Here is a 72,089-nt window from a genome sequence, read left to right as displayed (position 1 = left end):
ATCTGTTTAAGTTTTTTTATTTAAAGAGTTAATTTAGGCAAAATCCTTAGACTGAACTTGGCATGAAGTAAGGTATTTCATAAATATTATTTAATTATTTAAAAATATTTTATTTATTTATTTGAGAGAGGATGAGAGAGAGAGAGAGAGAGAGAAAGAAAAAGAAAGAAAGAAAGAAAGAAAGAAAGAAAGAAAGAAAGAAAGAAAGAAAGAAAGAGGGAGGGAGAGAGGGAGAGAATGGGCATGCCAGGGCTTTTAGCCACTGCAAATGAACTCCAGATGCATGTGTCTCCTTGTGCATCTGGATTATGTGGGTCCTGGGTAATCAAACCAAGGTCCTTTTGCTTTGCAGGCAAATGCCTTAACCACTAATCAATCTTTCCAGCCCCTAACTATTTATTATAGTTGTGAGGTAGGGTCTCATTCTAGCTGCATACTCCTTGTTCTCATTCTGGCCTCATATTCCACAAAATCCTCCTGCCTCAGACTCCCTGGTGCTGGAATTACAGGTGTGAGTCACCACACATGGCAAAACTACTTTTTACCCATGAGAATTTTTTTTTGTTTTATTTAATGTGTTTGCACATTTGTGTGTGCAGGTACGTACATTTGTGTGTGTGCATGCATGTTTGTGTGTTTGTGGGTATGCATTGTGATCTTGCATGTGGGGGCCAGAGGATAATTTTGAATGTAATTCCTTAAGAATGCCACACCCTCCTTTGAGACAGGATCTGTTATTGGTGTGTAGCTCACTAAGTAGGCTAGACTAGCTAGACAGCAAACCCCAGGGATCCTCCTGTCACCCCACCCCAGCACTGGGATCATAGGCTGAGTCACCATGCCTGGCATGTTAGGTGGTTGCTGGGAATCTAAACTCAGGTCCACATGCTTGGGAGACAAGCTCTTTACCAATTGAGCCATCACTTCAGGATCCAAAATTGTTTCCTCTTTTGATTTGCAAGAGATTGTAAGCTGTTTACTTTTTGTGACTGCTTATCTTTGTTGTTTTTTTTCCACACAAAGAATACCATGCTTAGCCGGGTGTGCTGGCTCATGCCTTTAATCCCAGCACTCGGGAGGCAGAGGTGGGAGGATTGCCGTGAGTTCAAGGCCACCCTGAGAATCCATAGTGAATTCCAGGTCAGCCTGGGCTAGAGTGAGACCCTACCTCGAAAAACCAAAACCAAAAACAAACAAAAAAATAAAAGAATACCATGCTTTACCATAAAAAGACTTTGTTTGGGGAAGGGGTGGTGCATAACTATGATCTCAATACTTGAGAGACAGGAAGATTAGGAGTTCCAATGCCAGTGTTGGCTAAGCAGCATATTTTAGGCCAGCCTGGGCTACATGAAACCCTCTTTTTAATAAAAGGAGTGGGTGGACAGTTGGTTCAGCAGAGCCTGAAGACCCAGGTCTGATTCCCCAGTATCCTAAAGCCAGATGCACCAAGTCAAGCATACATCTGGAATTCCTTTGCAGTGGCAGGAGACCCTGGTGTGCCTATAGCCACTCTCTCTATCTGTTTCTTTCTGCCTTGCTCTCTCAGATAAATAAATATTTTTTCCAGAAAGGTTCACTTGGATTACTTTGCATGTCTATAGGCTGACATGAGTGTTATTAAGCATAATTAAAGTTGGCCAGTTGGGCTGGGATGTTTGCTGGGTTAGACTCAGTCTGCATTTTGGCTTTTTGATGTATTCAGCTTAAGATGTGATCCAATCAAAAATCAAAGATTATGGGGCTGGAGATATGGCTCAGCAGTAAAGGCACTTGCCTACAAAGTCTAACGATCCAGGTTTGATTTCCTAGTACCCACATAAGCCGATGTACAAAGTGGTGCGTGCATCTGGAGTTCATTTGCAGTGGGTAGAGGCCTGGGGTGCTCATTCTTTCTCTCTCTCCATTTGAAAATCAATAACTAAAGTTTTAGGAAAAAGCAGACTGGGGCTGGAGAGATGGCTCAGTAGTTAAAGGCGCTTGCTTGCAGGGTTTGACTGCCTGGGTTTGATTACCTGATACTCATGTAAAGCCACAAAGAGACATGTGCAAGTGGAGTTTCTTTACATGAGGCCCTGGCACATCCATTCTCTCCCTCTCTCTGCTTGCAAATACATAAATTAAAATAGTAAAAAAAAAAAAAATCAAAGACTGTATGTATATGACCATGTGTGTCCTAATGCTTTTTTGTTTATTTTATTTTATATAAATTATAACAGGTTATTCACTTTTATTTCTTTGCTCTGGCTCTCGTTACCCTGGAGGCCCTCCTCAGTGGGGTTATAGTATTCACTGTGGAGTCATGAAGGCTTCAGTCAGTCACTGTGGGATAGCAGGGGGACCATGTAAGGCTACTTATCTTTTGATATTTACATTGATAGATGTTCTGTGTTTTGAAGTGATTTTTTTTTTATGTTTTTGAGGTAGGGTTTCACTCTAGCACAGACTGACCTGAAACTAACTATGTTGTCTCAGGGTGGCCTTGAACTCACAGTGATCCCCCTATTCAGCCTCCGAGGGCTGGGATTAAAGGCATGTGTCACCATGTCTGGCTTGAAGTAATTTAAAAAAATTATTTTATTTATTTATTTGAGAGAGAGAGAGAGAGAGAGAGAGAGAAGGAGAGAGGGAGGGAGAGAGAGAAAGAGACAGAAAAAGGGAGACACAGAGTGAGCATGGGCACATCAGGGCCTTCTGCCCTCCAGACACGTGCCACTTTGCACATCTGGTTTTAAGTGGGTACTGGGGAATTGAACTCAGGCAATCATGCTTTTGCAAACAGGTGCCTTTCACTGTTCTGCCATTTCTCCATCCTCAAGAAGTGATTTTTTAAATGGAAAGAAAAGTACATGTACAGCCACATAGAAATACAATGACATATTTTTAAATGAAGTTGTTACAGTTCCAACCTCTTCCTTTTTTTGTTTCTTTGTTTGTTTGTTTATTTCTGTTTTTTTATCTGTTATGTACATAGTGTGCATACAGCCATGTTAGTACCATTGTTAACCTCCTCCCTGTCCTCCCCATCTCTGCAAGGACCCTCCTCGTTGGGGAATATGGGTTGTGTATTGTGGGGTTAGCCATTAGTTATGGGTAAGAGGCAATGTCTCTGTGCATAATGTCCCAACATGTGGCTCTAACATTCATTCTTCCCCCTCTTCTGCAAATTTCCTTGAGCCATGATGGGTTCATTTTAGGTCTACTTCAGTGATGAGGCCTTGGGAGCCTTGGTGTCCCTGGATATCTGGTTTGGTAGGAGTTGATTGTTCTATCACTATCTTCTTCACCCTTGTGCTGTTACCAGGTTCACCAAGAAAGCAACACTCTTGCTCATTTCCTCAATTACTCTTGGTTTCATATTGGGTCCTGGTGAGGTGCAATGGGCTGATTCTCTCCTCAGGATCTGCATCCATCTGAAAAAGAGAAGCAAATTCTCCAATGGAGAGTGAAATCAGCACCAGATAAAAGGGATAACCATTATTATTTTAGAGAGAATTTAATAGGTATAGGCTCTCTTGTAGCCCACGATTAGTGGGTGCTTAATATTGGAGAGCGGGCTTGTTTTTTGGTTATGGTTCTGACTTGTTTCTCAGATCCTGCTACGGATTTCATTCCACTGAGTGGATAAGTTAGCCAAATCAAGAGCAGTTGGTTACCTACCATGGCTGTGTGCCACTATTGCACTTGTGTGAGCCTCACATCAGGTTGTTTGCTGCTGAGTAGCTTAGACCATGAGTTACTTGGACAGGTGTTGGTCATTTTTTCCCCCAGATGCTCATGTACCACCTTCTGGCACTAAACGAGCTGTGTGGGGACTGACTCTCTTCCACATTCCAGCCAGGTCACTCCATGTTCCATACCAATAGCATATGGTTTCTTTGGCAGAAGGGTCTTACCACTAACCTTTGGTAGGTTATCAAGTACTCTGACAAAAATCTGTCTTCTTTTAGGAAACCTTGTAGGTCTCTGGTCAATAGCTCATTGTGGATGTTAACTGCATGCTGGTACTGGGAGTTATAGGCCAACACCAAATAAAGAAAGAAGAAAAAATAGGTAAGAGGGAGGGAGAGAGAAAAAAAAACACACACAGAAGATTAAGGTTAGTCTTCATCATCCCTCTCCAGGGCCTTGTGATTCAGGTGTTCCCTGTAAGGGCCTGATGAAGGTTCAGCCATGTAGTCTGTAGAATTTTATGGTACCATTGCCATTTGGGTCCAGTTTGGTGTCCCCCACCCTCACCCTTACCCTCCCCTCCTGCCCCACCCTCCTTAATGTCTGGTCCTTGAGATGCTTATTAGGTATGTCAGCATCTTGGGCAGATTCAGGTTAGTAGCCACAGATGAGTGAGGCCATGCGATGATTATCTTTCTGTGATTGGATGAGTTTGCTGAGAATGACATGTTCTAGGTTTGACCATTTTTCTTCAAATTTCATTGTGTCATTTTTCCTTACTGCCATGCAGAATTCCATCATGTAGATATACCACATCTTGGGTATCCATTCATCTAATGATAGACATCTGGGTTGATTCTAGCTCTTTGCTATTATGAATTGAGCAGCTATAAATGAAGTTTAGAAAATCTCTCTGAACCAAGGCATGGAGCTTTTAGGATAAATGCCCAGTAAGGGAATAACTGGGTCTGTTGATAACTCTACAGTCAACCTTTTTAGGAGTTTCCATATTGCTTTCCATAGTGGTTGTACCATCTTACATTCCCACCAAGAGTGAATGAGGGTATCTATTTCTTCACATCATCACCAGCATTTGTTCTCATTTGATTTTTTTTTTTTTTTGAGGTAGGGTCTCAAACTTACAGTGATCCTCCTACCTCTGCCTCCTGAATGCTGGGATTAAAGGTGTGCACCACCACACCTAGCCATTTGATTTTTAAAAATGTGTTTTTATTAATTAGTTTTGTACTCAGTGAATACACTCAAGTTGGTACCATTATTACCCTCCTCCCTGACCTCCCCCTTCCTGCTGGCCCTTCCTTGTTGAGGTACATGGGTTATGCATTGTGGAGTTAGCCATCAGTTATGGGTAGGAGGAAAATGTCTCTGTGTATTATGACCCAATGTGCAGCTCTGATATTCTTTCCACCCCTTCTTCCACAAAATTTCCTTGAGCTGTGTTGGGTTCATTTTAGGTCTGCTTCAGTGGTGAGGTCTTGGGAGCCTCTGTGTCTCTGGATATCTGATTTGGTATGAGTTAATTGTTCTCTGTGTTGATCTCCTTCAACCTTGTGCTGGTACCAGGTTCACCAAGATAACAGAACTCTTGCTTATGTCACCAATTATTCTTAGTATCAACTGAGGCCCTTTTGAGGTATGATGCAATGGTTCTCTCCTTAGGATCTGTGTCTATCTGAAAAAGAGAAGCAGATTCTCCAACAGAGAGTAAGGTTAGCACCAGATAAATGGGATAATGATTATTTCTTTTTAGAGAGAAGTTAATAGGTGTAGGCCCTCTTGTAGTCCATGGTTGGTGGTAGTTTGATAATTATAGAGTGGGCTCATTTTTTGGATATGGTTCTGACTTGTTTCCCAGCTCTAGCTATGAGTCCTGTTCCAATAAGTGGATCAGTTAGCCAAATCAAGAGCAGTTGGTTTCCCACAGTGGCCGTGTGCCACTATTGCTCTTGTGGGAGCATCACGACAGGTTATTTGCTTCTAAGTAGGTTAGACTATGAGTTGATGGGAGAGATATTCGTCACTTCCTCCAGCCACCCATGTAGCACCTTCTGGCACTGGACATGCTGACTGTCTGGGGACTGACTCTCTTCCAGCTTCCAGCCATGTCACTCCATATTACATGTCAACTGCATATGGTGTCTTTAGCAGTAGGGTCTTATGACTAACCTTTGGTGGGTCATCAAGTACTCTGACAGAAATCTGTCATTTTTTTAAAGGAAAACTTGTAGGTCTCTCTGATCAAAAACTCAATGTGGATGATAGCCACCTGCTGGTACTGGGAGTTAAAGGATAGTGCCCACAAAGGGAAGGAAGAAAAAGGTAAGTAATATAATATAAAGAGCTAGAGAGGAGAGAGAGAGAGAGAGAGAGAGAGAGGGAGAGAGAAGCTGTAGAAGATTACGGTCAGTCTTCATTGTGCCCTCTCCAGGGCCTTGTGACTCAGATGTTCTGTCTAAGGGCGTGGTGAAGGTTCAACCATTTGGTCTGCCTTTCAGGATACAGAATTTTATGGTAGCATTTCTGTTTGGATCTAGATTTGTGTCCCTCAAGCCCTTCTTTACCCTCCCCTCCCTTCCCACCCACAATATTGTCCAGTCCTCAAGATACTTAATGGTTATGTAAGGTATCTTGGGTAGATTCAGGTTAGGTGCTGTAGATGAGTGAGACTATGTGGCAATTATCTTTCTGTGATTGGGTAAGTTCACTGAGAATGATCTGTTCCAGGTTCAACCATTTTTCTTCAAATTTCAATGTGTCATATTTTCTTACTGCTGTGTATAATTCCATTGTGTAGATATACCACATCTTAGTTATCTATTCTAGTGATGGAAATCTGGGTTGATTTCAGCTCTTAGCTATTATTATTGAGCCACTATAAACATGGTTGAGCAAATTTCTCTTTACTGAGGCTTGAATGTTTTAAGGTGCATGCTCAGTAAGGGAATAACTGGGTCTGTTGGTAACTCTATAGTTAGCTTTTTTTTTAGGAGTCTCCATATTGCTTTCCAAAGTGGTTGTACCATCTTACATTCCCACCAACAGTAGATGAGGGTTCCTATTTCTCCACATCCTCACCAGCATCTATTTTCATTTTTTTTTTTTATGTTTGCTATCCTTACTGGGGTAAGGTGGAATCTCATAGTTGTTTTAATTTGCATTTCTCTGGGCAATCTATTGGATTTGCTTATTGTATGTTTGTCTGTGAAGAAACTCTTCAGCTTCATGTGATCCCATTGCCTGAGTGATTGGTTAAGATCTTGTGCTACTGAGGTTTTGGTCAGGAAGTCTTTTTCCATTCCTATACCATGGAAAGTTTCTCCTATATTTTCCTCTAGTAGTAGCTGAGTTTCTGGTCTTATATTGAGGTCTGTGATCCATTTGGACTTGAGTGATGTGCATGGTGAGATGTGTGGATCAAGTTTCATTTTCCTGCATATGGTTATCCATTTTGTCCAGCACAATTTGCTGAAGATGCTGTCTTTTTTTCTGGCCTATATTGTTAGGCCTTGTCAAATATCAAGTAGCTGTAGTTGCTTGACCCAAAGCCTGTGTCCTTAATTCTATTCCATTGGTCTATACTCCTATTTTTATGCCAGAACCATGTTGTTTTTTATTACTATGGCTTTGTAATATAGCTTAATATCAGGTATGGTGATGCCTCCAGTGGTATTTCTTTTGCTGAGGATGTGCTTGGATATCAGAGGCCATCTTCCTTTCCATATGAACCTGGAGATCAGTTTTTCTAGCTCTCTGAAGAACAATGTTGGGATTTTAATTGGAATTGCATTAAATCTATATATCGCCTTTGGCAGGATTGCCATTTTCATAATGTTAATTCTGCCTATCCAGGAGCATGTGAAGTTTTTCCATTTTCTCAATTCCTCCTCAATTTCCTTTTTGAGTTTTTTTTTTAATGTTATATAGATCTTTCACTTCCTTGTTTAACATTATTCCAAGATATTTTATTTTTTGTTTCTATTGACAATCAGACCATGTTGCTTATTTCTTTCTCTGTATCTTTGTCATTTGCATATAGAAAGGCTACTGATTTTTGTGCATTGATTTTATATCCTTCTACTTTGCTGAAGGAGTTAATCACCTTCAAGATGTTTGAGATGGAGTCTCTCAGGTCTCTTATGTATAGAATCATGTCATCTGGGACTAGAACTAACTTAACTTATTCCTTTACAAATTGTATCACTTTTATTTCTTTCTCTTGTCTTATTGCTTGAGGTAGGACTTTCAGTACTATATTGAAGAGAAGAGGTGAGAGTGGAAACCCCTGTCTTGTTCGTGATCTCAGTGGAAATTCATCCAGTCTCTCACCATTAAATATTATTTGGGCTTTAGGAGCTTTGTATATAGCCTTTATTATGTTAAGATATGAACTGACCATGCCAATTCTCTCCAATGTTTTAATCATGAAGTGATGTTGTATTTTATCAAAAGCCTTTTCTGCATATATCAAAATGATCATGTGTCCTTTGTGTCTATTCTTGTTTATATGGTGTATGACATTGACAGATTTCTGTATGGTGAACCATCCCTGCATTCCTGGGATGGATCCCACTTGATCAGGTGGATGATGCGTTGTTGGATTTGGTTTGCTCTTGTGGGCAGGTAGAATGGACCTGAGCTCCCGTGTGGATGGGCAGGCATCCAGAGCCAGTAAGTGGGAAAATGTGCCGAGCAGGCTAATCTTGCAGGGGCAGATAGGTGGTGCACATGTGGTGGGCAGATGGTCGGATTGAGACTGAGCTCCAGCAGGTCAGTGGGTGGAGCCTGCCTGAGGTCACGTGTTGGCAGGGGTAGCAGGGCAATCGCCCCTGCACAGTGAGGCAAGTGTAACTGTGCTTGTCTGGGTCCCCTTTCCTACAGTAAGTGCCAGAATATCTGTTTTGATTTGCATTTCCCTGATAATTAGGGATGATGAACATTTTCTTAAGTGTGTATTTACCACTTGTAGTTTTTCCTCTGAGAACTCACTGTGCAGTACTTTTGTCCATTTTGTGAGTGGATTGTTTGACTTTTTATTGTTTAAGTTTTTTAGTTCTTTGTAGATTCTAGAAATTAGGTCTCTGTCAGTTGTATATCCAGCAATTTTTTTCTCCCATTCTTTTGGTAATCTATTGGCTCTGCTTATTTTACGTTTGTCTATAGAAAAGTGTCTGAAGAAACTGTTCAACTTCATTAGAACCTAATGGTTGAGTGATTGTTTAAGTTTCTGAGCTACTGGGGTTTTGTTCAGGAATTCATTTCTCATTCCTATTTCATGTAAATTTTATCTAATTTTTTTTTATTCCAGTAGTAGCTGAGTTTCCAGTTTTATATTGAGGTCTTTGAACCATTTGGACTTGATTTTTGTGCATGGTGAGATGTGTGGATTGAGTTTCATTTTCCTGAATATGGTTATCTAATTTGTCCAGCACCATTTGTTGAAGATGCTGTCTTTTATCTAGCCTACATTGTTAGGGCCTTTGTCAAATAGCAAGTAGCTATAGTTACTTGACCCAAAGTCTGATTCTGTTCCATTGCTCTATAATCCTCTTTTTATGCCAGTACCATGTTGTTTTTATTACTATGGCTTTGTAAAATAGCTATAGATCATGTATGGTGATGCCTCCAGAGGTGTTTCTTTTTTGTTTATTTTTACTTATATATGTGATGGAGAGAGAGAGAGGGGGGCGGGGAGAGAGAAAGAAAGAGAGAGAGAGAATGGGCATGCCAGGGCCTCCAGTCACTGAAAATGAACTCCAGATACATTCACTACCTTGTGTATCTGGCTTACATGGTCCGCAGGAATTAAGCCTCGAACTGGGGTCCTTACACTTCAAAAGAAGTGCTTAACCACTAAGGCATCAGAGGTGTTTCGCTTGCTGAGGATATGCTTGGATATCTGAGGCCTTCTGCCATTCCATATGAATTTTGATTTTATTTTTTCCAGTTAGGGTCTCACTCTAGCCCAGGCTTACCAGAAATTCACTATGGTGACTCATGGTGGCCTTGAACTCATAGTGATCCTCCTACCTCTGCCTTGTGAGTGCTGAGAATAAAGGCATGCACCACCATCCCTGGCCAATTTTGATTGTTTTTATATTTTCATTGTATAGGTCTTTCACATCCTTGGTTAATGTTATTCTAAGGTATTTTAATTTTTTATGCTTCTTATCTCTTTCTCTGTATCTTTGTCTTTTGCATATAGAAAGGCTACTTACTTTTGTGCATTGATTTTGTATACTGCTACTTTGCTGAAGGAGTTAATCACCTTTAAGTGTTTTCAGATGGAGGGTCTTGGGTCCCTTATATGTAGAATCATGTAATCTGTGAATAGGGCTAAGTTACCTTCTTCCTTTACAATTTTCATACCTTTTATTTCTTTCTCCTGTCTTATTGCTTGAACTAGGACTTCCAGTACTATGTTGAAGAGCAGAGGTGATAGAAGATACCCCTGTCTTGTTCCTGAGCTCAATGGGAATTCCTTCTGTCTCTCCCCATAAGTATTATGTGGGCTTTAGGAGTTTTAAATATAGACTTTATTATGTTGAGATATAAATTGTCCATGCCTATTCTCTCCAGTGTTTTGATCATGAAATGACATTGTATTTTGTCAAAGGCCTTTTTTGCAACTTTCCAAATTATCATGTGGTTTTTGTGTTTATTTATGTGTTGTATTACATTGACAGATTTCCTTATATTGAATCATCCCTACGTTCTTGGAATGAAGCATACTTGATTGAGGTAGATAATGCTTTTGATGTGTTGTTGAATTCAATTTGCGAGGATTTTGTTCAGGATCTTTGCATCTAAATTCACCAAGGATATAGGCCTATAGTTTTCTTTTCTTGTGGCATCTCTGCCTGGTTTTGGTATTACCGTGATACTAAGTTCATAGAAAGAGTTGGGGAGCTTTCCCTGTCCTCTGATTGTGTGGCACAATTTAAGAAAACCTGATTTCAGTTCTTCAATGATGATTTGATAGAATTCAGCTGAGAAAGCCTCTGGTCCTGGACTCTTATTTTTGGCAAGGTTTTTTGATTACCTTTGCAATCTCAATGGGTGTGATGGGTTTATTCAGGAGATTTATCTGGTTTGAGTTTAGCTTTGGGGTAGGTGATATGTGCCTAGGAATTCATCCCTTTCCTCCATAGTATCCAGTTGTGTGTAGTAGAGTTGAAATAAGTCTGTTGATTCTCCCAATTTCACTTGTGTCTGTTGTGATCTCTCCTTTTTCATTTTGTTAATTTTTTTAAAAAAAATTATTTTATTTATTTATTATTATTTTTTAATTTTTTAAAATTAGTTCTGTATTCAGTAAATACAGGCAGTTTGGTACCATTATTAGGCTCATCCATGACCTGCCCCCTCCCCATTGGCCCCTCCTTTTTGAGGTATATGGGTCATGTGTTGTGGAGTTAGCCCACAGTTATGGGTAAGATAAATGTCTCTGCATATCATGACCCAACATGTGGCTCTGACATTCTCTCCATCCCCTCTTCCACAAAATTTCCCTGAGTCATGTTGCATTCATTTTTAGTCTGTTTCAGTGATGAGGTGTTGGGGGCCTCTGAGGCTCTGGCTCTCTGATTTGGTAGGAGTTGATTTTTCTCTGTGTTGGCCTCCTTCCCCCTTGTGCTAGAATCTGGTTCATCAGGAAAACAGCACCCTTGCTTGTTTTGCCAATTTTCCTTAGTTTCAGCCCAGGCCCTTTTGAGGTATGATGGGGTGGCTCTCTTCTTAGGATCTGCATCTATCTGGAAAAGAGAAGCAGATTCTCCAACAGAGAGTATGTTAGCACCAGGACAAATGAGATAACCCTTACTTTTTTTTTTTTTTATAGAGAGTTTAATAGGTGTAGGCCCTCTTGTAGCCTGTGATTGATGGTAGCTTGATATTGGAGAGTGGGCTTATGTTTGGATATGGTTCTGACATGTTTCCCAGCTGCATATGGTGTCTTTCGCAATAGGGTCTTACCACTAATTTTTGGTGGGTTATCAAGTACTCTGACAGATCTGTCATTCTTTTAGGAAACCTTGTAGGTTTCTCTGATCAAAAGCTCATTGTGGATGATAGCCCCATGCTGGTACTGGGGGTTACAGGTCAGTGCCCACTAAGAAAATGAGGAAAAGATAACTAATTTACAAGAGTTAGAGAGAAAAGAGAGATGGAGAGGGAGGGAGGGAAGATGTAGAAGATTTAGGTTAGACTTGATCCTACCTTTTCCAGTGACTTGTGGTGCAGGTGTTTCCTGTAAGGGCCTGGTGAAGGCTCAGCCATTTGGTCTTCCCTACTTATCAAGGGAACAATCCATCAAGAGGTTATTACAATCATAAATCTGTATGCACCAAACACAGGGGCACCACAGTTCATAAAACAAAACCTACTTGACAATAAAACAGAAATAACCACCAACACCATCATAGCTGGGGACTTCAATACGCCATTATCAGTAATAGATCATCCAAACAGAAACTCAACAGAGAAGTAAGAGACCTCAACAAAACCATAGATCACTTAGACCTAATGGACACCTACAGAGCTTTCCATCCCAAATCCACAGACTACACATTCTTCTCAGCAGTCCATGGAACATTCTCTAAAATAGATCATATACTGGGTCACAAAGACTGCCTCCACATATTTAGGAAAATTGACACAATTCCTTATATGATATTAGATCACAATGCTATATTGCTAGAAATCAACAACAAAAGACCCACCAAGAATCCCAACGGCACCTGGAAACTGAACAGCACATTTTTAAACAATAAATGGATAGTAGATGAAATTGCAAAATTCCTGGAACTGAATGACAATGAGAACGCATCATACCAAAACTTATGGGACATAATGAAGGCGGTCCTCAGGGGAAAAATCATAGCACTCAATGCCTTCATAAAAAAGACAGAAAGATCCCAAATCAAGATCCCAAACCTAACCATCCACCTAAAGGCACTGGAAAAACAAGAAAAATCCAACCCAAAGAGCTCCAGAAGGAAAGAAATAATTAAAATCAGAGCAGTAATTAATGAATTGGAAACCCAGGAAACAATTAAGACAATGAGAAAACAAAGAGCTGGTTCTTTGAAAAAATAAACAAGATGGACAAACCCCTGGCCAATTTGATCAAGCAAAAAAGGAGAGGCTTCAAATTAAAAAAATTCAAAATGAAAAAGGAGAGATCACAACAGACATAAGTGAAATTGGGAGAATCATCAGGACTTATTTCAAAAACCTCTACTCCACAAAACTGGAAAATGTGGAGGAGATGGATAAATTCCTGAACGCATACCGTCTATCAAAGATAAACTCAGAGCAGATTAATCACCTCAATGAACCAACCCATCACACTCATGGAGATTGAAAAAGTAATAAAACACCTCCCCAAAAAGAAGAGTCCAGGATCAGGTGGATTCTCAGCTGAATTCTATCAAACCTTCATGGAAGAACTCAAACCAATCTTCCTAATACTGTGCCACATAATTGAAGAACAGGGAAAACTACCCAACTCCTTTTATGCAGCTAGTATCACCCTAATTCCAAAACCAGGCAGAGATGCCACAAGGAAAGAAAACTATCACCTTATTTCCCTGATGGACTTAGATGCAAAGATCCTGAATAAAATCCTTGCAAACTGAATCCAACAACACATCAAAAGCATTATCCACCTTGACCAAGTGGGATTCATCCTAGGAACACGGGGGTGGTTCAACATATGGAAATCTGTCAATGTAATACTCCACATGAACAAGGTTAAACATAAAAAACACATGATCATTTCGATAGATGCAGAAAAGGCCTTTGACAAGATAAAACATCACTTCATGATCAAAACATTGGAGAGAATTGGCATGGTTGATTTTTCATGTTATTTTTTTTGCGCTGTGGTCTGCCCATGACAGTGTATGGGCACGTAGGTGGGTCAATCAGCCTGGGCTCTAGCACAATGGGAATCTGAGGCAGCCTGGGGCAGTTGTCAAGCAACCTGGGCTTTGGCTCCCACTTGCCAAAGCCACCTATCTACTGCCTGACAGGGTTGCCAAATTTGCCTGAATTCTCAAGCAGTAATGCGCCAAAGCTGCCTGTGTTCGAGCTTGGAGGGGGACTGAGGTACTAAGCATTGAAGCAGCCCAAATTCTGGCTGGGAACACTGGGACCTGGAAATAGTCTGAGCTCCTCTGCCACCAGAGAATGGTGGATGGCCGGCACAGCAGACAGGTAAGGGATGGCACCTGAACTGGTGCAAGCAAGGGACACAGTTTGGGCTTGTGTGGCAGTTGCTGTGGGACTGGGCTTGCTGAACATGCAGTGGCTGGAGCAGTAATGTGGGCAGGTGTGCAGAGCAGTTTAAGCTTCTGCATGCAGGGATCGATCGCCATGTGATAGGCATGCGATTGGCACACGATCGCATCGCAGTGGCAGGGGGCACAGCATCAGTGATGCAGGGAGTGGTGGCTACTTGGTGGGAGGGGTGGGCTACCCGCCTGAGAAGGGATCCACGATTCCCTTCCCCCCCCCCTCGTGCCCTCCCACTGACAAGAATACCCAGAAAACCGTTAATGTCTTCCCTTTCTTTCCCTGGGATTTGCAGCACAGCTAGGCTGTTGCCATCCTGGCTGGAAGTTCATTTTGAAGTGTCTCTCTCTCTTTTGCTTGATCAAATTGGCCATGGGTTTATGTAGGGAGCTAATGCAGATGCCATTACAAGATGGCGCTGGTTTCCTGCCAGTCTTGAGGTAAACAATTCCTTATTTAGGCAGCGCCTTGGCACCAACCTCGCTTGAGGTTGCGCATGCGCTTGACGCACCTTGTCCCGAGCCTATCCCGTGGCTCCTGTGGGCGGGTGAGCCTATGGCAGCCAATCAGCAGGCGCCCCATGGTATTCTGCCCTATAAAAGCAGCTACAATCCTACCCTCCTCGCCCCTCGCCATCAGCTTTCCTGTTAACCAAGAGGCTCTCCAATAAAGTGTGATCAAGAAGGATCTTCGTTTGGTGGTCATTCTTCTCCTGCAGGACAGGGGGTTCGCCGCAAAGTGGTGCCGAAATTCCGGGACGCCGGGTGCTTTGTGGTCACTGGGCGAGGGGCCGAAGAGGATCCAGAACTTGACACACGGAGAGGAAGACGTCGGTAAGTCATCCCCAGTCATAATGTTTTTTCACTTAAATCCCTACCTGATCCTTCTTATTTTCATTCCTGTGTGGTTTATTGTCCTTGTCATTTGCTGTGAGCGCAACATGGGCAATTCTCAGGGTGCGAGTTTTGTGACTGTTGACTTTGTCCAGCCGATAAAGGAATTGCTTAAGCAGAGGGACATTAGGGTCTCCTCTGCAACAATTAAAAAGATTGTTAAAGACCTAGATACGATCGCGCCCTGGTTTGCGGTCTCGGGGGACCTTTCTCTCCCTACTTGGGAGAAATTAGGTAGAGAATTGGAGGCAGCAAAACAAGAGAACAGAATTGGTAAGGGTACACTGCCATTTTGGCGGCTGATTCACTCTTGCTTAAGAAAAGAAAACCACATGGAACTTATTAGAAGGGGACGGGAAGTTCTCGCAAGGCATCAGGATAGTCTTTCTGAGTCAGATTCAAATGGGGAGTCAAAAACTAGGCCTAGAAAAAGAAAAAAAATAAAAAAGAAGGGATTAAACAAAGATAAAAGTTTAAAAGATGAGCTCAGAGAAACAGGTGAAATCTATAATTGCCCCCCCCCCCCCCCGAGGGGGAAAAAGGAGCCTTTGACAGGCTCTATCCTCCCATTGAGGAGCTTACACATTTAAATGTACTTGACACAGATGAGGAGGCTAGCTCCGATTCTGCAGAGGAGGAAGAAGAAAAATTATTTAAAGGGGAAAAGGAAAGACTAAAGGAGGCCACCGCCTGTTATAGAAAAGAACAATATAGGTCCCCGCCTAGACGCCCTCAGCTGACAAAGGGGTCAAAAGGCCAAGGGTGTGGTCCTTTACAGTCGATAGAGCCTTCCGCACCCCCACCCTATAACTACCCTGGGGACACATGCCGCTTCATTAAAACAAAAACCTGGTCGCGGCTGGCCTCTGCTTTTCCCGTTTTTGAGGACCCAGTAACTCAACAAAGGAGACATGAACCAGTTCCCTATAAACAACTAAAGGATTTGGTTCAGGCTGTCAAGGATTTTGGACCAGGTGCAGATTATTCCGTTGCGTTGTCGCGCAGGATTATTACAGCAGGGCTCGGAGCCTATAGTAAGAATGTTTAGACCCGATTCCCCTCAAATTGTTGAATGCCTAATTGTTTTGGAGGTCTTTCAGACATTTTCTACTTCTTTTAACTTGTTTACGGATTCCTTATAAGTGGCTAATGCGGTTGCTGGCCTAGAGACTGCTGCTTCTGTTCACTCTGCTAGTCTATTGTCTAATATTCTTTTACAACTTCAGTCTTTAATTTTGCAGCGAACTTGCCCTTTCTATATAACTCATATTCGGGCACATTCACTACTGCCTGGCCCCTTATCACAGGCTAATGACCTCGTGGACCGGGCCACTAGGCTCGCCATGATTTCTCTGGAAGATACAAAAGCGTCAGCTACTGAATTCCATAGATTATATCATGTTCCTGCAAACACCTTGAGAAAGAAATTTTCTATTTCCAGAAATGAAGCATGAGACATTGTAAAATCTTGTCGGTCTTGTGTCACCTTTTTGCCCTCCCCACATGTGGGCGTTAACCCCCGGGGCCTCCGTCCTGGAGACCTTTGGCAAATAGATGTAACACATCTTCCAGAGTTTGGGAAAGTAAAATACCTACATGTCTCAATGGACACGTGCTCAGGTATTATTTTTGCCTCACCATTGGCAGGTGAGAAGGTCTCTCATGTCAAAACTCACTGCCTAGAGGCCTGGGCTGCTTGGGGAAAGCCACACCGCCTAAAAACTGATAATGGCCCAGCGTACTCATCTGGTGGCTTTCGAGCCTTCTGTGCCCAAATGCAGGTTGCTCATACCACTGGGCTTCCTTACAACCCATAAGGTCAAGGTATAGTAGAAAGAGCCAATAAAAGTCTAAAAGCTCTTTTATTTAAACAAAAAGGGGGTATAGCGGAAAATGCAACTCCCAAGGAAAGAGTGTCTTTATCTCTCTTTACCCTTAATTTTTTAATCTTGGATAATAATAATAAATCTGCAGCTGACAGGCACAGTCAACATGTGATTCAATCATCCAGTGAGATGGTGATGTGGAAGGATGTCTTAGATAATAAATGGAAAGGACCGGATCTTGTTGTAATAAGATCCAGGGGAGCTGTTTGTGTTTTTCCACAGGAACAGGATTCCCCTCATTGGGTTCCAGCCCGGCTGGTGAGGACAGTCAAGCAATCTCCGGAGGAGGGTCCAGAAGACAGTAAGGTCCATCAGGGCGGAGATGATAAAGGTCTTGTGAATAATCTTCCTCCTGTGCCTGGAATCCATTAAAGGAGAGCCACGTTGGGGTATTCTGTCAACCTTTCCCAAACCTATGCCGGTGCTCCATTCTGCCACGGTCTTCCCTCACTTCTTTACAACTCCATTTTCAAAGTGGATTTTATGTGGGACAAATGGCAGCTGCACGGACTTTACACCCTTTGTACTGTTACAAGGAGGACTTGTAGCTTGCAATAATGTGCCTGGGACCCTCCATACGGAGAATCAAGTGGAAGAGGGTGTTAATGACATTGGACATGGCTGTGGGAGGAATACTTCCTTTGCCCCTGTGCTGGCGTGTGTTCATCCACCGTTTCTGTTCGTTCTTAGTAACTTCTCTTTCAGTAATTGTACCAATGCTTCCTGTTACTTGTCTCAATGCTGGAATGCCAAGGTATTCAAGAATGCTATGGTCCTTAGGGTGCCCGGTGGGTCCCCGTGCCTGTAGAGGCCCCCAGCACGCTATCGCTATTCAGACAAAAAAGAGATTTTGGTATCACGGCAGAGGTGATAGCGGCTGTGGCCGCAATAGCAGCTGCTGCCACAGCAGCCAGTGTGGCCATGGCCACTTCGGTACAGACTGCTGAAACTTTGAATAGTTTGGCCTCCTCCACTACCGTCGCCCTGGAGACTCAGACAGCCCTAAATTCCCATCTAAAGAGTGTTCTCTTATTTTAAGGAATGGGTAGGAGTGGGAATGTTCCTGGTGTGCTGCTTGGGAGGATGCGTACTTTGCCTCTGGTTGATTTGCCGCCTGCGAACCCAGACCAAGAGAGACAAGATGGTCATTTCTCAAGCGCTCGCTGCCTTGGAAAGTGGTTCCTCCCCCCAAATTTGGCTGTCAGCTTTAAAAGGCAAATAGCTCCCCTGGCCCTTGCACCCTCAGGGTCTCAGAGTACCCATTGCACGAGGATGGGCAGGGATCTGGTAGCTTTTGTTTGACCGCCGCCTTTGCACTCTCAGGGGATCTGTCCCATTGCACTGAGGAAGGGGAGGTTGAACTTCTTCCCTTGATCGGTCAACACATCATGAGGTGCGGACCTGATCGGGAAGGTGGCTATTTTTCCTGAGCTATGCCATAAGTTAATAAAAAAGGGGGAACTGTAGGGAGCTAATGCAGACGCCATTACAAGATGGCGCTGGCTTCCTGCCAGTCTTGAGGTAAACAATTCCTTATTTAGGCAGCGCCTTGGCACCAACCTCGCTTGAGGTTGCGCATGCGCTTGGCGCACCTTGTCCCGAGCCTATCCTGTGGCTCCTGTGGGCGGGTGAGCCTATGGCAGCCAATCAGTAGGCGCCCCATGGTATTCTGCCCTATAAAAGCAGCTACAATCCTACCCTCCTCGCCCCTCACCATCAGCTTTCCTGTTAACCAAGAGGCTCTCCAATAAAGTGTGATCAAGAAGGATCTTCGTTTGGTGGTCGTTCTTCTCCTGCAGGACAGGGGGTTCGCCGCAGGTTTATCATCTTTTTTATTTTTTCAAAGAACCAACTTTTAGTATCATCAGTTTTCTTAATTTTTTTTTTTAAGTTTCCAATTCATTAATTTCTGATCTGATCTTGATTATTTCTGTCCATACAGAGCTCTTTGGGTTGGATTCTTCTTGCTTTTCCTGTGCCTTTAGGTGGATTGTTAGGTTATTTATTTGGGATCTCTCTGTCTTTGTTATGATGGAATTTAGTGCTATGACTTTTCCCCTGTGGACTGCCTTCATCCTTTATCCTTTCATCCATAAGTTTTGGTAGGACATGTTCTCATTGTTATTCATTTCTAGAAATTTTGCAGTTTAACTTTTTATTTAATCCACTACCCATTTATTGTTTAAAAGTGTGCTCTTCAGTTTCCAGCAGTTGATGGGATTCCTGTCACATCTTTACTTGTTAATTTCTAGCATTATAGCATTGTGATCTGTTATTGTGCAGGAAATTATGTCCATCTTCTAAAATATATGTAGGCAGGCCTTATGACCCAGTATATGATCTATCTTAGAGAAGGTTCAATGGGCTGCTGAGAAGATTGTGTAGTCCCTGGATTTTGGGCAGAATGTTTTGTAGATGTCTGTTAGGTCTAATTGATGTATAGTTTTGTTGAGCTCTATCACTTCCCTGTTAATTTTATGTCTGGATGTTATATCTATTGCTGATAGTGGAGTATTGAAGTCCCCAGTTATGAATGTGTTGGTGGTTATTTCTGTTTTGTTGTCAAGCAGGTTTTGTTTTATGAATTGTTGTGCACCTGTGTTTGATGCATAAAGATTGATGGTTGTGATATCCTCTTGTTGGATTGTTCCCTTGATAACTGAGAAGTGTCCTTCTTTGATTAATTTTGTTTGAAGTCTATTTTATCCAATATTAGTATAGCTATGCCTGCTTGTTTCTTATTTCTATTTGCTTGGCATATCATTTTCCACCCTTTCATCCTGAGGAGGTTTCATCTTTAGTGGTGAGATGTGTTTCTTGAAGACAGCAGATTGAAGGGTCTAATTTTCTGATCCACCCTGTTAGCTTTTGTCTCTTGATGGGTGAATTAAGGGCATTAATATTTAAGGTAATGAGTGTGAGGTTTGATTTGATCCCTGCCATATTGTGATGGTATGTGTGGTTTGGTGTTTTGTTGGTTTTTGTGCCTTTGGTGAGTTTGGTTATTGTGATCTGCTTCTTACAGGCACTTGAGGTTGGTTATTTGATTTTTCTGTGTGGAGAATTCCCTGAAGTACTCTCTGCAGTTTGGCTTTGTGTTCATATACTTGTGAAGCTGAATTTTATCATGGAAAGTTTTTTTTTTTCACCATCTGCTATGAGGCTTACTTTTGCTGGGTAGAGTAATTTGGGTTGGAAGCTATAGTTTCTTAGATGTTGCAGTGTTCCATTCCAGGCCCTATAACTTCAGGTTTCCCACTGAGAAGTCTGAAGTAATTCTGATGGGGTGACCTTTATATGTAATGTGTTTTTCTCCCTAGCTGCTTTTAGAACTTTCTCTTTGGAATAAGTGTTTAGAGTCTTAGTGATAATATAGCTTCTTGTAACTTGATGGGACCTTATTTTGAGAGAGCAGGAAAGTTTTCTTTGATAATTTGTTGAATAAGTTCTCCATGCCTTTGGTCTGAATTTCTTTCCTTTCTGGGATTCCCATGATCTGAATGTTGGGATGCTTAAGGATATCCCACAGTTCTCTCATGTTCTGTTCACAAAAATTTTTGAACTTTTTGAAACTTTTGGACTCACAAACTATTTGTCTTCCAGTTCTGAGTTACTATTCTCCATATGGCTGACTCTATTCTTGAGAGCTTCTATAGAGTTTTGGGCGTATTCAATTTTGTTTTATTTTCTACTGCGTCTTTATGTATAGTTTCAGTCCCTCTGTCAAGTTCCATTTTTACATCATTTTCTGATTTTTCTTAATGCTTCTTGGAATTCATCCTTGCATTTCTTTATATCTTCATTGCACTTAGCCCACTGGTTATTGAGGACCTCTTTTTTTTTTTTTCACTCTCCTTAAGATCATGTAACTGCCTTTGGCTCCCTTCCTGGTTGTTTTCTATTAGGTCTTATCTAGTGAGGACAGCATTCACACAATTATTGGACCTTTGTTGCTTTTCTGCATAGCTTGTATCTTCATTTTGGGATTCTGTTCCTATTGTCTTTTCTGTATTTTGATTAGAGACAACCATTGTGGGACTGGGTAACCTTGTTGGATTTACTTGCATTTGATTTTTCATGTTATTCCTTTTGTGCTGTGGTCTGTCCATCACAGCATAGGAGTCTTATTTACTTTAGGAGGAAGATGCAGTCTTCCCTTGAAGTGTCTTCAGTGATTATTCCCTTTTATGTTTGCTTCCATTAGGCTTCTGATGGCAATGGGACCTGTCTGCTCAGAGGGAAGAAGCCCCTGAGGCCCTGGTGGGGGCTGGTGACCTGATGAAGGGGCTTATTGTTCCCTGATTCCTGGTATGGGACTGAATGATCAGGTGACCTGAGCCTGACAGGGGGATGTGGGGAATGGGACAAAGCAAACTGGTGTTGTGGCTTGGCTATGGAGGCAAGGAGGATGGTAATGTTTGGTGTTTCCCTGATGCTGAAGGGTAGAGGGATCAGGCCCTGTAGCAGGGGTGGATAGGACTGCTGGGTCCTGTGACAGGGCAGAGCATGGATATGGGACTGCTGTGGGTCAGGTGACATGTGGGAGGTGTGTGGAGTTCCCCTGTGATGGGAGAGCCTAGGGAGAGGGGAGCCCTATAGCCTGCTGGCCTGGGTCTGTGTACAGAGGGGGTTAGTGGCCTGTGGAGGTCCCTGGTGGTGGTGGTGGGTAGTACCAACCTGCCGTCTGGGTCCGCTAGGGAGGTTAGGGGTGGTGGTGGAGCTCCCCTGGGGGAACTAGCCTGTTGGCTTAGATTGGTGCACAAGGATGGGGGGCTGCCAGAATTCGCCTGTGGAGGTTTGTGGTGGTGGGAATGCCTGGGGGTGGATGCTAGCCTCCGGGCATGGGTCCAAGCATGGGGTGGGAGCAGCAGTGAGTGGGACGGGGTTTGTGTGTGGAGGTCCCCTGGGGGGAACACTAGCCTGCTGGCCTGAGTCTGCAGATGGGGGTTGGAGGTGGCAGCGAGTGGGTGGCAGTGGGACAGCGTTGGAGAGCTTGGAGGTGCGCTATGCTGGCTTGCTGGCATGGGTCCCTTTGCCTATGGTTAGTGTAGGAGGAGCCTGAGGCTGGGACTATGGCTAAGATGCTGTTTGAGGGGATTGTGGGACTGGTGGGCTACCTGAGAGTGTAGAAATCAGCGGATTCCCTGCTTTGCCGCTCTATGCCCTCCCACTGGAGGTCTATTAGAGTCTGCTCACCCCCAGAAGACCCAATGAACCCTAAACATCTTGCCTTTCCTTCCCCAGGAAGTGCAGCACGGTTAGGCGGACACCATCTTGACTGGCCCAATCTTTATTTACACATGAGTTTCACCTGAGAAAACACAGTAGAGACTGCCCCCCAAGACAAGCTGTACTCGCTGTCACGCTTTGGCTGAGGCTGTCAATAATGCTCATGGGCTGAGGTAATCTTATAACAAAGACTATGGAGGTCTCCCCTGCTGATAAATTCAGCCCCTTTTAGCCAATGCTGCTTTTGTTAGCCTGAGCCTCCAAGTTTGCTACACTTGATGGGGAGTGAGATAGTATCTGTCCATCCAGCCTTGAGTCTTGCTCTTTCCTGGCTTCCCAGACCTTGCTCTCAACTGCCTCAGTAGCTTAAATTCTAAGTCTTTGGAAGGACCGGTCCTGCCTTTGGTAGCACTACCCTTTGTGGTCCAGAGTCATCTGGTTAGCTTGTACCCCTTCCAGATGCTTTGCCCAGCAGAGATAGAAGGGAGAGGGGCCCTGTGCTTCTTTGTTGTTGAGACTTTTTCTGAATCATCAAGTACAGTGATTGACAGGCCCCATCCGCTTGCCACTGACAGATGAGTGGCTTTGTTGATTCATGGTAACACCTATTAATAGAGCTCATTATTTCCTCAGAAACTGACATATAATGCTCCTCCTTGATTTCTGTTTGCAGGGCAGGATTGATTCCTCTTTACCACATGAAGTGGCAGACATTTAAATCCTATTGATATCTATAGTTCCCAGGTTCTTCTGAGGTTTCCTGTGTTAACAAATTAGACATAGGAGCTGGACTCCTGAACATGTCATTTGCCTGTTTGCCGACAGCCATGTTGCTCATGGACAGAAACAGGGCTGTGATTTTAAATTTGGAAGCACAAATGCGTGCATTAGAACCTTTTTCAGTGGGATCTACACAGAAGTGTGTCTTTGTGATTCACTTATGCTGTGGTATACATTTTTAATTATTCACTAATGTTTTTTATTAGATAGCTTCTGCTGTAGTCCAGGGTGCCCTCTAACTCATTATGTAGTGAAGGATAACCTTAAACTGATCTCATTCTTCTAAGTGCTGAAATTACAAATTTGAACTGCCACAGATGGTCACAAAGCTTTAGACAAATCCCAATATTTCAATGGAGTTAAGCAGATATATACAAAGAGTGGCAGTCTTGGAATTTTAGAGCATACATACTGCATAGATAGGAAAGAAAGTTCAGACAATGAAAAACGGACAATATGATGGATTTAGAAGAGCATTAGACTTAGGATCAGTTAGGACTAGAAGATGCATGCACTTCCATGATCAGATGGAGGGTGGTGCTCAGTCTCTGGGTGTGTTTGCCCATCTTTGGAGTAAGAGACGCTGCTCACACCTAGAGTGTCTATGTCCTTCTGTGGTGTAAGAGAGGGTGCTCACTCCCTGAGTGTGCATGTCCTTCTGTGATTTAAGAGAGGATGCTCACTCCTTGGGTATGAATATCCTTCTGTGATGCAAGAGAGGGTTTGCAGTTTCTGAGTGGTCATGTCCTTTTGTGATGTAAGTGGGCAATCACTTGCTGAGCATACATGACCTTCTGTGATGTATAGAGGGTGTATACTGGCTGGGTGTGCATGTCCTTCTGTGATTAAGAGAGGGTACTCAATGCCTGAGTATGCATGTCCCTTTTAAAATTTTTTGTTGTTTTTGTTTATTTTTTTAATTTATTTGACAGCGACAGAGAGAAAAGGGGGGGGGGGAGAGAGAGAGAGAGAGAGAGAGAGAGAGAGAAAAGGAAAGAGAATGGGCATGCCAAAGCCTCCAGCCATTGCAAATGAACTCCAGATGCGTGTACCCCCTTGTGCATCTGGCTAACGTGGGTCCTGGGCAATCGAGCCTCGAACCAGGGTCCTTAGGCTTCACAGGCAAGCGCTTAACCATTAAGCCATCTCTCCAGCCCTGCATGTCCTTTTCTGATGTAAGAGAGGGTGCTTACTTTATGAGTGTGCATGCCCTTCTGTGATGGAAGAGAAGGTGCTCACTCCTTGAGTGTGCATTTCTTTCTGTGATGTAGGAGTTGGTGCTCATCTTTGGGGGGTGTTTCCTTCTGTGATGTAATAGAGGGGGCTTACACGCTGACTGTGAATGTTCTGTTGTGATGGAATGAGGGTGCTCACTCCCTGCATTTTCATGCCCTTCTGTGATATAAGAGAGGCTGCCCACTCCCTAGGTGTTCATGTCCTTCTGTCATGTAATAGATGGTGCTCATTCCTTGAGTGGGCATGTCCTTCTGTGATGTAAGAGAGGGTGCTCACTCTGTCTATGAATGTCCTTCTAGGATGTAAGAGAGGGTGCTCATTACCTGAGTGTGCATGTCCTTCTGTGGCGAAAGAGAGGGTGCTCACTCCCTGGGTTTACATATCCTTCTGTGGACAGACAGAGGGTGCTCATTCTATGGGTGTGCATGGCCTTCTGTGATGTAGAGAGGGTTCAAACCTTCTGAGTGTGCATGCCTTTCTATGGTGTAAGACACAATGTTCTGGTGTAAGAGAAGGTACTCACTCCCTGTGTGTGCAGGTTCTTCTGTGATGTAAGACAGGGTGCTCACTCCCTGAGTGTTCTTGTCCTTGTGTGATGTAAGAGGGGGTACTGTTTCCATCTGTGTGCATGTCCTTTTGTGTTTAAGACAGGGTGATCACTCCCTGAGTGTGAATGTCCTTCTGTTTTGTTAGAGAGGGTGATTACTCCCTGAGTGTGCAAGTTCTTTAGTGGTGTAGAGAGGGTGCTCAGTTTCTTATGGACATGTTCTTATGTGGTGTAAGAGAAGGTGCTCACTCCCTGGGTGTGCAAGTCCTTCTATGGTGTAAGTGAGGGTACACACTTTCTGATTGTGTGTGTCCTTCTGTGGTGTAAGTGAGGGTGTTCACTCCTTGAGTATGCAGTCCTTCTGTCTTGTATGGGTGGCTGCTTACTTACTTAGTGTGCATGTCCTTATGTGGTGTAACAGAAGGTGCTCCCTCCCTGAGTGTGCCTGTCCTTCTGTGGTGTAAGACAGAGTGCTCATTCCCTGGTTGCTCCTGCCCTTATGTCGTGTAAGAGAGCGTGCTCACTTTCTGAGTGCATGACCTTCTGTGATGTAAGAGAGGATGCTCATTTTCTGACTGTGCATGTCCTTCTGTGATATAAGAGAGGGTGCTTACTCCCTGAGTATGCATGTCCTTTTGTGAGGTAAGAGGGGGTGCTCATTTCCTGCTTGTGTATTTCCTTCTGTGTTTTAAGAGAGGGAGATTACACCCTGGGTGTGCATGTCCTTCTGTGTTGTAAGACAGTGTGCTCGCTCACTCCCTGATTGTTTGTGTCCTTCTGTGAAGTAGGAGAGCATGCTCACTCCCTGGGTGTGCATGGACACCTGTAATGTAAGAGAGGATGCTCACTCCCTGAGTATGCAGGTTTTTCTATGGTATAAGATAGGGTGAACTCTTTTTGAATGTGCATATCCTCCTGTGAAGTAAGAGAGGTGGCTCAGTCACTGAGTGTACATGTCCTTTGGCGATGTAAGTGAGGGTGCACACCCCCTGGGTGTACATGTCATTCTCTCGTGTAAGAGAGGGTCCTCATGTTCTGTGTGTGCATGACCTTCTGTGATGTGAGAGAGGGTGCTCACTCCCTTCATGTGCATGTCATTCTGAGTAGTAAGAGAGGGTACTAACTCCCTGGGTGTGCATGTCCTTCGGTGATGTAAGAAAAGGTGCTCAATGCCTGGGTGTTCAGGTCCTTCTGTGGTGTAAGAGAGGGTGCTCACTTCCTAAGTGTGCAGGTTCTTCTGTGTTTTAAGACAGGATGCTCACTCCCTGAATATGCAAGTTTTTCTGTGATGTAAGAAAGGGTGCTCATTCCCTGAGTTTGCATGTATTTCTGTGTTGAATGAGAGGGTGCTCACTTTCTGAGTGTGTACGTCATTCTGTGGTGTGGAAGAGGGTGCTCACTCCCAGGGTGTTCATATGCTTCTGTCTTGTAAGAGAGAGTGCTCACTTTCTGAGTGTTTGTGGCCATCTGTGATATAAGAGAGGGTGCTCACACTCTAAATGTGCATGTCTTTCTGTCTTGTAAGAGAGGGTGCTCACTCTCTAAATGTGCATGCCCTTCTGTAACGTAAGAGAGGGTGTTCACTCTATGGGTGAGCAAGTCCTTCTCTGGTGTATGAGAGGGTGCTCACTCTCTGGGTGTGCATGTCATTTGGTGTTGTAAGAGAGAATGTTCACCCCCTGAGTGTGTCTGTCCTTCCACATTGTAAGACAGGGTGCTCACTCCCTGATTGTTTGTGTCCTTCTGTGAAGTAGAAGAGTGTGCTCACTCCCTGGGTGTGCATGGACACCTGTAATGTAAGAGAGGATGTTCACTACCTGAATATGCAAGTTTTTCTGTGGTGTAAGAGAGGATGCTCACTTTCTGAATGTGCATATCCTTCTGTGAAGTAACTGAGAGTGTATGTCCTTTGGTGATGTAAGAGAGGGTACTCACACTCTGAGTGTGCATGTTCTTCTGTGATGTAAGAGTGGGTGCTCACTCGAGTGTGCATGCCCTCCCATGTTGTATGAGAGGGTGCTCACTCCCTGGGTGTTCATATCCTCCTGTGACATATGAGTGGATGCTCACTCCCTGGATGGGCATGCTCTTCTGTGATGAAGGAGAGGGTATGCATGAGTATGCATGTTATTCTGTGATGTAATAGAGGATGCTCACTCCCCGGGTGTGAATGTTCTTCTGTTTTGTAAGACAAGATGCTCACTCCATGGATGTGCATACCCTTATGTGGTGAAAGAGAGGGTACTCATGTCTTTCTGTTATCTAAGAGAGGGTGATCACTGCATGGGTGTGCATTTTCACCTGTGATGTAAGAGAGGGTGCTCACTCCATGGGTGTTCATGTCCTTCTGTGAAGTAAGAGATCATGCTCACTCACTGGGTCTGCATGCCCTTCTATCACATAATAGAGGGTGCTCACTCCCTCAGTGTGCTTGTTATTTTCTGATATTAAGAGAGGTTGCTCACTTCCTGGTTGTGCATGTCCTTCTGCGAGTTTTTAATTTTTTGATTTCATAGTCAGTGAATACAGTCAAGTTGGTACCATTGTTAGTCTACTCCTTGTCCCTCCCCCTCCACAGGGACTCTCCTTGTTGGGGTATCTGGGTTATGCATTGTGGGGTTAGCCTTTAGCTTTGGGTGGGAGGAGGCAATGTCTCTGCATGTCATGACCCAAAGTGTGGCTGTGATATTCTTTCTGCCCCCTCTTCTACAAATTTCCCTGAGCCATGTTGGGCTCATATTAGGTTTGCTTCCATGTTCAGATCTTGGGAGCCCCTGTGTCTCTGTATATCTGGTTTTGTAGGGTTTGATTGTTCTCTGTGTCTATCTCCTTCAATGCTGTGCTGGTTCCCTGTTTGCCATGAAAACAGCATTCTTGCATGTGTCTCCAATTATTCTTAGTTTCAGCTGGGGCCCTTCTGAGGTATGATGGGGTTGTTTTCTCCTTAGGATCTGTATCTATCTGAAAAAGAGAAGCAGATTCTCTAATGGAGTGTAAAGTTAGCACCAAGTATATGTGATAACCATTGTTTCTTAGAGAAAGCTTAATGCAGACAGGCACATTTTTGGATATTTTTTTGACTTGTTTCCCAGATCCAGCTATGGGTTCCATTCCACTGAGCAGATAAGTTAGCCAAATCAAGAGCAGTTGGTTTCCCACCATGGCTATGTGCCACTATTGCATTTGTATGAGCATCACGTCAGGTCATTTGCTGCTAAGTACGTTAGACCATGTGTTGCTTGGACAGATATTGGTCATTATCTCCCAGTCACTCATGTATCACTTTCAGGCACTAGATGCACTGTCTGGGGACTGACTTTCAGCTTCCAGCCATGTTGCTCCATGATACATGTCAACAATGTATGGTGTCTTCAGCAATAGGGTGTTACCACTAACCTATGGTGGGTCATCAAGCACTCTGACATAAATGGGTCTTCTTTTGGGAGACCTTGTAGGCCTTGTGATCAAAAGCTCATTGTGGATGATATTCACCTGCTGGTACTGGTCAGTGCTCAAGAAGAGAAGGGAGAAAAGGATAAGTGATATAAATGAGATAGAGAAATGAGAGAGAAGAGAGAGGGAGAGGGAGAGAGAGAGAGAGAGAGAGAGAGAGAGAGAGAGAGAGAGAGAGGCAGGCAGAAACAGGAGGAGATAATGGTCAGTTTTTGTCATACCCTCTCCAGGGCCTTGTGAATCCAGTGTTCCCTCTAAGGGCCTGGTGGAGGTTCAACCATTTGGTCTGTCTTTTTAGATGTAGAGTTTTATAGTAACATTGCGTTTTGGGTCCAGTTTTGTGTCCCCCCTCTCTTCCCACCCTCCCTATTGTATTAATTAAGCATTGATTGTCTGGTTCTCCATCAGCTTGGTAGGTATGTCAGCAACTTGGATAGATTCAGGTTAGGAGCTGTAGATGAGTGAGACTATGCAGCGATTATCTTTCTGTGATTGGGTGAGTTCATTGAGAGTGATCTGTTCCAGGTTTGACCATTTTTCTTCAAATTTCATTGTGCCATTTTTCCTTACTGTTGTGTAGAATTCCATCATGTAGATATACCACATCTTAGTTGTACATTCATCTAATGATGGACATATGGGTTGATTCCAGCTCTTGGCTATTACGAACTGAGCAGCTATAATGGTTGAACAAATCTCTCTGAGCTGAGACATGGACCTTTTAGGGCACATTCCCAGTAAGGGAATAACTGTGTCTGTTGGTAACTCTATAGTAAGTTTTTTTAGGGGTCTCCATATTGCCTTCTCATGTGGGTGTACCATCTTATATTCCCACCAACAGTGGATGAGGGTTCCTATTTCCCCACATCCTTGCCAGCATTTGCCTTTGATTTTTTGATGTTTTCTATCCTTACTGGGGTAAGGTGGAATCTCATAGTAGCTTTAATCTGCATTTCCATGATGATTAGGGATGATGAACATTTCCTTAGGTTTGTGTTTGGCATTTCTATTTCTTCCTCTATGAACTGTCTGCCCATTTCCTTGCCCCATTTTGTGAGTGGGTTGTTTGACTTTTTATTGTTTAGGTTTTTGAGTTCTTTATAGATTCTATAACTTAGGCCTCTGTCAGTTGGATTTTAGCAAAATATTTTCTCCTGTTCTGTGGGTAATCTACTGGCTCTGCTTATTATATGTTTGTCTGTGAAGAAACTTTCAGCTTTAAGGGAGGGTGCTCACTCCCTGGGTTTGCATGTCCTTCTGTGATGTAAGAGAGGGTGATCACTTCTTGAGTGTGCCTGTCCTTCTGTGATGTAAGAGAGGGTGCTCACTTTCAGAGTGGCCATGAACTCCTGTACTGTAAGAAATGTTGATAACTCAGTGAGTGTGCAAATCCTTCTGTGACGTAAGAGAAGGTGCTCACTGCCTGGGTGTGTCCTTCTGTGGTTTCAGAGAGGGTGCTCACTCTCTGGGTGTGCATGCTCTTCTGTGTTCTGACCGAGGGTCTCACTTCCTGAGTATGTAGATTCCTGAGTAGGCTCATTTAAGGGGATTTTTGGCATGTCTTGTCACTGATTTGCCAATATAGTGTAAAACCACAGAGAGAGGAAAATTTTCCTAAAGTCTTATGTGTCATGACTTTGCAAAGCAGATCAGAGTCCAATAAAGCAGTGAGAGGTAGGAGCTTATGTGGTGATTGCTTCCTTTGCACCCCTTAAGTGAGTTGGAAGCTCGAGCTTCTACAGGTGCCACACGTGATTGATTAATTTAACATTACAGACCTCAAAAAGTGTGGAGGAGATGTAATTGTTGCTGGAGGCGGTTGTCAGCTTTATGCAGTGTGAGTGACAGGTGTCTGAGAGACTCCTGAGGGGATGCCTGGTGGCTCGTAGGGTGCCAACACCTTTTCCTTCACTGCTTTGCTGCTATCTGGCAGAGCCCCTGTGGCTAGAAACTTAATGTGTATTAAGCTTTGGAGGTGAGTGTGCAGGTGGCACTCACACACATGTACACACACACACACACACACACACACACACACACACACACATTCACACACTGTATCCACTGGGGTTTTATTAAAATGACACAGAAAATGACTAAGCTCCATGTGTGACTTTGCTTCTAGGACTCTGGTGACAGGAAGGTAGAAGAGGAGGCTGTGGGCCTGGCAGGATGACAAGTTCTTTGTTGTCTTTACGTTTTGACATCTTTCACTTCCTTAAAAAAAACTTATTTATTTATTTGAGGGAGAGGCAGGCAGACAGAGAGAATGCACATGCCATGGCTTCCATCTCCTGCAAACGAACTCAAAATGCATGCACCGCCTTGAACATTTGGCTTACATGGGTACTGGAATCATACCTGTGTCCTTTGGTTTTGCAGCAGTAGCCTTAGCTGCTAAGCCATCCCTCTATCCCCTTTCCTTCCTTTTGTTTTGGGTTGAATGTAGGGCCTTTTCTGTTACTGAGCTATAGGTGAAGTCAGTAAAACTTAGCATTTTTGAAGCTGATTCACAGCGTAGCAGCAAGAAAAATAAGACCCTTGGTTTAACTGTCTTTCTGCTTGCCTTGATATTCATAATATACATCTCTCCCTGCCAATTGAATCATTTGTGTAAAATATGAAGAGTGCATACCTCCATCCCTCTTGTACTTTTGGGGTAATTGGGAACAAAATAGTCAACACCCCTTGGCCTTGTGCCTGAGGCACTCCTGTTTTCTCAGGAGATGGCTACAGAATAATGTTAGTCCGAGGACACTGTCCCTTACCTTATCTGAGCTCACTACTTTGTTCTTTGGTTTAGAATTTTGGCTACTTTAAATTCAAATGTACCTTAGAAGGGCTTTACAAAAATTTTTCCAACTCCTGTACACTTTACTGAGTGCTGCCTTATTAGATCTCCAGAGAGCATGTTTTGAGGGGGTGAGAGAGTAAGAGGTGATATGAAAAGACTGTGTGGGAGATAATAAGCACATATCTCTAGGCTACTGATGGGATCATAATCCAGCTACATGTATCTTCCTGGAGTTGTGACAAAGCTATCTAGTGGGTATTGGGTATGGCAATACACATAGAAGAAGTTACCAAACATACAAGGCTTCCTTTAATATCCCTTTCTTTTTTTCTTTTTTTAAAATTATTTATTTATTTATTTGAGAGCGACAGACACAGAGAGAAAGACAGATAGAGGGAGAGAGAGAGAATGGGCGCGCCAGGGCTTCCAGCCTCTGCAAACAAACTCCAGATGTGTGCGCCCCCTTGTGTATCTGGCTAACGTGGGACCTGGGGAACCGAGCCTCGAACCGGGGTCTTTAGGCTTCACAGGCAAGCACTTAACCGCTAAGCCATCTCTCCAGCCCTAATATCCCTTTCTTTAGATTTCCATGTGCCATTGAATTGGAGAAACTGAGGGTTGAGGAAATGCTATGAAATCAGTGATTCCTGCTGACCATGGCCTGATAAAGGGTACCTTGGGTCTTATCCTCAGGTGAGATGCAGGCAAATATGTGATATGTGAAGCTTGGGCTTGAAGCATCACTTCCCTTCCCACTCTTCCTTTTGAGACATCTCTCATTCCTGATCTTCAAGCAGTCCTGTCACCAAAACAGCCCACCTTATCTTGGTTGGCAGCAACTTCAGCCTGTACTCAGGTTCTGAGAACTTGCCATACTTCTGGTGCCACTAACTGAGTATCTGACTGTCATTTCTCCCCCAGATTGTTGTAAGGTCCTCTGAGAACTCCTTTTGCTTCTTTTATTTTTCTCCATAGACTAGAGCCTGCTCTGAGCAAATAGGACACTCTGTAAACATTGTTCAGATAATGGCACTCCCTTGACCCACAACCTCTGTTATCTCCTGATTATGAGTGAAACCAGAGTCTGTCCAGTGGTCTACAAAGCCCTATTCACTCTTGCACCTTAAACCCTGATTGTCGTTCCCCTCATCTCCCTCTTATTCCAATCATCATGTCCTTCTGGGCCATTGGCATCTGTTGGGTATTTTGTCACAGTAAGGAGAAACATAATAATACAGAACTTCATGGCCAACACCTCCACCTTCTTCTGCTGTCACTCCAGGGCTGTCTTCTCATTTGGCATCTCCCTGATCAGTGTATTTAAATCAAATTACCTACTCTTTATGGCCCTACCATGCCTCACATTTTTATTTCTTGTTCTCCATTGCCCTGCTTAGATAGAATCTCATAACCATTCCACCCTTCCAAACTAAATCTCTCTTTCAAGGCAGCATCTCTAGAGGCTCACTGCTTCAGAGTTCCTACTCTCTGAGCAAGTTACTTGATTTGTTCTCCTAGGAATCTGCTTTTAAGTAGCTAAGCAACTCAATGTAGGTAAAAATTATATTTTTCATTTTTTCCTTCAAGTGTTCATAGTACAATAGACTTTGGCTCTAAATACCAAATGTGCTTCTCTATGGAGACATAACTGTTTGGCCATCAGATATCTGGGGGTGGGTGAGGGTAGGTGTTTTCCAAGGTAGAGGAAAGAGCTTCTACCTCAGACCAGTAACATAGGTAGTACAGTTGCCTCTTAACAACAGTGAAGAGTTCTGCTCTTTGAGGTGGGGCTCACCTTCTATCCTGTGGGGAGCCCCTCAGCCCGCATGGCCAAGGCCTATGGGGAGAGTACCCCTGGCCAAGCCCTAAAGATGGCACCTGATGGAAGTTCAGTGCTTGGGACAAACAAGTCCATATTTGGAGGAGTTTGCCATCTCTGCCGCTCATTGGTTTCTGATGCTCGTCTGGAGGGGTTGCGTGGTCTGGAGTGATTTGGCTGAGTGAGTGCGCTTATAAGGAATCCCCGCTGAGGCTAGGGGGAGATGAAGCTTGAAGCTGCCTGAATAAACTGCTGTAAGGAGAACTGGTGGTTGTGTCTTCCTTGCTGGTCGAGGCGGACGTGACACTATCTTAGCATTTGGGAGATGGAGCCAAGAGCATGTCAAGTTTAAGGCTAGTCCAGGCTACCTAGTGAAACCCTATCTCAATTTAAAAAAAAAAATACAGTCCTGCTGTTATTTCTCCATTGTTATATATTACAATAGGACATATATTGTTATAAAAACATAAACAAAATATTTTCTATTATTACATGATGTATAATATCACATATAATATATTAATATAATATTATATTACTTTTACATTACTAATTAAACAAGCATTCCAATGAGGTCTCCAAAACAATGTAGGCCTTGATTCCCCAACAGAGCTAAAAGGTAAAAGACCCTATTGCTGGACTTTTGGGTATGATGGCTGCATAGGAGTCACACCAGTCCAGCCCAAGGAGGGGTTTAACCTAAACCACAGCAAAATATACTCTTTGTCCCAAAGGTGAAGGTGTATAGGTTTTAATCAGCCATAGCAGAGAAGCAGGAGAGACTAAAATCTTTTACAAAGGAGGAAACTGGCCAGAATCCTGCCAAGGCACTTGTGGACCCAGACCTGATCTTCTTGGGTTTGCATGCCTGCCTGGCACCCAGCTATAGGAGCAGAGACAAAAAAAGGGGATTTTACAACTACATCAGCCTCTTTGCAAAGTCAAGAAACCTGAAGTGGAGACAGCAGAGATTAGCTGAGGAGCTGCTGAAGGGGACACAGGTAAGGTCACTTGAGCAGTTCCAATACAACTCCAGGCTTCCTGAACTCCCCTACCCCCCAACTGACAGCAGCACAATCCTCTAGAGAATGCATTCTGCCCCCGGGTGGCAGGTCATCCAGCACAGCTGATCAGAACACCAGATTCACAGCACAACATAGAAGGATAAAGGTGGGCACTGAGCATCGGTGAGATCTGAAGCCACTCCAAAAGGTAACGAGGCCAACTGACAAAAATGCAGGTACATAAGCCTGCACTGCTGGTGCTAATCCCTCTTTTCATGTCAGGGCAGGTTATGGGTTACATATTATTGGCTGGCATTACCTTTCTCAATTAAGCTGTATTTGGGGGTTGACTATTGTTGTCTTTGATGCCTTCATATTTATAGGGCGTTATTGGGGGCAGGTCTGATTCAGAACCAGGGTGACCTGGAGCCCATTTCAGAACAGAAATCTCAACCTCCAAGCTGACAAAATTAAGGATGTAGAGCAATACGCACCCTTAGGGATTTTGGCTTTATAAGATTATCTGTTTGTTTCAATCTCCACACTTACTCTGTGCTGGTTTTTATTGAATGTGTATATTGCTCTGTTGAATTTTAGAATTTGGCAGTAAATGGCTCAACCCTGTCCACTAGAATAGTTGAATAGCAGGCAAACTCAACACATAGGATTGCTTCTGCAGTTGGACTGGCACACAAGAGCTACATTTGGTACTTTTGGTACCTTAAAACTCATACTCTGAAGGTACCTAAAGTTGGATTTCCAAGTCTAATCAACTAAGGATGCAAAAATTACTACATTATAGTACAAGAAACACACAAAGAATCAAGACAATACAATCACACCAAAAATTATAAATCCATCAGAAATGACCAACAATGAGACTGGATGAAATTCCTGACAGACTTAAAAAAAAAAAGATTTTATCTATATTCAAAGAAATCAAAGAAGAAAACAAAGGAATTAAAGAAAAAAAAAAAAAAAAACTTCTGAAGGAATTCTAAGAGAACACAGGAAACCAGCTTACTGAAATAAGGAGGTCATTACAAGACATGAGTAATGGAATAGAAATACTGAAGAAAAACCAGGCAGAAATACTAGCACTGAAAAACAGTCAGTCAAATAAAAAACTATGGAAAGCCTCACCAGTAGAATGAGTAAAGGAGAGAACAGAACATCTAAGGTAGAAGACTAGTTGGCATATATAGTACAGTCCAACAAAGAGAAAGACAAGCTAATAGGAACATATGAATTGGAATTTTAAGATGTACAGGACACTATGAAAAGATCAAACATAAATATTTAGGATATAGTAGAAGAAGACAAATTTCAATCCAGAGGTAGAGTTGGTGTTTTTAACAAAATCCTAGATGAAAAATTTCCCCAAAGTAGGAAGGAAAGAGATACCAATGCAGGTACAGGAAGCTTTTAGAACACCAAACAGACAAACCTGGAAACAACCTCTCCTTGTCATGTTACAATTAAACTACTAAACACACAAACCAAAAAAAAAATATATTGAAAGCAGTTAGTGAGAAAAAGCAAGTCATCTATAAAGACAAGTCCATCAGGGTAACAGAAGATTACTCAACACAAACTTTAAAATCCTGAAAGCCTTTGAATGATGTATTCCATGTTCTGAAAGATAACACCTGTTAACCAAGATTACTTTATCCTGCAAAGCTATCTATTGAAATTGATGGAGAAATAAGGACATTCCACCACAAAATCAGGCTAAAGGAATTTATGATGACAAAACCAGTTCTACAGAAAACACTTGAAGGAATTCTTCATGGTGAAGAGAAAGCAAAGCATACACATGAGTAAACAGGAAAAAAATAAAACAGACTCAAAAAACGGTTAAAACAAAAGAGTAAAGGGAAACAGGAAGCACTACAAAACAAGAAAAATAGCAAGAATAAACATATACCTTTCAATAATAACTCTTAATATCAGTGGCTTCAATGCCCCAACCAAAAGACACAGGCTTGCAGACTGGATTAAAAGGAAGGATCCTGCTCTTGCCTCCAGGAAACCCATCTCTCAATAAATGATAGAGACTGTCTTAGGGTGAAGGGATGGAAAATTTTATTTCAAGCAAATAAGCCTAAGAAAGAAGCAGGGGTTGCTATTGTAATTTCAGTCAGGATAGACTTCAAACCAACATTATGGAGGAAAGATAAAGAAGGTCACTTTATATTGATTAAAGGAACACTCCGACAGGAGGACATTACAATCCTAAATGTATATGCACATAACATGGGGGCTCCCAGTTTCATCAAACAAACACTATTAGACTTAGGGTCACAGCTAACACCAAACACAATTGTAGTAGGTAATATCAATATCCCACTCTCATCACTTGACAGGTCATCTGGCAAAAAATCAACATACATCTGGGTTAAATGATGTCATGGAACAAATGGACTTAACAGATGTATACAGAACATTACATCCAAATGCTGGAGAATATACATTTTTCTCAGCATTACATGGAACATTCTATAAAATAGACCATATATTAGGACACAAAGCAAAAGTCAACAAATACAGGAACATTGAAATAATCCTTTGTACTCTATCTGACCACAATGGGATTGAACTACAAATCAGCAACAAGAAAAACTACAGAGCATACAGAAATTCATGGAGATTAAACATTACACTATTGAATGGTGAATGGGTTATTGAAGAAATAAAAAAGGAAATCAATAAATTCATAGAATCAAATGATGATGAAAATACAACATAGAAAAACCTTAGGGACACAATGAAGGCAGCCCTAAGGAAAAAATTATAGCTCTAAGTGCATGAATAGATGGGAAGATAATAATAAAAAATAGGGCAGAAATTAATGAACTAGACACCCCCAAAAATCCAATGAAACAAAGAGTGGATTCTTTGAAAGGATAAACAAGATTGGTAAACCCTTAGCACATCTGACCAGGAGAAAGAGAAGAGACAAAAATTAATAAAATTAGAGATGAAAAAGGCACCATGACAGCAGATACCATAGAAATTAAAAATACAATAAGGACATACTTTAAGAATATATGTGCCTCAGGGCTGGAGAGATGGCTTAGCAGTTAAACGCTTCCCTGTGAAGCCTGAGGACCCCAGTTCAAGGCTCGATTCTCCAGGACCCACGTTAGCCAGATGCACAAGGGGTGTACGCATCTGGAGTTCGTTTGCAGTGGTTGGAGGCCCTGGCGTGCCCATTCTCTCTCTCTCTCTCTCTCTCTCTCTCTCTCTCTCTCTCTCTCTCTCTCTATCTGCCTCTTTCTCTCTCTGTCAGAGAAAGTGGCAGATAGAGAGAGATTATTCACCCTGACCAAGTAGACCTTATTGAAGTGATGCAGGGATGGATCAATATACACAAATTGATTAATGTAATATACTATATAAATGGACTGAAGGACAAAAATCACATGGTCATCTCAGTAGATGCAGAAAAGACATTTGACAAAATCCAACATCACTTCCTGGTAAAAGTCCTACAGAAACTGGGAATGGAAGGAACATATCTCAACATAATAAAAGCTAATTATGACAAACCCACAGCCAGCATAATACTAAATGGGGAAAAACTTGAAGCTTTGAAACTAAATTCAGGAAAAAGACAAGGGTGTCCACTGTCTCCACTTTTATTTAATACAGTGCTGGAAGTCTTAGCTATAGAAATAAGACATGAGACACTCATAAAAGGGATACAAATTTCAAAGAAAGACATCAAATTATCATTATTTGCAAATTATATGATTCTATACATAAGGGAGCCTGAAGACTCTACCAACAAACTGTTAGAACTTATAAGCACTTTCAGCAACATAGCAGGATACAAACTAAACACACAGAAATCAGTAGTTTTCCTGTATACTAACAACAAACACATAGGGGATGAAATTAGGGAATCTTTCTGTTCACAATTCCCTCAAAAATAAATAAATAAAGTACCTTGGAATAAACCTAACAAAAGAAGTGAAGGGTCTCTACAATGACAATTTGAAAACACTCAAGTGATAAATTGCAGAAGACACAAGGAAATGGAAAAACATCCCATGTTCTTGGATTGGAAAAATTAATATTGTGAAAATGTCAATTTTACTGAAAGCAATATACACATTTAATGTAATCCCCATTAAAATTCCAGTTCACAGAAGTAGAAAAAAAATACTAAAATTCATTTGTAACCACAAAAAAATCAAATGGCCAAAACAATTTTAAGCAACACAAATAAGGCTGGTGGTATCACCATACCTGATTTTAAGCTATACTACAAGGCCAGAGTAACAAAACCAGCCTGATCCTTGCATAAAGACAGACACGTATATCAATGGAACAGAATAGATTACCCAGGTGTTAATCCAGGCAGTTACAGCCATATGATTTTTGACAAAAATGCCAAAAATACTCACTGAAAAAAAGACAGCCTCTTCAATCAGAGGTCCTGAGAAAATTGGATATCAATATGTAGGCAGATGAAAATATATCCTTGTCTTTCTCTATATACAAGAATCAAGTCCAAATGGATCAGGGAAGTTAATATCAGACCTGAAAGTCTGAAACTAGAGGAAAAGGTAGGGGAAACCCTTCAACATATTGGCATAGGCAATGACTTTCTGAATATAAACCCAATTTCTCAGGAAATAAAACCACTAATCAACCCCTGGGATCTCGGGAAATTACGAAGCTTTTGTATAGCAAAGGATACTGTAAATAGAACAAAGAGACAATCTACAGAATGGGAGAAAATCTTTGCCAGCTACACATCTGACAGAGGATTAACATCCAGAATATACAAAGAACTCAAAAATACAGAACAATAAGAAATCAAACAACCCAATTAAAAAATGGGCTATGGAACTAAATAGAGAGTTCTCAAGGGAAGAAATACAGATGGCATATAAACATCTAAAAAAGTGTTCTACATCCTTAGTCATCAGAGAAATGCAAATCAGAATTGCTATCATGAAGAAAACAAATGTCAGTAAATGTTGGCAAGGATGCAGAAAATAGGAACCGTTCTACACTGTTTTTGTGAATATAGTCTGGTACGACCATTGTGAAATCAGGGTGGAGGTTCTTGAGACAACTAAAAATAGAGTTACCATATGATCCAGCTATAGCAATCCTAGGCATATATCCTAATGACTCTTCTCATTAACTTAGAGATACTTGTACAACCATGTTTATTTCTGCTCTATTCACAATAGTTAGGAAATGGAACCAGCCTAGGTGTCCACAAATGAATGGCTAATAAAGATGTGGTATATTTACATAATGGACTTCTATTCAGTGGTAAAGAAAAATGAAGTTATGAAATTTGCAGGAAAATGAATGGATCTGGAAAGGATTATACTAAGTGAGGTGACTCAGACCCAGAAAGTCAAATGTTGCATGTTTCCTCTCATATGTGGGTCCTAGCTACAAATGTTTACACTTGTGTGTGAGCTGGAATTAAAAATTGGTAGTAGAGGCCAGTAAGCTAGAAAAGGTTATAAGGGAGGGAGGAGAGGGAAGGACTTAAGGGGATGGCAACACACACACACACACACACACACACACACGTACATGTAAGTAGAAGAACAGATTACAGGGAGTGGAATGGCCTATGTGAGGCAAGGGGAAAAGACTGAGAAAGAGAAGGATGGGGAGAGGGACAATCAAAATTCAAGATGTTCTCAATAAGACATACTAAAGCCTACGTTTTTGGATAATGGCATATTCAGAAGCCATAGATTTGCTACTAGAATGTTTTCAGTGCCAGGGAGTTGTTGGCCAGGGAGGTCCCTGTTGCCTCCAAAACATTACAGGCTATTGCCAAGTTCCTTGGTTTCCCACAAGTAACAGATGGTAAGACCGTATTGCTGAAGACTTCAAATGCCTGAATGGCAAGGTCACTGAGAAATAAAGCTGGGGCTGAGCTGAAAACCTCCTTGCAGACTAGCCAACTTTAAGCCAAAAAATGCTGCACTGCATGCAGCCCTATGGGAGACAGCAGTCATCAGCAGTGAAAACAGTGGACACTGGAAGCCTCAAGTTTGGCCAGATAGGGCAAATGACTGAATGGGTTTAATACTGGCATGTCTTATCTGGGGAAACAAAATGGTCTCTAAATGGACTGGAGGCCTGCTCCATGGGAGGAAATACATGCCTGGTGCTGAAAACCTAATCAAAAGCCTGTGGCAGGGGCGGTCATGGGCCTTAGGGGTATAAAGCCTGCTCTTGTCTGGATAAATGCATTTGTTTTCACCAAACTTCTCTTAAAGCACTACACTTAATATTCATATTCATATATTTATGCTACTCTCTCTTTCGCTTAGTGAAGCTTCTCTTTGCAGATGGTGGTGACCACTGGGATGACTCAAAAGGCAACACTCTGCTGAGAAGAAATGACAGAGTAGTGTCCAGCAGTGAAGCATCTCTATCACACCCTCTAAGGTTCAGGGTCCATTACCGAAGAGGTGACGGAAAGAATGTAAGAGCCAAAAGAAGGGTACAACTCCTTTCAATGCAATTGTCCAGACCAAAATTGGCCTTGATATCCATGACTTTGAAGTGCCTAGTAATACCTTCACCAGACACTCATAATAGGAGATAAATACAATGATATTAAAGTAAAAGAGAGACTAGTGGAAAAGAGGGAGGGTATATGAAGGAGAGTGGAGTTGTGAAGGAGAAAGTGGGGGAGAGGAGGGGATTATCATGGTTTATTGTCTGTAAGTATAGAAGTTGTCAATAAAAATTTAAAAAAAGACCCTATTGCTAAATACACTACTGGCTGCTGTCTCAAGACACCAGGAGACCACATAGGAAGAGAGAGGACAGCCATTCCTCAAATGGCTAACCCTCATGGTCCTGGAAAGTGCTATGGGAACTACTGTGTGACAATGGTCACTAACAGCATGAATAAGCAGGAGACCCTGCAAGCCACCCCTTAGACAAAAAATGCACACTTGTGCAACAGTGACACACAGTCTCTGTGGGAAATCAACTGCCCTGATTGGACATGAGGTTTGCTCAGTGGGAGAGAACTCATAACTGGTTCTGAGAACCAAGTCAGCATCCCATGAGCAGGAAGTTCACAACTACCAGAGATAAATCCCCATTGTTCTCTGGAAGCTGAGTGGGTATCCTCATCAAAATGTCTCTCTATTTTCTATGCATATCCCCGTTAGTCAGAGCTTATCTCACCCATGGTTGGAAAATATGCTTTATTTTACAGATGTCAGAATTTGTGGGAGATCCAAGATCCATCAATTCGACAAGGAAAAACAGCTGACTGCACACCATGAGATGTGCCACCTCTACCACATTCATCCAGGTACAGAAGAATCGGCAGAGGAAGCAGTGATGAGTATGGCCCTAATGCTAGCCTGATAACCACCTCCAGAGAAGTAGCAACCAATACAGTGGAGAACTGAAACACCTAACATCAGAAATACAGTCTAAAAATTACACTAAAACAAAGTGCTAACACTACTGCCAAGGCTCAGGGACTGTAGTGAAAGAGGGGGCATATAGATTGTAAGAGCCACAGGGTGAGTAAAAATATCCTGAGATGAAGCCCTTCTACCAGAGACTGACAGCCCTAATTATCCCATACTGAACACCATGGGCCCTACTGATATGGGTCCTCAGGTAAATGGAGACCAGGGGTGAATGGGTGACCTATGTAAAATCTATATACATACACAAATGCAAAAGAACCAACCCCCACACAATGATTATATACATACACAAATGAAAAATTACCAAAACCCTACACACATTGTGTATATATATGTTTTACTTCATGCCAATGACTATAGCATTTCTGTTCAGAAGACATGATTGTTTCCATTACATATCAGATGCTACTGAGGAACAGAAAGCTAAGGAATATTCTCAAGTTTGTACAAGCAACCAAAGCTGTCATGAGGATTAAGGTTCATGTCTTTTGGGTCCAAGTGAAATGCTCTTTAAAAAAATAAATGATGCCTTTAATCCCAGCATTTGGGAGGCTGAGGTAGGAGGATGGCTATGAGTTTGAGGCCAGTGTGGATTACAGAGTAACTTTCAAGTCAGTCTGGGCTATAGTGAGATCCTTCCTCAACAAAACACACAAAATAGCAGCAGCAGCTACAACAAAATGAATCAGAGTTAGCAGCACACCCCTATAATCTCAGCATTCAGGGGGCAGAGGCAATATGATTTCCACAAATTTGAGGTCATTGTGGTCCACATAGTGAGTTTCAGGCTTGCTAGGGCTACAGAGTGAGTCCCTGTCTCTAAAACAAACAAAATGAATAAAATCCCTCAGTTGTGAGAGCAGTCATAGGTTCATAGAAAATTCGAGTACAAGGTACTGAGTCCCCACAGTATCCACACATACATGGTATCCACCACTTTGGACAGCCCCTGTGGCAAGGCACATTTGTTGCAAATGATGAACCTACATTGATACATCATTATGGCCCCAAGTCCAGAATTTACACGAGGGTGCACTCTTGGTGTACACTGAATGGATTTTGACAAATGTATAATGGCATGGATCTGTCATTAGAGTGCCACACTGACTCAGTCTGAGGGAGACTAGTTAGGCACAAGGGAAAAAGAGGCAAACTGCATGGTGGCTAGAGGCTACTTAACACAGAACTATGTAACCCATAGGATTACTGCTGTCTTTTGCTTATCATGAGATGTCCATGTCATTTCCCTTGCAAATTGGCTGCTCTCATCATGTATCTATACCATGGCACATCTGAAAACCTCACATAATGACAGAAAAAGGGTGTGAGCTCAATTCCCAGACAATTCCAATCCACTTCTGAGTTCCTCATATTTCTCCTATCTTGACTTGTGAATAACTCCTCCCCTCCATTAAAGTTTGCCTAAAAAATGAACTGTCTGAAATCCTGGCCATGTAGTTTTCTCTTGAGAAGCCCGCATTCTCTTTAGAGTATCTACTTTGGATCTATAATAAAATGTACTTCCAATTTCTTACTGCCTCCTCTCTGAATTTTTTCCTGTGTACAGAAATAAGGAGAACTCTCGTTCTGGTCTGCGTCCTTCCCAGCCATCACCACCAGCGATGGTGTCACTCTCCCAACATCCTGCATGCTTATCTGCTCATCCTTCCTCCCCTTAACCCTAGCAACCACTGAATGTTTTTCAGTTTTGCCTTTTCCAGACTGTCATTTTGCTCAAAAACAAAATGCATGTAACCTTTTCAGACTGGCTTCTTTCACTTAATAATATACATTTAATGTTCCCTTTAACATAAAAGATTCCTCTTGGGTTCAAGGGAATTGCCCTCTGTTGTCCAGAGTTTGAATGCAGTCAAACATGCCAGATTTTGCCATCCTAGTGCACTTGTATAATAGGTATTTTATAAGAGGCCTAATTATAGCTGATTGTGCACATGCAATATGATTTCATTTTTTCTGATTTCCTCATCTCAGCCCCCAACCTCTTGTGAAGCTGGATCCCCTCCTAAGCCCAGAGCAACAGGAGTCTGAGCTGGTAGCTTCCTTCTAACTAATGAGGGGTAAATGGTTAGATAAACAAGATGGGGAAGGAGAAGCCAGAGAGAAGAAGGATTCACAGACAGAGGCATGGTGACCTCTGATTATCCAAAGCTGCTTCTTGAACACATTTTTGTAAGACTGCCTGCTGTCTTTAGCCGGCAGGCTGCCTCCACTCCTAATTAAAGCCAGCAGGCTCCCATGGAAGAAAACAATTTCAAAGCAAGGGAGTGGAGTGGGGAGAAATCAGTATCATTCTAGATCTCTTCCCTTTTCAGGGATACTCTGAGCTCATTGGAAATGAGGCTGGCCTGAAGGACATGCCTGGGGAACTAAAACCCATGGTGGCCCCAGACTTCCTCTGAATTGACTACAGCCCAATTTACAGGGGTCTTGAAACCACACTTAATGAGTTTTAAGAACGGAAACAGTAAATGGTGCCTGGATTCAGCCTCTGACTTTAACCTGCACTGCCACTCCTTCCACCGTGAATCTCACTGCCATGTACTTCAGCCTCCCGTTGCTAAGCCCTGATTTGACAACCGATCACAGAGACACTGAGTTCTGAGGAACTTTGGAGCATACATTTACTTGACTCTAGTCTGGGGTCACCTCTCACTAGCTTGGCTGCGTCTTCTCCAACCTATTATAGGGCCTCAGCCCCTGTTTTTCATTACTGTATCACTGCCCAGGCCCTGAACTAGCACCCTCAATCACCTTGCCTACTGTGACCTCACACCATCACCTTCTGCTGTGACAATGAGCAGAAACTTCTCAGATCATGAGACTGTGGCTTGGGCAGGACAGCCCACTTGTCCATAGCCTGGCTGAGAAGCAAGAAGCTCAAAGCCATCTGAAGTATAAGACAGAACTGGTGAACAATCTGTGTTTCTAGGGCTGCTGCCCATGTGGCCATTGCTGCCACTCATCTACAATGCCCAGACAAGGTAGCCCTGGATAACCTCACATGCTGTAATGGAGTATCAGATTGTTGAAGCAGACCACAGACTGCCAAACATCTCATCTACCCAGGTCTGGTAGGATCTCCTGGGCCTGAGCTCCTTCTCACCCCCAGCACCCTCCCATCACCTGAGGTCACCTCACCCTCCAGCATCCTGCCACCACCTGCAGACTTCTCACCCTCCAGCATCCTCATATTACCTGGAGTCTACTCACCCCCGGCATCCTCCCATCATCTGGAGTCTTCTTACCCTCCAGCATTCTCACAACACTGGGCGTCTGCTCACCCCCAGCAACTTCCCATAACCTAGAGTCTTCTCACTCTCCAGCATGTTGCCATCACATGGAGTCTTCTCACCTCCAGCATCATGCCATCACCTGGGGTCTTCTTGTCTCTAGCATCCTGCCATCACCTGAGTCTTTTCACCCTCTAGCATCCTCCCATCCTCTGGGGTCTTCTCACCCCCCAGCCCCCTCCCATCCCCTGGGTCTTCCATTTCTCCCTCTGCCTTCTTTGTTGTACCTTGACACCTGTGGCCAGAAGCACTAACCCACCCCATCATCCCTTGCTATCTCCTTCTCTGAGCCCTTGGCAGCCTGGCTCAGAGTTTGTCTGACATACCCTTAAGTTTAATCCTGATACCTATGCCAGCAGCAGCTGCTCCTGTCTGGGGGTGATATTTTTCCTCTTCTTTCTTTGAGGCACTGTCTCCCTGTACTACTTACCCCAAACTCCATACCTTCAGTCATGTCCCTATGACTGAGTGACAAGAGGCAGCTCAGGTTGGATCAGCTGGATCTGAAGGGGAGACATTGTGCTGTGGGGGCCTTTTGCACTACTGAGTTAATAAAGCATCCTTCTCCCTCACATTCCAGATGCTCTATCCATGCCTGATGCCACACTGAGGCTGGTCCTCAATGTAAAAATGCAGTGTTCATTATGTCAAGGAGTTGAATGCTTCCTGGGCTTTCTAAGATGTTTCATATATGAAGGGAGCAGTGACTCCTCTCCCATGCCCAACTCTTTTGATAGTTTTTTTTTTTTTTTTTGAGGTATGGTCTCACTCTAGCTCAGGCTGACCTTGAATTTACTATGGAGTCCCAGGGTGGCCTTGAACTCATGGCAATCTTCCTACCTCTGCCTCCCAAGTGCTGGGATTAAAGGTGTGTGCCACCATGCCTGGCTTCTTTTGTTAGTTTTTATGCATACATACACATGTATATGTGTTCATGTTTGTATTGTGTGCACATGCATGTGTAGCATACACTTATATCTACATGCATATAGTGGCTAGAGGACAACCTCAAGCATCGTTCCTGAGGAAAATCACCTGCATTTTTATATTTTGAATATTTTATTTACTTATTGAGAAGAGAGAGGAAGAGCGGGAGAAAGAGAGAGAGAGAGAGAGAGAGAGAATGGGCATGTCAGGGCCTCTAGCTACTTCAAACTCTAGATGCATGCTCCATCTTGTGCATCTGGCTTTACATGGGTACTGAGGAATTGAACAGGGTCTTTTGGCTTTGCTGCCAAGGACCTTATCTCTTAAGCTATCTCTCCAGCACTATATTTTGTTTATTTGTTTGAAATGGTGATAGATAGATACACACACACACACACACACACACACACACACACAGAGAGAGAGAGAGAGAGAGAGAGAGAGAGAGAGAGAGAGAGAATGAGTGTACCAGGGCCTCTAGCTACTGCAAATGAACTCCAGCTCCAGATGCATGTGACACTTTATGCATTTGGCTTTAAGTGGATACTGGGGAACTGAACCTCAGTTGTTAGGCTTTGTAGGCAAGAGCCTTAAACACTGGGCAATCTCTCCAGTCCCTCATGCACCTTTATGAGAGACAGGGCCTCTCACTGGCCTGAAGCTCACCAGTTATACTAGCTCTGCTTGTTTCTTACCTTCCAAGTACTGGAATTACAAATATATACCATGATACCTGACATTGTTTGACGGGCTCTGGAGATTGAACTCAGGTCCTATTGCTTGCAAGACAAGCACTGTACTGACTGACATATATCTTTACATCGTTTTTATTTTTCTTTTGAGACAAGAAGGTCTTGCTATATAGTGCATGCTGACTTTGAACTCATGATCCTTCTAAGTCCACCTTCCAGTTTTGGAATCACAGGTATGTATCATTATACTCGTCCCCTTCCCAAGTCTTGTCTCCTAGAATCTTATGTGCTGTGAGTAGTTGGTTTCCACACTCCCAATCTTTCATAGACTGCAAGGTTCTATTCTCTGATGACTGGAATGCTCCTGAAGGAAAACCCTGGTTGGTACTCAAATTTCCCTTTATGGGCAAGTAGCCAAAGCTATTGCCAAATCCCTCCCTAGCCAGTAAGAGTTTTATTCATGATGACTTTGTTTATTTTAGTACGGTATATATATATATATATATATATATATATATATATATATATATATATATATATATATAATCTGTTTCTCTTGGGCTTTTCTTCTTCCTTTTTCAGTGTATGTATATTATGTGTGCTCATGCAAGTATTCATGTGCATGTTCCTGTGTGAATGGAGCATGCCAGTGCTGGGGTACATGTGTGGAGTCAAAGGATAGCTGTGGTGATCAGTCTCTGTCTTCTACTTCATATGAGGCAGAGTCTTTCATTCTTGTTGTTCATGGCTGCATTTGACAGGGTAGCTGGCCTAAAAGTTTCTGAAGAATTCTTCTGTCTCTGTCTCCCTTCTCACTGTAAGTACACTAGGATTATAGATAACTGTCATTGTCCACCTTTTTTGTGGATTCTGGGAATCTGTACTCAGATACTCATTTTTATTTTTTTTTGGCAATGATGTTATTTATTGATCCATCTCCCTAGCCCATCTTCCTTTTTGTAATATTGGAAATTCTGGCTTTAATTATTGTAAGTACACTGCAGCTAATATATTAAATAATATGTGTTGTTACCTAAAAGGCATATTTTTGTGAGTTTTTTGAACATTTTAAAATGAAAGTAGCTTGAGTGCAAACATGAAAGAGCAATGAATGAAGAGAATGCAGGCTTCATTAGCTCTAATTATTCCTGGAGTGTCAATGGGAGGAAATAGCTAGTCAAAACTGAGTACATTTGCCATCACTCTCCTTTCTTCAGCCTTTCTTCAGCAGGTGGTTCTCAGATTTTATAAGAATCACTTGCAAGACTGGTTAAAACGTCTCACTCCAAATTTCTGATGCAACAGAATAAGGGTGGGGCCCAAATTTATGCTGACAAGTCCCAGGTGCTGCTAGGCTATCCTTAGACCTGCTATAATCAGATATTGTCAGGCTTTCTCATGTAGAATTCCTCAGAATATTCCATGATTGATTTTCCTGGCTGGCATAATCCCACAATGTATGGAGCTGAAGTACACATGCCTGAGGGCAGTGATTTGAGCTCTGGTGCATTCTGCCCCTGTCAGTGGGTAGTGGAGCTTCTTTCAAGAGGGAGGAGCTGAGCTCCTGTGAATCAGTGCTGGATTAGGCAAGAAAGAGTTGGTAGATGAATCTATTTCTACTACTGTGTAGAGGAAAGAGTGTGCATTTGGTAAACCCTGAATGTTTATTTGCATTACAGCTTTCTATCTATACAATTTATTTATTTCATAAATATTTATTTAGTGCACATCATCTGGTAGCTTTTTGGGATATGGCAGCAAAAGGGTGCAGTCTCTACTTCATGGAACTTACATTCTGCTGACCTTAATTAAAGTCAGCCAAGTGAGGAACAAAGAAAATCTGATTATTTGGGACTAATTAGGATTGCAATCTGGGAAAGCACAGATTCAAGCAGTTTTAGAAATATGCTTTTAGGTTTTACAAAGGGACAGCTGTATTTATAAATGTGAGCAGAAGGGGGTTGGTAATTTTAACATTTGTTAGTCAGGAATTATGATAGGCATTGACAAAAATTTAAGCTACTTTGTTAGAGAGGCTGAGTGTGTGGTCTCAGTCCCTCGGTAGTTTTGAGGCAGTTTGGGGAAGGGTTTCATTGTATATAAGGCCCGGAAAGGTTCACAGTGTATCAAAGGTCAGCTGTGGAATTGAGTATGGGTGCACTGGGTGGGTGTTGATTCAGTTGAAGCCATGTCTGACATGTGATTAAAAGTGACCTCCTTCCATTTCTGAATGCCCCCAACCACTGCTATTCCATTTTGCTGTGTTTTTCATTGGCAATTCCAATGTAGAATGAAAATGGTAGAGAGGAAAAGGCATGACACATCAACATATTGTTATGACAATTTCCTTTAGTGGTATCAGCAATAGAGAAGCCAAGCAGAGGAGTTGAGTGTTGAACTGAGTGGTGGAGGAAATAAGATAACCTGTGAGGAGAGCTGCCTATGGAAGAGATGCAGTTAGCATGGTGGCTTTTTCCCTGTGGGCTAATGCATAGGAACAGGAGGTCATGACCAGTTCTTTGTCTTTGCTGCATCTGTCAGACTGTTTGGAAGACGCTCTTGTGGGAAGAGGCTCAGTCCACACTTAAGAAAGGCAAGCTCGAAGCCTTACAAGCACATGTGAATCTGAGCCCATTTCCTTCCTGCTCCAAGTTCTACAAAGTAGCCCCTTTCCCAAACATAACCTTAGAGGTTGCTATTCAGAGGCTCACTTGAATTGCTTAGATATCCAAGTATAAAATAAAGCAGAAAGGAAGAAATTCACAACGTAGAGGGAACAGGGCAAAGTAGACTTGTGAGGGGTGGACATGCATGTTAAAGAGTAGAACAGAGGGCTGGAGAGATGGTTTACAATTAAGGTGTTTTCCTGCAAAGCCAAAGGACCCAGGTTTGATTCCCCAGGATTGATATAAGCCAGATGCACAAGTTCGCACACGTGTCTGGAGTTCATTTGCAGTGGCTGGAGGTCTTGGTGTGCCCATTCTCTCTCTGTGCTTCGTTTTCTTTCTCTCAAATAAAAATTAAAAGAAAAATGGTCCAGAATGGATGACTAAAGAATAGCCATTCTATTTTACGTGAGCTGCATATGGAGTCTTCAGTAATAGGGTCTTACCACTGACCTTTGGTGGGTCATCAAGTACTCTGACAAAAGTATGTCATTGTTTTAGGAAAACTTGTAGGTTTCTCTGATCAAAAGCTCATTGTGGATGATAGCCCCATGCTGGTAGTGAGAGTTACAGGTCAGTGCCCACTAAGAAAATGAGGAAAAAAATAACTAATATACAAGAGTTAGAGAGGAGAGAGAGAGAGAGGAGGGAGGGGGAGAGGGAGGGAGGGAAGATGTAGAAGATTTAGGTTAGTCTTGATCCTACCCTCTCCAGTGTCTTGTGGTTCAGGTGTTTCCTGTAAGGGTCTAGTGAAGGTTCAGCCATTTGGTCTGCCTTTTAGGAAGTAGAATTTTATGATACCATTGCCGTTTGGGTCCAGATTAGTGTTTCCCACCCCTTCGATGCCCTCCCCTCCCTCCCCATTCATCTAGTGTCTAGTCCATGAGGTGCTTGCTGGGTATGTAAGGAATCTTGGGTAGATTCAGGTTAGGTGTTGTAGATGAGTGAGACTATGTGTCGATTTTTTTTCTGTGATTGGGTAAGTTCACTGAGAATGATCTGTTCCAGGTTCAACATTTTTCCTCAAATTTCTTTGTGTCATTTTTTTTACTGCTGTATAGAATTCCATTGTGTAGATATACCACATCTTAGTTATCCATTCTTCTAGTGATGGGCATCTGGGTTGATTCCAGCTTTTAGTTATTACGAATTGAGCCACTACAAATATGGCTGAGCAAATCTCTCTGGCCTGTGGTTTGAAGGTTTGAGGGGAGATGCCCAGTAAGGGTATAACCGGGTCTGTTGGTATCTCTATAGTTACCTTTTTCAGGAGTCTCCATATTGCTTTCCAAAGTGGTTGTACCATCCTACATTCCCACCAACAGTGAATGAGTGTTCCTGCTTCTCCACATCCTTGCCAGCATTTATTTTCATTTGATTTTTTGATGTTGGCTATCCTTATTGGGGTAAGGTGGAATCTCATAGTTGTTTTAATTTGCATTTCTCTGATGTTTAGGGATGATGAACATTTTCTTAAGTGTGTGTTTGCCATTTGTGTTTCTTCCTCTGTGAACTGCCTGTTCAACTCTGTGCCCCATTTTGTGAGTGGGGTGTTTGTCTTATTGTTTAGAATTTTGAGTTCTTTGTACATTCTAGAGATTAGGCCTCTATCAGTTGGATAACCCACAAATATTTTCTCCCATTCTGTGGGTATTCTATTGACTTTGCTTATTATATGCTTGTCTGTAAAGAAACTCTTCAGCTTCAAATGATCCCATTGGTTGAGTGACTGTTGAAGAACGCGAGCCACTGACACATAAAATCGAATGGCATAGCTGGAAGCCAGGAGAGAGTCAGTCCTCAGACAGTCAGCATGTCTAGTGCCAGAAGGTGCTACATGGGTGACTGGGGGAAATGACCAATATCTGTCCAAGCAACTCATGGTCTAACCTAATTAGCAACAAATAACATGGTGTGATGCCCACACAAGTGCAATAGTGACACACAGCCATGGTGGGGAACCAACTGCTCTTGATTTGGCTAACTGATCCCCTCCATGGTTGAGACCCATAGCTGGAGCTGGGAAACAAGTCAGAACCATATCCAAACATAAGCCCACTTTCCAATATCAAGCTACCATCAATCATGGGCTACAAGAGGGCCTACACCTATTAAACTCTCTATCAAAAAAGTAAGTGTTATCTCAATTTTCCGGGTGCTAACTTACTCTCTGTTGGAGAATCTGCTTCTCTTTTTCAGATAGATGCAGATACTAAGGAGAGAGCTGCCCCAACATACATCAAAAGGGGCCCGACTGAAACTAAAGAAAATTGGCGAAACAAGCAAGGGTGCTGTTTTCCTGAGGAACTGGATACCAGCACAAAGGGGAAGGAGACCAACACAGAGAAAAATCAACTCCTACCAAATCAGAGAGCCAGAGCCTCAGAGGCCCCCAACACCTCAGCACTGAAGCAGACCAAAAATGAACCCAACATGGCTCAGGGAAACTTTGCAGAAGAGGGGGCGGAAAGAATGTGAGAGCCACATGTTGGGTCATGATATGCAGAGACATTTATTGTACCAATAACTGTGAACTAACTCCACAATGCACAACCCATTTACATCAACAAGGAGGGTCCATTGGGAGGGGGTAGATCATGGATGAACCTAAACAATGGTACCAAACTGCCTGTATTTGCTGAAAAGAAAACTAATAAATTAAAAAAAAAAGAATAGCCAGTGTTTGGGTTCTATCAACATGGCTTATCTGATGGGATATTTAACAGGAAGATCTTGTGTTGCTTTTCTTTAAGGTTGTGAGATTATGTTTATCAAATGGGGTTTCCAGGTTACAACAGTTGAAAAAGATAACTGGATGCCATTTTGACTGTTTGCTCCTGGCTCTGAGGAGATGCCCAGTTTAGCCCCTGAGGCAGTAGAGGTATTTTGTGTCCTGTACCCCAGGACCTTATATCTCCCATCACCCTTCAGTGTCTGAAACTCCTTTGAAGGAGATTTAAGAACATCTCACCACAATTCATGTGATTTTGTTAATGGGCTTTTCTTTTCTCTCTGAGCTGTCTGCAGTCTCATCTCTTAAGGTGTAAATGACACATAATTAGACTCTTTGAGCTAGATTTGATGGAGAGGAGGCTAAGTCTGCAGGCAAGTGGAGGGAGGCTGAGGAAGGAAAGCAGTTTTGTACTTTGCATCCTCATGTAGGAAAGGATGTGAATTTTGCAGGCAGGCCCAAGGTTGAATTCTAGCATGTCCATTTAGACTTTGGGCAAATTACTTAACCTTTCTTCACCATCCATGAAATGACAATGCTGCTGCTGATAGCACCTATTTTCAAGGCTGTCCTAGGAGTTTGCATGCTTCCTGGGCTGAAATGTCTGCTTATAAATGCTTATTATTTAGCGTGTTGTCCAACACCTGCTCCTTTCCTGTTCCTCTGCTGACCAATTCCCTCCCTGCTGAGGAATGGTACCTGGGCTTTACCCTTCAGCTATGCTCATTTATACTGAGTTTGGTGGTCACCTATTATAAAGGTTTATGTCACAAGCTGCATCTTTAGGCTTCCATGCTAATCTAACAGCAGATGGTAGGCAGAGGAGCTTGCAGGTCAGTCAAGACACTTCCCAAACCACTTACTGCTTCTTATCTTGATGTTGCAGGACTTTCCCAGGAGACACATAGAAATGTGTTTCCTCTCTACAGGGCACCAAAAGACCAAAGAAAGGATTTCAGTCAATTTCAGCCTGCTGACACCAGTGTTTACTGGGGTTACTTACTGAAGCATGGGCAACTCACGGGTAGCTGACTACATCACTGGGAAGTCCCTGGGTGATTCAAAGACTGCTACACCTGAGTCAATTGTTTTCCTTCTACTTGTGGTGACTAGACTCTCAAGGAGGGGAGGGGTCTCCTAAACCCTCCCTCTTCCTCCAGGAGGAGATTTTAATGAGCAGATTTTGATAGAGCCTCATGCAGGTCATCACAGCTCTCCTCTGCTTCAAGATGGTACCAAGTCCATCTAGAAGAAAACACTATGAGGACATGCATTGATCTTAGGAAGCAAGTAGGTTCAAGTCTTTTTGCAGTAGCTACAATGTTGGGGAGGTGAGAATGGCATGCCTTGCTATCTGAGGATGTAGGTAAGCAAAATGCTTTCTGGGATTCAAAAAGATTTTCTTAGTTTCTCTCCATGGTCATCTATTAGTAATGGTAGGGGTATGTGTACACATATTCATCTGTGCTACTTTTTGCACAGGTGAGGTGTATGTGGACAGCAGAAAATCCTCCACAGAGAAAACATCTGGGCTATTCTTTTTTCTTTAATTATATGTAACAGGCTATACCCTTTTATTCTATCACCCCTGTTTGATTTTCCTGGGAGCTCTTATCAGTGGGGTTATGATATACACTATGGGGTCATTAAGGCTTCAGTCCATCCTGATGGTATAGAGAGGAAACCATACCAAAGGGTATCCCTACCCACTCTGTGGCTCTTACAAGCCTTGTTTCCCCCTCTTCCACAATGTTCCCTGAGCCATGGTAGGCCTGTTGGCCGTCTGGTTTAGTGTTGAGTTCTCTGCAGCCTTTGGATTTCTGCTTTGACAGATTTTGATTGATCATTGTGTCTGTCACCATTAGCCTGGACATAGTTGTCAGGTTAGCAGTGTTTAGGTCACTGCTTCATTGGAGATTTCTCCAGGGCCCTGTAAGATGCAGTAGAGGTGGCAAATCTCATGGTGAGCAGTTGGCTATATTCTTGTCTTATTGATGGATCCTTGTTCTCCTCTGTTTTCTCTGTCATCTGTAAAAGAAAACAGATTCTCCAACTGAATGGTAGAACAGCTTGGGTTAAAAGGGGCATGTAAAGTTACTTGAGATTTTCTTTCTCCTTTTTTTTTTTTTTTTTGGTGTGCAAGTCCTCTCTTCTTCTCCAGAGAATAGTGGGGTCATCTCTATGATGTATGAGTTTCCTGACTATGGAAATCTGTTTTCAGTTCCAGATATAAGTTCTTTCCCACTTAGTGGGCCTCATGTCCAATCACAGAACAGTTGGTTACTCTCAGAGGCTGTGTATCACTTTTGCACAAGCATGTACTTCTTGTTCAGCTGGTTAATTTTGTAGTCTGCAGGGTCCCCTGCTTAATCATGCTACTGGTGACTATTGTCTTCTAGCAGCAACCCTAGGGCTCTCCAGCACTATGAGGGCCAGCCAGGAGGGAGCTACTTTCCATTTTGGTTCCAGCATGGTATTCCAATTTCCTGTGACCACAGCCTGTGGTGTCTTCAGCAATAGGGTCTTACCCTTTAGCTCTGCCAGGTAATCAAGTGTTTTGGCAATAACCTACATTGTTTTGGGGACATCAAGGTTCTCTCTGACATCTGGGCTGTTCTTAAAGGAAGACCAGAATTCAAGAGGCTGGAAGGGCATGTTGGGCAGAGGAAGGCACTTAGTAAACAGGGAAGTCAGGGTAGGTGAGTGCTGGATCACATGCAGAGCTGTTGGCCTAGAGTAGAAGCCTCAGTTTCACTCCTGCCCTGTACATTTCAGGGCTTTCCAAACAGCAGATAGAACTCATTGTCTTCACAGACACACCCTGTGCCCCTTCTTTACTGCAATGTTGGGCTTGTTAGGTGCCAGGTTCACCCAGGCATGGCCATACTGTCAGTCTACATGTGTCTTTAAAATTTTTAAATATCTACTAATTAATTAATTAATTTATGAGAGAGAGTAGGAGGATGAAAGAGGCAGATAGAGAATGGGCACATCAGGGCCTCTAGCCTCTGCAAATGAACTCCAGACACAAGTACCTCCTTGTGCATCTGGCTTACATAGATTCTGGAGAGTTGAACCTGGGTCCTTTGGCTTTGCAGGCAAGTGCCTTAACTGCTAAGCCATCTCTCTTGCCTCATAGGTGCCTTTTTGAGAGAAGCTTGCTTGGTCCCTGGGTAACTTAGCCTCTGTGACTGTTTTGGCCATTTGCTATAAATGACTATCTCTAGCACTTGGTTAATTATGTGATTACAGCAGCTGATGACAAGGAGAAAATTAAAAATCTAAGCTGTGTTTTCTAGAACCGTTTATTGCTGTATGCAAAAGAGGGCAAATGCAATTTAGCTGAGTTACTGTGAACAAGAGCTGTTTCCTTTCCTTTTCTTTTCTTTTCTTTTCTTTTCTTTTCTTTTCTTTTCTTTTCTTTTCTTTTCTTTTCTTTTCTTTTTTTTTTTTGTTTAACCCCCTCCAGTTCCCCTAGAAAGAAGTTGTATTAGTGGTTGACTCAAGCAAGGAAGAGAGTAGATGTTGAATACAAGAATTCCCATTATCTCTGCCAATGCTGGATCACCCATGGAGAAGAATCTTGGTTCCTCATTTCCTCTAATTTCAGTTAGGGTCAGTAAGTAGTTGGCTTTGGGCAAGTGTATTTGCATAGGACCCTGTCCTAGCTGGAGCACCACATTAGGTCTTTATTTTTTTATGCTGACCTGGTCTGGCTGAACCTCTTGTGAAAAACCCAAGGTACCCCAGGCATGGAGGTGCACTCTGGTAACCATCACACTCAGGAGGCTGAGGAAGGTTATGAGCTCCAAGCCAGATGGGTTATATGGTGAGTTCAAGGAAAGCCTGGACTACATAGTGAGGTCCTATCTCAAAACAAAAGAACAAAATCAAACGGGCTAAAACCTTCACTGTGCAGAGAGAAGCAGCATTGAGTGAGGACAGTTCTTGAAACCTTAGAGACAAGAATTACTTCCCTCTGTGTGGTGTCTGATGTTGGGCTGTTTGCTTTAGTTTTTTAGTAAAAACACCTTCCCTCTAGCATTTAATATCTCTGAAATCAGCATCTGTCTACAATGCATGGTGTTTTAAAATGTGTCAGAGTTTAACCCACTTCTCCTTTTCTTTTGGAATGTTCCATAAAATCATAGTGAGGCCTTAGAACTGGCATTTTAGATTTAATGAACTGAGGTACTGTGCAAGCTTGTGCTAGAGTTTGAGAAAGGAAATAAAGAAACTCTACAGGGTACTGTATGATATTGTTAGAACATATTGTTAGGCTCCATGGACATAAATTCTAATCCTGACTCTGTTACTTGGACAAGTAATTCAAGCTCATTAATTTTATCTAGAAAATGAAATCCTCTCCAAAATCTTCCCAAGATTATCACCACAAAGGCTGGGACTGGGGAGCTAAAGGCTTAGGTGTCAGTTTGTTAACCCTGGATCCGTCCCTTATCTTTTTAACAAATAGTCCCAGAAGCAAAGATTCATGAGGGTCTATAAAGACGAGGAAAACCTGGTCACAGACAGGGTATGACTTGTGGGCGAGAGAGAACATGGTGTTTTATCCCTGTTTGGGCTACAATTACAAAATATCACAGGCCAGGTAATTTACAAGCAACAACAGTTTATTTCTATATTAATGGTGACACTGTGTACCTACTTGTTCAAGCCAGGCCTGTTGACACCCTCCTTCATGTCCTTCATTCTTCATTCTACCACCTGCTGTGATGCCAGTGTATTCCGTTGTCTTACCTCCCTATACGTCACATCAGTTCATTGTCCTTCATTTCCCTTTTTCTCACTCTGGCCAGACACTGCCATTTCCTCCTGTGTCATAACTCAACTCATTTCCTTGCACATCCTCCCAGAAGCTCCTACCTTGGCCCAGCCACTGTCATTCCTGCCCCATGTCAGGATCAGCTCCCTTGCTCCGCTTGAGCACTGTGTGAGCTTTCCACTGGGCTTTGTTTCCCTTCTTGCCCAAATTCAGTCTTTTTGTGTCAGAATGGGCAGACTGCCCCCATTTAAACTGAATATTCCATTTGTTTGTTTTCTTGTTTAAAAGTCACTAATAGAAGCAGGGCGTAGTGGCTCATGCCTTTAATCCCAGAACTTGGGAGGCAGAGGTAGGAGGATCACGGAGAATTTGAGGCCACCCTGAGACTACATAGTGAATTCCAGGTCAGCCTGAGCTGGAGTGAGACCCTACCTCGAAAAACAAAAACAAATAAACAACTCCCCCCCAAAGTCACTAATAGCTTCTCATCAAATGTAGTTTAAAATCCAAATGTCTTGGCTTGCTTACAGAGTTCAGGCTCTAGCCACTCTCACACTTCATCTCACATGCTCAACCCCTTGTTCCTAACGTTTTGTTCACTGTATCTTTATGGTTCCACTGGGCCTTTGTGTGATGTAACCATGGAGGGCAATATGGGCTGTCCCTTGTTATTCAGGCCTCAGGTTTTCTGTTATTCTTTATCAATGTTTTATTTTCATGATAGCACTTACCACTATTTGAAAATTTTGCTTATTTGCTTAACTTGCCTTCTATATGTTTTTTGAGGTAAGATGTGGTGGCTTGGATCAAATGTCCCCCATCAACTCAGATTTGTGTACGTGGTCCACAATTGGCGGCAGTTTGGTGGAGGGGGAGCCTTGCTGGAGCAGGTGTGTGGTTAGGGGTGGGCTTAGGGGTGTTAAAGCTAGTTCTCCCTTGCCAGAGCTTAGCTCACTCTCCTGCTGCTTTTTTCCACCTTCTGTGGCACAGGTGATGTCCAGCCTTTGCTTGCCCCATGATTTCCCCTGTCATCATGAAGCTTCCCCTCCAGACTGTAAGCCAAAATAAAAGAAAACAACTTTCTTCCCGTTAGCTAGCTTCTTTTTGTCTGGTACTTGGTCCTAGCAATGAGAAGGTAACTACAACACAGGGCCTCATTATTATAGCCTAGGCTGCCCTGCTGCCTTGCCCTTTGCTGGCTGGGATTATAGGCATGTGCCACTTCTCTACTGTTCTAATAAATTAGTTGTAATATCTTTCCTGATATCTTCTGTAACTAGAACAATGCCTAGCACTTGTTTTCCAGATGGTGGTGCTATTTTGTGCTGTTGTGGAGCCGGAAGGTTTGGCCTGTCTGGTGGAAGCAGGTCACTAGTGCAGACCTTTGAAGTCATCTCTGGTTGTACCCTTTGTGTGCTTCCTGACTGCTGCCATGTTGAGAGCCCCTGTTGCATGTGACTGTGTGTGCTACTCCTCCATCTCTGCCCAGTTGACTCACTACCACCTTCTGAAAGTGAGGAGTATATGCTTCCTCTGTTAGGTTGTTTTTTAGTCACTGCAACATGAATGTGATTTATATGGAAACCAGAGCCTGAAGAGCTGTAAACATGGTTCAGACCTGTATTGAAAAAACCCAATGCAATGAAAATAACTAAGGCCTATACTGTATCAGTGGTGATATAACCAGGGTTCTGGTAATCTCCAAGGCAGACCATTTAATGAAAGAATGAAGAATATGGCTCTTGGAGAACTCCACAAGGACACAGAAAGGGATGCAGAGAAGAGCCTGTGGGGTAATGGATACAGAATGCCTAACATTTAATATCTACTTAATGAGAAAATAAGCAAGGTTAGAAAAGTCAGTTGAGACTAAATTTTGTTGTAATTGGGTGCCATGCTAAAAAGTGTCTAGATTTAATTTGGTGCTCATGGGGCGAGGTATTTCAAATCTTTAAGGATGGAATTAGCACAGTTAGAATTGAGCTTTACGAGAATTAAGCCTGTGATAGGATAGAAGATGAATTTGAATGTGAATAGGATAAGAGGAAGAGACCAGTTAGAAAACCAATCTCATGTACCAGACTACTTGACTCTAAAATATAGGATGTTTTTCTGGTCTTGTCTTTTGTTTCATGCATAAAAAATTGTACCTGATGCTCTTTTAGTTAGTTGAGTACAAGACTATTAGAGCAATTTTCACTTTCAAATGTCCTTATTTGTTAGCTATTTGTCCTTCATCCCTTAAGCTGCACTGTGGCAGGACTGGCCTCATCAAGGATGGAACCATTCCTATTTATCTCTTCACCTCAGAGTCTTTCAGGTGGAGGCACACAGCAAGTGCTGAGTGCATGTTTGTGCAAGGGGTAGATACAAGAAGTAAATCTTTTTAAGTGTTTTCAGAAAGAACTTTAATGAACTCAGAGGCCCTGGTAGAGATGAAAGAGAAATGAGGGAGACGATGGTGAGTCTTCATTTGTTTTCTTTTCTGACTTTAACCTATTATTACAGAGCTTTTCAGGTCATAAATACAGAAGAAATATTTAGATAATTTCTAGGAGTACTGAAGACCTATATGGCCATAATTCAGTGCATTTTATTTTGTACAATGAGAAATCCTGTTTCATTTCATCTGTTGCCAAGCTCTAACGTTTGCCAATTAGCCCTTGTATTCACTAGATTCCTTGGTAAAATTTTAAAAATTCTTAGCATTTAAATAACCAAAGAAAACAGCTCTATTATTTTTTCTACACTTCTGTACCATTATTATAACACTTATAGTCTACTTTATAGCATGGTTGTTTGTTGGTGTGGCTGTTTATTCAGCTGGATTGGGTACTAGACAGGGACTATCCTCATTCATTTATGGTGCTAGGTACATAGAAGGAGTTTAATTGATAAAATTATATCATTGTGCATTAAAATATAGAGAGGAGAATGTTTAGTTTTCTCTCAGTCTCCTTGGGGAGTAAATGTTAATACCATGCTTGAACTGAACACCTTTTTTGTTTTTAAACATCCAAGAATTTGTTTATTTTTCTGAAAAATCTTTTTTTTTTATTATTAGTGTTCTATTCAGCAAATACAGGCAGTTTGGTACCACTCTTAGGCTCATCCGTGACCTATCCCCCCCCCCCCATTGGCCCGTTCTTGTTGAGGTATATGGGTCATGCATTGTGGAGTTAGCCCACAGTTATTGGTATGATAAATGTTTCTGCATATCATGACCCAACATGTGGCTCTGACATTCTTTCCGCCCCCTCTTCTGCAAAATTTCCTTGATCCATGATGGGTTCTTTTTTGCTCTGCTTCAGTGATGAGGTGTTGGGGGCCTCTGAGGCTCTGGCTCTCTGATTTGGTAGGAGTTGATTTTTCTCTGTCTGAACACCTTCTTAAATCACCTTCATGTAAGGCACAAGGATTATCTGTCGATCAATCTATCATCCCATCTATCTATCTATCTATCTATCTATCTATCTATCTATCTATCTATCTATCTATCTGCTTATCTAACATCTACTTACCTAACCTATGAGAATAAAGCTGCCTGTCTTAAAGCATACTGCTCTTTAGGAGCTGAGTAGAATCCATGGTGTACACATTGCACTTTAAAGGACATTATAACCATCCATATGTCATGGTTTGAGTATGATATATCCCTTCTGAAACCCATGTTGAAATCTGAGGTGGGAGATGAGAGGAATTAATGTCTTTCTTGTACAAGTGAGAGGAGCTGGCTGGTAAGTTAGAGAAGATTGTAATAAAGCAAGACTCCCCTGGGTTTTGACTCTTTTCTGCTGCACATGCCTGCTTGCTTTGTTGCTGACTGCCATGCATTGACGTAGCAGAAGCCTGTGCAGGTTTTGGCCTGTGCTGGTAACAAAGTGTTCTCACTGCGCAACTGTGGTCATGCTGGAAGTCAGGACAGCACATAATTCATTTCTGGAGTCGCAGGCATTTGGGGGGATTTAATTTGAAGTGGATAGTTCACAGAAGTAATTTAAAATCAGTGTTCATGTTATGGATGGAACCAAAAGGAAGAGACAACTAGAACCCCGAGAAATGCTTCAGAGTGATGTCAGGGGCCAATGCTCTCAAAGGAGCCATGGAGGTATCTCCAGTGGTTAGCAGGGACCCTGTGAGCCAGCCTCAGCCAAGCATGGTGGCTCATGGATTAGAGAGATGGCTCAGTGGTTGAAGGCGCTGTAAAGCCAGATGCAGAATGGGGTACATATCTGTAGTTAATCTGCAGTGGCAGGAGGCTCTGGCATTTCCATTCTGTCTCTCATGAATAAATATTTTTAAATAATGGTGGCTCAGGAGGAAGACCTAAGGGTTGGCTTATTTCAGGAAGAAGATGGCTGTGGACATGATTGTCACAGAGCAAGGGTATTATACAAAGTGGCATCTTTAAAATTAACAAGTTTCTGAGTTTAGGATCAGTCAGTATAAAAATTTTTAAGCAAATAGTCATGTCAATGATGTAGAAAGTGATCATTGTCAAGTGAATTAATTATATGTTAGATATTGAAAAGACATTTCTTCAGCCTTGGATGAGTAGACCAGGGTTTACTGGCCAGTTTGGGTTATGGGATTTCTTGGTGTTTGGGTTGTTTTCTAACCTTAGCTACAGAAGGTAAGGTCATTATTTATGAAGCTGCCTGCCTCAGAGATGCATTTACTCCATTTACTCTTACTGCTATAGGAGGTAGCCTCTTGGGATAATCCAGGGCACTTTATAAGCAGTTCTTCCTGATCTGGCTGGGACAAGGTAAGTGCAATTCTTTGTGGGACAGTAGAATAGCTGTCCTACCCTGTGACAACATCTCCCTCTCTGTGAGAGGTTGGAGAGTCCTCAAGGAGACAAAAAGCAACTCCTTCCAGGGCAAGGCTGTGGTGCCTGGCTATGGTTTAGTTAGTTGATAGCCTGGTGTGAGTACCAGCCCTGGCACTGTCTACCTGTGGTATCTGGGATAATATTTAATGTCTCCATGCTTTATGATGCATAATATCTTTATGTCAAGTAGAGAAAATAAAAGCACTTACCTTATAGGCTTTTTTCTGCAGAAAAAATAGCACTAACAATTATTATAGAGCATGTGGCCCTAAGCTACAGCCTGCCACCTGTTTTAGTTAATAAAATTTTATTGGAACAGAGCCATACACTTTCATTTCATAAGGTCTATGGCTGCTTGTATGCTATCAGAATAGAGCTGAGTAATTCTGACACACCATTTCTCCCACAGAGCTTGAAATATTGGTACTCTGGCCCTTTACAGAAGAAAGTTTCCGAATCTTCATTAGAATCTTCCAGAGACAAACATAAAATTCAGGAGGAGAAGGGCACTAAACAAATAAGAAAGGGAACTTGCACTGTTTTATGGTCAGCAGATGAGACAACAGCATGCATGTATAGGGTTTGATGCACAGCCTAACTTTCTTTAAACTCATGTCATATTAAGAACCAGCAGGGTTCAATTTTCTTTCCACTCTGGCACATGTTGAATCTACAGAGTTATGCTGCCTGCCAGTCAGACAGCTGTCTGCCAGCACACACAGGCCAGATCATGCACCAGGCGAAGATGTCCACTGCTGCTAGCTTCCTGTTTGTCTCTTTGATTCCTGCCCATCCTCTCTTCCCTGACTGTGGAGCAGAGGTGTGTTTTGGGCTCTTCCTAATGGGGATGGTGGGGAGAGAGATGACATGGAGGGGTGCTAGGACTGCACTTTTGCTTAAAGGTGTCAGAGTTAACATGCTTCTATGACTTCCTAGGCTGAAGGCAGTCTGCAGTCAAGCCAGTGAATATCTGACTCAACTTGGATTTGAGCTCACTCAGGGGCATGATCATAAAACGGTTTGAGTCTGTAGCCTCAGTGGGCTGGGCAGATTTTTGTGGCATAATTGGAATGATTTGTGCAAACCATTCTTGAACTGAAGTATACCATTCCCTATAAGGGGCTGAAACCTGGGGAGACACCTAACAAGTCAAAGCATCATGCTGAAGATTTCTGAAGAGGCAGACCTATTTTCTGATGGTATTTATAGTCCCTGTTAACAGAGAGAGAGCAAACACACTGAAGGAAGTGGATCATAAAATGACAGGACGCAGGAGGAATATAAAAATGATCCAGCCATCTCTTCCTCATAATGTGAAAATAGAGGTCCAGAAATTAGAAGAAACCTGTCCAAAGTCATTCAGCCAGTCTGGAGCCATTTTTTACATCAACGCAAATAAGGTCAAGGGCACTTCAGACTGGTAGAAGTCTTGGAATTATGCTGGGAGATGGAGCAGTTTTCTATATCTCCAGAAGCTAAAGAGATCCATGCTTGGATTTATTCATGTCAAGTTAAATTATTTAACTGTCAGGCCATGTTATTCTGGTTAGAAATATATTGACCTAGTATGTTAACATTGGGTATTTCATAAAAATTTGCCATTGAGAATTTCCTGGTTGTATGTGTATGTACATACTCATGTAAATCTGCCAACCAGAGCTTTATAGATGTAATCAGAGCCTTTGCATACAAAATCTGCCAATCTGAGCTTAGTGTATAAGCATAGATGATGTGGCATATTTATAATTAAAATGGAATACTAATTTAATTCATTCTCCAAGCAGTAGGTTTGATAAATAATGCTTTTCCAAGTGTGGCATCCATAATGGTTGCATAATAAAAGTGTTTTCTGGGGTAGAAATGCTTAGGAACCACTTATCTAGTTCAGGAATCTATGCTTGTTTGCTGACTCGATTTATGAATAAAGTTTTATTAGAACCTAGTTGTCTATGGTTGCCTTCCAGCTCTAATTAAACAGTCTGAAAAGTCATTCTCTGCTCATTATAAAAAGTCTAGCCCTCTCATTTCAGCTTAAAAAACTGCCTCACAAGGTAGAAGAACCTGTCCCAGAACACACGTAAGGACCAGAGAAAGTCAAAATTGAAGTGTGTTCTTCATTTCTGTTGTAATTACCTTCTTGTTGATGTCACAAAGTCCCAACCAGAAGAGCTTATGGGAGGATTTCATGGGAAGCTTCATCATGGCAGAGGAAGGTGGCTTCATCATATATCTACAACAGAGAGAAGAGACAGAGCTCAAGCTGGCTCAGAACATACTTTAGGGCTGGACCCATGATCTAATCCCAAGTTTAGCTCTAGTGACACACTTCCTCCAGCAGGGCTCTGCCTGCTGGACACTAAATAGGAAGCATAATAAAAAACAACTAAGGCTACAGGGGTAATACCTTTACATTGAAACTACCACATTCTACCACTGGCCTCCATAGACTCATAGCTATTTCACATTGCAAAATGCACTCAGTCCAAGTTCAAAATTACCCATAGACTTTACCCATTTTAACATTGTTCATAAGTCCAAAGTTTAATCTGAGATTAGATTGTCTCTTAATCTTGAGCCCTGTAAAATCAAAACACAAGTTATACACTTGTAACACATAATGGTACAGAGTAAATATTCATATCACAAAACGAAGGCATAGCAAGGACCAATGAAAAATCAATAACTAGCAGGAAAGTATGAAACCTCTGCAGTTCTAAGTCCAGCATTTGTAACCATTACCAATGTCTCTGGGGTTATAATTCCATCCCTCTAGCTAGGTTGCCCAACAGCCTGAGGGAAACTCCATACTGAGCTGTCAGCTGTCTTTAACAGCTTCTCCACAATCCTTGCATCTCAGTAAAAATCCTAGGGTCTTCACTACATCCAACAGTTTATCCTCTTGGCTCCATTGGTCCTCCACATGGGGATTCCAACAGCCCTGCCTCATATCTCCTAGTGGTCATTTCCAAATGAACAAACAAGCAAACAAAAAACCCAAAACAAAGGAGCTCACAAACTAAAAGTCCAAAATGCATTGCAATTTCAATAGAAGTTCCTTTTTTGAATTAGTTAAAATTCGATACTACCAGGTAGGCTACTAAATTTGTTAATCCTGAGGGGAATAGAGCTGACTTTGAAGAGTAGGATACTCCTTCAGCATTCTGACCTCCTACATTCAAAAGAGTTTGCATTTTTTTTCTGCTGTGCCAATGTAGAACAGCTAGTCCAATCCCAATGTTGGTAATGTTTTAAACAACTGCAGTTGAATGAGAACTGTCTCTAGCCTTAAATTTTCATTTCTTTCATATCTTCTGCTCTCACCAGTCCATTTCTATGCAACACAGCCCTGCACAAGTTCTCAGGACGTGTGTAGAATGTAGTAAGCCCCTCACACAAACTACTTCTAGCTCAGTTTGGAAAAAACTCTTTCTTTCCCTCATAAGCCAAGACTCACAGTCCACAGTTCTTTCTACATTCAGGCATTTCAACTCTGACCAAAATAGTCCATTAAACTCTGCTTGTTATTGCTGAAGACTCCACATGTTTAGGCTGCAAACAACAATGAACACTGCAAACTTTAAGTTTGGGCAGTCAGGCTAAATGATCCAGCAGGTACAATAGTGGCATGTCTGTTATGGGGGAAACCAACTATTTACTAAGTGGACTGGAGGCCTGCTCCATGGTATGGAGTACATGCCTGGTACTGAAAACCTATAATGGTGTAGGCCATAAGCCCTAGGAATGTAACACCTGCTAGTGTCTGGCAAAATACATACATTATGCTCACCATACTTCCAAGTAAACACTTTTCTTAATGTTCATACCCATATATTAATAATACTCTCATTTTGGGTTAGAGAAGCTTTTCTTTTCAGATGGTAGTGACTTCTGGGATGACTCAAAAGGTACCATAGTGGTGAGAAGAAGTGACAGAGGAGTGCTCAGCACTGAAGCATCTCTATCACACCTCCAAGGCTCAGGGTCCGTTGAGGAAGAAGAGGAAGAAAGAATGTAAGAGCCAAAGGAAGGGTAGGACTGCTTACAATGCTGTCTTCCAGACACAAAACAGCTTGGATATACATGACCTCACAATACCTTGTACTTCCCTCATAATAGCAGGGAAAGATGATATCAAAATAAAAGAGAGACTAATTTAGAGTGATAAGGATATGATGGAGAGTGAATTTGTGAAGGGGAAAGTGGGGGAGGGGAAGGAATTTTCATGGTTTATTGTCTATAATTATGGAAGTCATCAGTAAAAAAGTATAAATTCTAAAAAAAGAAGAAAAAAAGAAAAAAAAAATCTCTGAATGCCATACTACAAGGCATCTTTTAAGTATAGGATTCAAATACATCCATATCCCTCCCACAATCAGTTTCAAAAGGCCCAAAGCCACAATGCCAGGTTTCAAGCAATAACTACCTCACTCCACTGGTACCAATTTTCTGTTGTATTTCTATCTTCTCGTTGCTGTCACAGAGCACCTGACCAAAATCAGATGATGGGAATAATGTTTTTATTTTGACTTACAGTTTTGAGGGAAGCTTCATGATGGCAGGAAAAAGATGGTCAGGCAGAGGATGGACATAACCTCTTGGCTATCATTTGGTGCACAACAGCAGCAGGAGACTGTACCATCAACACTGGTAAGCTAGGCCTAATAAACTGTTAAGGTCCACTCCTAGCAAGACACCTCCTCTAGCAAAGCTCCACTTAAAAAGTTGCCATCAGCTGGGAACTAAGAATTCAAAACACATGGATTTATGGGGAGCATTTAATTCAAACCACCAGTTTCTCACCTTGATTTCATACCCTGTACTATATTTCATTGTATATACCAATTGAAGGGTCTCCTCTTATATTCAAGCCCCTTGTTATGGCTTGAATGTGAAATATCTCTTATAGGCCCATGTCTTGCCTGCTTGTTCTTCAGCTTGTGGTGTTATTTTTGGATATTGGGGAAGCTCTAGAAAAATCTTTAGGTGTGACCTAATTGGAAGAAGTAGGCAACTAACTATTGGCAGATACTTGGAGGTATCTTGTCTCTAGCCCCTTCCTCTCCCCCCTTTCTGCTTCTTGTCTATGAAAAAGTTAACAGCTCCCCTCCACCACACCTTGCCATTGCCATTCTGCTAAAGTACAGGTGGCCTTGCATCCTTGTACTCAACCCTCTGAAATTGTGAGCCAAGGCAGTTCTTTACTCTTTTTGAAAATCATTTCTGTCAGGTATTTTCATCAGAGGGATGAAAAAACTAGCTAATACATTATCAGTTTGCATCAAGAGGAAACGAGTTCATCTAAGAGTATCATTTTAAAAATAAGAGAGGGAAAAGTCTTGAAAATGGGGGAACTTTGGGAATACAAGTGGGTCAGAATGGAAGCATGTGGATAGGGTCTCTAGCAGGGGAGTTCATTGTTAGGAGTGACCACCCTTTTCCAGTGGGCATTTTTACTCTCAGCGAATGTAGGTTAGACCCTTGTTGTGGATCCAGCATTTTGAGCATGCACATGTGTGCCAGGCTCTGGCTGGGGCTTTACAAGTAGATGTCATCAATCCTGTCAAAACATATGGGAAGGGTGTGTCTTTATTCCCTTTAGAAAGATAATGAGATAGAGACATAGGAGCAATAAAAAACCTGCCTATGATCACAAAGCTGGAATGTGGGAGAGCAGGGGCTTGCATTTATACAGATGAACTTCAGAGCCAGCCTCATTCAAGTCATTCATTATGAATGGCCGTGCTGCTTCTTTTCTGATGGGCCTGCCATTGTGTGTGAAAGATGCTTTCCTTCTTTGGAAAGAGAGTAGAATTAACATTCACATAAACCATGATTTCATTCCCTTAGACTCAGAACAGAGTCTTTCTAGAACGTCCTTCAGGATGGGGTTGCACCAAAGAAGGGAACAGCACAGCAGATGAGAATTACACACTGGCATACGACTTCCTCCAGGACACTAGTGCACAAAGACCTAGAAGAAATAAGAAACTAGGTTCCATGAAAGGAGTTCTGTAGCTGCATCCAAATTGTAGTCTCCTAATAAAACAATGTGATTTGACATGAAATTATTTTTTTTAAATAAGAATTTCAGACATTTTCTTTTCATTATTTTTCATTTTTGCAGTTGTGAGGATGGACTGGAGGTTGCATGCAAACTCTCTACTACTGAGTTGTATACACAATCAACAATTTAGTATTTTTAAGAACTTAATAAATAAACTTTAATAAATCATTATGGGCTTATAGGAAATTACAATGAGGAAAATAAAGAAAAAATCTAAAGAGATGACCTATTTTCCCTTAATGGTTACAGTTTTTATTGATATTGTTCAGTATCAAAACCAGGAAGTTGACATTGGCACAACTCATACAGCCAACTAAATACTCTACTTCCACTTGAACAGATTAGTGGGCAGTCCTGTGCAGTTTTAATCACATGTGTAGATTACTGTCATGGCCAGCACAGTTAAGATACAAAATTTTAAGCTGTGCATGGTGGCTCTAACCTGTAATCCAAGCACATAGGAGGCTAAGGCAGAAGGATTGTTGTAAGTTTGAGGCTAGCCTGGGCCATTTAGTGATTCTTGGTTAGCATTGGCTACAGAGGAAGACCTTGTCTCAACAAAACCAAAAATGAACTAACAAAACAAAAACACCTAAGACAAAAATCCTCACACAAAAAGATAAGGAGATTTTCAACACCAGAAGCTTCTTTATCTCCTCATCCCTAACCCTTGACAACTTGTTCTCTGATTGCTATGTCTGTAATATTATCATTTTAAACTGGTATGCAAATGCAATCATATAGTATTTAACCTTTTGGGACTGACTTGCTTTTTTCACTTTGCATAATGTGCTTGAGATACATCCAAGCTGTTGTATGTATGAATAGGCCAGTCTGCTTATTGCTGGTAGTATTCCATGTCATAGGCACAGCACTGCTTATTTACCTGCTGAAGGATATGTTCCAGTTTCTAGTCATTACTAAAGCTGCTATAAACATTTGTGTAGAGCTTGTGTGTGTGTGTGTGTGTGTGTGCATGTGTGTAAGGCCAAACATCTTCATATCTCTGGTAAGATTTGCACTAATGTCCTATAGTAACTACATATTTAGTTTTATATGAAACTTCCAAACTATTTCCCAAAGTTTCTGTGTCATCTCATATCCTGCCAGCAGTGCAAAGTCTATCTCCCTTTCCACTGGCATTTGCTGTTGTCACTTTTGCTCACATTGTCATTTCTGAATCAGTGTACAGTGAGTATCTGTATTTCCATAGTGCCCAGTGCTTTTGTTAAAAAATATTTATTCATTTATGAGAGGGGGGGCAGAATGGGCATGTCAGGGCCTCCAGATGCTGCAAACAAACTCCATTCATGTGCCACCTTGTACATTTGGCTTATGTGGTTCATGGGGAATTAAGCCTTGGTCCTTTGGCTTTTCAGACAAGTGTCTTAACCATGAAGCCATCTCTCCAGCCCATCAGTGCTTTTTAAGTTCTTTTACGTGTGCTTATTTGTCGTTTGTATATCCTCTTAAATGAAATGTTTTTTTTCTTACCTTTCTCATTGCTATGATCAAATACTCAACAAAAGCAGCTTTAGGAAGGGTTTAATTTGGCCTATAGTTCAAGGCTCCATTCTATCATGGTGGGGTTGTTATGGCAGCAATAGCTTGAAGCAGCTGGTCACATTGCAGCTGAAGTCAGAAAGATGAGGGGGGGGGAGGGAAACAGAGCGAGAGAGAGCGAGCTGCCGGTGTTCATCTAGAGTTCCATTTATGCAGTCCAGTACCCCAGCCCATGGAATGGTATAGTACAGTGAACAGGCACAGTTCTGAGTACCCAGGGAACATGTGTTGAAGTTTTCAGATTCTTGTTTCTCTTAACAATGGATCACACTAGAGACACACAGTAAGAAAACAGAAATAGAAACAATTTCTAAAGAAGGGAAAAGGCAGTCTGGAGAGATGGCTTAGCAGTTAAGGCATTTGCCTACAAAGCCAAAGGACCTCAGTTTGATTCCCCAGGAACTATGTATGCCAGATGCACAAGGGGCACACTCATCTGGAGTTCGTTTGCAGTGGCTGGAGGCCCTCGTGTGCCCATTCTCTCTCTCCCTTTCTCTGCCCCTTTTGCTCTCTCTCTCTCTCTCTCTCAAATAAATAAATAAAAATAAAGTTTTTTTTTTTTTTTTAAAACAGGGAAAAAGCATGCCAAAGAATGAGAATGGGTGAGTAAGTTAGAAAATATATACACTACAAAGACCCAGGGCCATGAGCTTCATTTATAGAACCTGCCTTGCACATTTGTATATTGGGGCTTCTTGCCCATACTCAGTTGCTTTGGGATAGTTTCTAGGCTTCTAGTTGCTATTACTTTTTTTTATATGTTATTTAGCTTGATTTTGCCCCCTCCAGGTCCCTATTCTCCTGACACAGTGCTACCTATATAGAAGGTGGGTTGTCCTACCTCACTTAACTTAATCAAAACAGACAAGCCCAGAAATATGTTTCCATGGTGATTATAAATCCTGCCACACTGACAACTGAGATTAATTATCACAAATCAACCCATTGTCAATTTGACATTCAAACATACCACTTTTAAGTCATAACATTTCCCAATGCCAAACTGAAGAGTGGGTGTGGTAAGAATAGATTAGATCAGAATAAGACAAGTCTCAGCATGAAAGATACCACACCCAGGATTCAAACAAAGGGCTTGTGGTACAGTCCTGTCCCTCCAGCTCTTCTACCTATAGCAGATATAGCTTCCTTCAGCCTTCTTATGGTCCTACCATATCCAGCATTCTGGGGTCTCCATGGCAACCTAAGTTTTACTTTTATGGCTTCATGCAGTGGCTTTTCAGGGCCTTTTTGCAGGTACACTAACCCTGTCTCATATCATCTGTCCTCAGTGGTTCTTTGGTACCATGATGTAATACTTTATAATCCTTCAATTTTTCATTTCTCAAGTCTCAAAAGTTATCATGTGGACAATGCTGCCAAGTTCTTCTGCCAGTTTGAAATGTAGCCTCCCCCCACCCCATTAAGTCGTAGCTTTAGCAACCTCTGCATGCCTTCCAGAATGAATTTAGTGAAACACTTCCTTAGGCAATTATGTTACAGCAGGAAATCCATGTAGTTTAGGCTCTCTTCCTTCAAATGAATTTTGATTTTCACATGATGGAGCCTCTAGTGGGTGACTCTTTCCTGATATCCCAGCGCAGAGTAGGAGTTTTTCTCTTCAATGATAATGATCTCTTTAACAATTCTAACTGCTTTCTTATCACCAGCCTGAATGCTATTCTGTCTTGAGATTTCCTCCACCAAACAGATTGGTTATTTTTGAGTTCAGTATCTTTCAGTTTCTCAGGACACAGACAGAATTCAGCTAGATTATTGGTCAGAATATCACATGAACTGACTGTATCCCAATTCCCAACAGAGTCCTTGTTCCTCTCTAAAACATTATCAGCTGGTCCTCCACTGTCTGAATTTCTCTCAGCTTTCTGGTCTCCCATCCTCTCACCACAATGGCCTATTAGGCTCTGCTTATGGCATTCTAGGTCTTCTATATCCCAGAGCTCCAAATTTTTCTATATTACTCCCACAAACCAGTTTCAAAGGTCTCTGAACCATATGGTTGGGTTTATCACAGTAATTACAATGATACTTCTGGTATCAATTTTCTTTTTAAAACTATTTTATTTATCATGATGGTAAAGTCATTGTGTCAGGGGGTTAAGATAGTTGATCACATTACATCTGTAGTCAGGAAGCAGGATAAAGTAATACTCGTGCTTGACTTGCTTTCTCATTTTACACAGGCCAGGACCACAGCCCATGGATTAGTACTGACCAGTTAGGTTAGGTTTGCTAACTTCAATTAGCCTAATCTAGAAATTCCCTCATAGACATGCTTCCATTGTTTCCATGGCAATTATAAATCCTCTCAAGTTGACAGCTGAGAGTAACCATCACAGAACTCTTTTCATACATTTGTCCATTTGGTAATTATATTTGTTTCTCTTAACGGCTGTTAAGTTTTGACATATATTGTATATGAGACTTTCACTGAACATGTGTTTGCAAATATTTTCTCCTACTCTGGTTCTCTTTGTAATCCTCTTCCTAGTTTTTTTTTTTTTAAATTTCACTTATTTATTTGTAATCAGAGAGATACAGATAGATTATAGATAGATAGATAGATAGAAATATAGACAGTGAGAGAGAGAGAATGAGTAAGTGAGTGAGTGTATGGGCATACCAGGGCCTCTTGTCACTGCAAACAAACTCTAGATGCATATGTCACTTTGTGTATCTGGCTTACATGAGTACTGGGGAATTGAACCCAGGTTGTTAGGCTTTGTAGGCATGTGCCTTAACCACTAAGCCATATCTCCAGGCCCTCACCCCAGTTTTTTTTAAGAGTAGAAGATTTATATTTTATTCATTTTCCTTTTATGTATTGTGTTTTTACTATCAATTAAAATGGACTTTCAAGAAGTAGTGACTAGTATTATGGGAAAAGTGTGTGGGTTAACCACAAGACACTAAAAGGTGAAGTGTCCCTTTCCTTCTTCTTGTATTAAGGTAGTTTCATATCTCATTTGAGTATCAAGTCATTAGGGAACTTCTGAAGTGAGTCCTCAACTTGTCATTAGAATCCAGAATAGAGGATGGACCAGGTAGAATGAAGCCTCAGGAGTCAAGAGCTATCTCTGACAGTTAATGAATGACTTTCCTCCAACCTATTCAAATAATCCAGCTCATTTCATGTGAGATAGGTTATAAGTCCTAGTCACCCTAACTCCCAGAGGAGGACACTTCTGTGATTCGTGGTTCCTGCTCCTGGAGAGCCAGAGTTAGGGGGTTACTGTCTGACTGACTGATGACATGTGGTCCCTCTGGCTGACCTTACTTCAAGGCTGTGGCTTAAGGAGCATGGCAGAATAGGAACTCAAATGAAGTCACTGCCCAGACAGAGGCCTGGAGCATGCCAGTGAAGAGGAGGAAGCCTTAACAACCACTGTTGGGTTAAAGCTGACATCACTCTTCAGCATTCTGAG

Source organism: Jaculus jaculus, chromosome 9 (genome assembly GCF_020740685.1).
Source record: "Jaculus jaculus isolate mJacJac1 chromosome 9, mJacJac1.mat.Y.cur, whole genome shotgun sequence".
NCBI classification, from domain to species: Eukaryota; Metazoa; Chordata; class Mammalia; order Rodentia; family Dipodidae; genus Jaculus; species Jaculus jaculus.
This window is presented reverse-complemented; position numbering follows the sequence as displayed.